Source organism: Procambarus clarkii, chromosome 62 (assembly GCF_040958095.1).
Source record: "Procambarus clarkii isolate CNS0578487 chromosome 62, FALCON_Pclarkii_2.0, whole genome shotgun sequence".
Taxonomy (NCBI): Eukaryota; Metazoa; Arthropoda; class Malacostraca; order Decapoda; family Cambaridae; genus Procambarus; species Procambarus clarkii.
Window position 1 is genome coordinate 24285767 of NC_091211.1, and position 72089 is coordinate 24357855.

At 41.5% G+C, this 72089-nt stretch overlaps 1 protein-coding gene across 1 annotated transcript; it reads right to left on the minus strand.

Moving 5' to 3' along the window:
* Nucleotides 1-6891: 6891 nt before the first annotated feature.
* On the minus strand, nt 6892-44276 carry LOC123766531 (zwei Ig domain protein zig-8). Its single transcript, XM_045755759.2, has 7 exons — nt 43950-44276; nt 20359-20442; nt 17770-17914; nt 17394-17568; nt 13142-13438; nt 9983-10208; nt 6892-8951 (listed from the first exon to the last, which is right to left on the minus strand). Exons 2-7 carry the CDS (start codon nt 20432-20434, stop codon nt 8842-8844), a joined length of 1029 nt encoding a protein of 342 aa, XP_045611715.1. The 5' UTR covers nt 20435-20442; nt 43950-44276; the 3' UTR covers nt 6892-8841.
* Nucleotides 44277-72089: the final 27813 nt, after the last annotated feature.

Consider the following 72089-nt stretch of genomic DNA (forward strand, 5'->3'; position numbering starts at 1 on the left):
GATCTGCCTTTAGACAACCAAATATAAAACAGATTACGTATTACGTTATCTAACAGTATGTATTGTGACTTGCGACCGATATTTTTACAGTGCTTTAATTTAAATTTACGAATATGAAGTAAAAAGGCTGCCTCCCTCGTGGGGTGGGGATGGGGGGGGCCAAGTAAAATGCTTAGCCAATATTTTCGTTTTCCTTTTAATTTACTAAATAAGCTGGCAGGAAATATTAATTATTAATTGGACGAAGAATGGCCCATGAAAGTGAGCTACCTTACAATCACATGTACCCGACAAACCTCTACTCGATACAAACGTAATCCACTCGCGCATAGAGACGCTGCTGATACGACGCTGAATAGTTGAAATGCGCAGAGTCCAACTAGCTCCTTAAATGCTTCTCATGAATGCCGCAAACACAGATGATTCCGGAAAGAAGAACGTAATATTTCTTCTAAAATAGATTGGTGCACTTTCCCATATTAAATTTAAGCCTCTTCTGTATCGTAGAGGAGAAAGAAGGAGTAGTGTACTCCCTCACGTGTGTCGCTGCACTGGCGCCCGTCGTCGTCGTCTGTTCCTTGTAAACATAAGGGGTGTTAATTGGGCAAATGGGTATTTGGTCTAACTAGCCAAGAAGGGACTTATGGTAACAAGCATTGACATTCCTCTTTAACGCGAATGCCGGTAACGTTAGTCCTTCTTGCCAGCACAATATACACACACACATGAAAGTAGAAAAATAAACGAAAAGTATTATTTTCTGTATAACTATTACTCACACGATGAGTTTGGGAGGACATCTTTATCTTTTGATAACATCAGTTTATTAGCATTTATATTTTGTTTCGTCTATTCCTTATGGGTTATAACTCAACAACAATTTACGTCATTAGCAGATTCTCACACTGTTGTCTCGCTTCACAACAATCCTCGAAGATACAATCTTCAGATTGAGTAATTCCTATTTTTTATATATTCTGAACAAACAAAAATCATATCTCTGCCAGCAGGGAGATCAAGTTTGGCACCTCAGAAGAGCTTCATCTTGACTCTGCATTCACAGTCTCCTTCCGATTTAATCAGAACTTGAAACCCCAGTCCTGGATAACTCCACGAAATCTTTCCCAATCGTTCAAGATATCTTAAAAGTGTTTGGTGAAGTTCTTCTCGTTAATTCTCATTTTATGACTACATTGCTCTCGCCTACTATATCTTACCCTTTTTTGGGAGGAAGGGGGGGGGGATTCCTGTGAGCAGACCAGCTAGGAACACTTTAAATGACTCCTTGTTTGATTTTTTTCAGTGAGTTTGATTTTTTCTGATCAAGTTCCCTGCATAGACAATCTGCTCACCCTGTGTGTGTATGTGCAGAGGAAAGGGAAGGAAAATAGAGAGAAAACAGAGAGTGAGAGAAAGAGAGAGAAAGAGGAGGTTAACGTTACCTTTCGTCTGATGCAACTGTTCACATTGCAATAAACAGGTACTTGGGAGTTAAATAGCTAACACTCACACACACAGGTGGGGCAGGCCTGATAGCTGAGTGGACAGCGCTCTGGACAAGTAATCCTTAGGTCCGGGGTTCGATCCCCGGTAATGACAGAAACAAAATGGGCAGAGTTTCGTTCTCCCTGATGCCCCTGTTACCTAGCAGTAAATAGGTACCTGGGAGTTAGATAGCTGTTACGGGCTGCTTTCTGGGTGTATTCACCTAGTTGTTCTTGCGGGGGTTGAGCGCTGCTCTTTCGGCCCGCCTCTCAAATGTCAATCAACTGTAACTAACTACTAATATTTTTTTCTCCCCTACCCCCAGGAAGCAGCTCCGTAACAGCTGTCTAACTCCCAGATACCTATTTACTGCTAGGTAACAGGGGCATCAGGCGTGAAAGAAACTTTGCCAATCTGTCTCTGCCTGGTCCGGGAATCGAACCCGGGCCACAGAATTACTAGTCCTGCGCGCTGTCCGCTCAGCTACCAGACCCCACACACCAGGTGTGTGTGTGTGTGTGTGTGTGTGTGTGTGTGTGTGTGTGTGTGTGTGTGTGTGTGTGTGTGTGTGTGTGTGGAAAAAATTAGTTAGTAACAGTTGATTGATTGACAGTTGAGAGGCGTGCCGAAAGAGCAGAGTTCAACCCCCGCAAGCACAACTAGGTGAATATATACACACAGACGATTTCCGGACGAGCCGAACAAATTGGAGAGTTTATTTCACCTATTGTCTCTGTTGATCAAAAATTATATAGATATCCAGGAATTACAAAGTTGCTACGAGATACATCCTCGGGGTATGCTTGTGTATGAGAGAAAAATATATGTAGTAGATAAATAGATAAAGAAAAATAGGTCGGGAGTCAGGGCATGAGACCACTGGCTGTTAGAAGGGCCGGGTCCAGAAAACAGGAATACATTATGCACGTAATTTGGTGAAGATATCACTGGCATGATGCAAAATATATATGTACTGAAGTCTAATGTACATGTTCTGCTGTTATCATAAGCAATGTGAGGTTCAAAACACTTATTGAATACTATTGTGAGTTACCAGCCATTCGCTAACAAGATTTGTTTAAATTGATAAAGTGTTTGTATGTTTTGGTCGTCAGACAACTGCCAAATTGTGTCCCATGATTTGTTGATTTCAAATGATAATTGTATAGAGATTGCTTCGATACTATTTACTTCACTCAGGGTGTATATTTACTTGATTATTTCACTCCTTGTGAATGATTACTTTCACTCAGTGTCTATAATTTATTAATTACCTCACTTAGAGTGTATTATTCCTTAATTATCTTACTAAATTTGCATGATTGGTTGATTACTTCACTCGGTGCGTATAATTGCTTCATTACTTCCTTCACTGTGGATGACTATTAAAATTTTTCGCTATGTATGACTTAATATATTTCACTCGTACTTATCACATTGATTGTCGCTCCTACAATCAATCACTAACCATTTGTTGTGTTCCATACGTAAGTAACGTGTTACATTTAAATTTTCTTCAGATATATTTTGCATTGGACCTTTTAATATATATAGTTTAATATCCATAGCCGTATGAATTAAGACATGTAGACAATACACTGATCAACAATTATACAATCATCACTTGGTAATTACATCATATAAGTTATTCATCAGTCAGTAAATTCATCTTAAACATCCTAAAATAAACATCTTAAAACAAAAATCTTTGAGGTGAACAATACAAAACAAAACATTGTTACAAATGTTTATTTTAATTCTCTGCATATATATATATGATACACAACTATAACTCCATATTATGTCTGGTGTAACTGTTTACATAACTTTAGAACTCAACAGGGGGAACTACTTAAGTTTTATACATATATGGTATTTTTAGATTCCTTTAGAATACAGATCATATCATAAATTTTAGTGTGAAATTCTTGTTTCTGAATATGTATATATATATATATATATATATATATATATATATATATATATATATATATATATATATATATATATATATATATATATATATATATATAATATTTTTAATGGAAGGCAACGCATGCAGCATTTGAGGTAATGGAGCATACTGCCACATCGTCTCTCTAACACGTCTTCACACTGAGATGTCGTCAGAACGGAATGTCATCACACTTCCACGCAGACGCACTAACACTTCCGTCAAACTAACGTACCTTCACACTAACGAGGCGTCACACTGACACATCGACTCTAACCCGTCGCCACTCACTCTCTCATGCTGATTGTAACACTGTTATATGTCGTCATTCAAGTGCATTATCACACTCTCACGTCGTCACACTAATACATTGTCTCAAAAAATGTATTATTGAAAGCCTGATTCACATAAGACTCACACTGGCAAGATCATGTTAAAAAATAACTTTAGCAAGAACGTCACATCAAGAAAGCTTTCGGCTCCAAACATGCCAATGACAAGTCTGGTTACCTTGAGGTTACCTTGAGGTGCTTCCGGGGCTTAACGTTCCCGCGGCCCGGTCGTCGACCAGGCCACCTGGTTGCCGGACTGATCAACCAGGCTGTTGGACGCGGCTGCTCGCAGCCTGACGTATGAGTCACTGCCTGGTTGATCAGGTATCCTTTGGAGGTGCTTATCCAGTCTGTGTCACATGTACAGCCTGTTCTGTCTCACACTTGTCACATACAGAGGTTGTTCTGTCTCACACTTGTCACATACAGAGGGTGTTCTGTCTCACACTTATCACATACAGAGGGTGTTCTGTCTCACACTTATCACATACAGAGGTTGTTCTGTTTCACACTTGTCACATACAGAGGCTGTTCAGTCTCACACTGTCACATACAGAGGTTCTTCAGTCTCACACTTAACAAGAACAAGGCTGTCACACTATAAGTTTAATACTGTGGCGCGGCTGATCAGAGAAAAAACTTAAAATCGAACAGCAATGTAGTTAACTTCGTCCATGCTTATGCGTTCACGTGCGGTGGTGAACTGCGTGACCCGGCTGAAAAGTCCTCGCACAGAAGTCATGCTTTATCTTCTAGCGTGTCTCCTTTACCATCTAACGAAATTCATCAATACATTTTCATGCACATTCTGTGCATCACTTTGAAATAAATAAATTATCTGTGAATTTTATTCGCCAACCTCATCACCCCTTAGTGACATGATTATTCACTTGCATATTTTGCTTATATAATAAAAAACGTGATACAAATGATATACCCAAATAATATATATATATATATATATATATATATATATATATATATATATATATATAGATATATATAAATATATATATATATATATATATATATATATATATATATATATATATATATATATATATGATACTGGAAAGTAACAAAGTAGGATTCTTTTGATTGCTGCTTGTCGCTAGACATCTTCAATCATATATTAATTGAATTCCGCTCATAAATAAATGAATACATACACACATTATATATGTATAATATATATATATATATATATATATATATATATATATATATATATATATATATATATATATATATATATCGTACCTAGTAGCCAGAACGCACTTCTCGGCCTACTATGCAAGGCCCGATTTGCCTAATAAGCCAAGTTTTCATGAATTAATTGTTTTTCGACTACCTAACCTACCTAACCTAACCTAACCTAACTTTTTCGGCTACCTAACCTAACCTAACCTATAAAGATAGGTTAGGTTAGGTTAGGTAGGGTTGGTTAGGTTCGGTCATATATCTACGTTAATTTTAACTCCAATAAAAAAAAATTAACCTCATACATAATGAAATGGTTAGCTTTATCATTTCATAAGAAAAAAATTAGAGAAAATATATTAATTCAGGAAAACTTGGCTTATTAAGCAAATCGTGCCTTGCATAGTAGGCTGAGAAGTGCGTTCTGGCTACTAGGTACGACATATATATATATATATATATGTCGTACCTAGTAGCCAGAACTCACTTCTCAGCCTACTATTCAAGGCTCGATTTGCCTAATAAGCCAAGTTTTCCTGAATTATTATATTTACTATAATTTTTTTCTTATGAAATGATAAAGCAACCCTTTTCTCTATGTATGAGGTCAATTCGTTTTATTGGAGTTAAAATTAACGTAGATATATGACCGAACCTAACCAACCCTACCTAACCTAACCTATATTTATAGGTAAGGTTAGGTTAGGTAGCCAAAAAAAGCTAGGTTAGGTTAGGTTAGGTAGGTTAGGTAGACAAAAAAACATTAATTCATGAAAACTTGGCTTATTAGGCAAATCGGGCCTTGAATAGTAGGCTGAGAAGTGCGTTCTGGCTATTAGGTACGACATATATATATATATATATATATATATATATATATATATATATATATATATATATATATATATATATATATATATATATATATATATATGCACGAATAATATGTACTCACTTGTTTGTGCCTGCAGTATCGAACTCTAGCTCTTGGATCCCAGACACGTGTGTGGGTTTGTGTGTGTGTGTGTGTGTGTACTCACCTAATTGTGCTTGCGGGGGTTGAGCTATGGCTCTTTGGTCCCGCCTTCAACTGTCAATCAACTGGTGTACAGATTCCTGAGCCTGCTGGGCTCTATCATATCTACATTTGAAACTGTGTATGGAGTCAGCCTCCACCACATCTCTGCTTAATGCATTTCATTTACTAACTTCTCGGACACTGAAAAAGTTCTTTCTAATGTCTCTGTGGCTCATTTGGGTACTCTGTTTCCACCTGTGTCCCCTTGTTCGTGTTCCTCCCGTGCTGAAGAGTTTGTCTTTGTTACCCTGTCAATATCCCTAAGAATTTTGTAGGTGGTTATCATGTCTCCCTTTACTCCTATGTTTTCCAGGGACGTGAGCTTCAGCTCCTTTAGCCTTTCCTAGTAGCTCATACCTCTCAGTTCCGTGTGTGTGTGTGTGTGTGTGTGTGTGTGTGTGTGTGTGTGTGTGTGTGTGGGTGTGTGTGTGTGTGTGTGTGTGTGTATGTGTGTAAGTGTCCGTATGTTTAAATGTGTGTGTTTGATTAGCTATCATTCACAACAAAATTATGAAAACACGTCAGTTGGGAAGGAATTATATACATTTCACGTTACTACTTGATAAATCATCAACTGGTACCAGAGATTCCTCGGTCTCTCATCTCTCAGTATATTTTCTCGCTCATTTGCAAGCCCCATTATTAGATACAATCATAAAGAGGCATGAGACTCGGTCACCGAAGCACTCTTTGATAGAAGAGATAATGAAACTTAACAGTCGGATGCATTCACTCCTGTGAATTGTTTCATGACAGAATTATAGGAGTGAGGTAATAACCGGAATGAATGATCAATCGTCAAATGATTTCGTCCACATCATCTGAAGAGATTTTATTACGCACACGCACACACACACACACACACACACACACACACACACACACACACACACACACACCCACACACACACACACTCAACCACACACACACACACTCAACCACCGCAAATTTGTTACAATCTATGAAAATTTTCCACAAAAATATCAGATCATTTTTCTTCACAACTATACTAGTTTAGAGGGGAAAAGCTTCAAAACACAAATAATACATTTTATATGGGTAAATTGCCTGAGCATTTATGAAAATATATATTTTCAGTTTGGTTAATATATTAATTACATATATAGAAGAGAGTCAAGTCACTCGGGCATGCCTTCTCTATTTCTCTCTCTCTCTTTCAAATAATTGGCACGCGCGTGTCGGTTCCCAATCTTCACTGTAATTGGTACGCGTGTGGATATTCAATCTTCACTGCTATAGGCAAGCGTGTGGATGCCCAATCTTCGCTGTAACTGTACGCAAATGGGTACCCAGTTATCATTGCTATTGTTACGCTTATGGGTGCCCAATCTTTGCTGTTATTATCAAGGGTGTTTGCAAATAGCCGACACTGTGAAGATTAGGTACCTATCCGCATGCGGTAATTTGCATGTGGGATGGTACCTAACCCTTCACTGTTTTGATACGCGTATGAGCCCTAATTTTCACTGCGACTGGCGCATCCAAGGGATTTTTGAGACGTGTGAAGTCCACTGAAACACACTTTCCAGTTAATCACATTAATCCCACTGCTTTCATTGTTTATTTGCGACACATAATTTCTTACAGAATTCGCTGGATCGCTCATCACACATTATTTGATTTATTACACATTGTATATAAACTGCCAGACGGTTCTCTTCGTAATACTGACGATGACACTGTATCCCAAAATGGGTGTTTGGAGAACAATGCCAGAGAGGGAGGTGAAGTGAAGCCTTCTTTCCTTTTCTGGCACCACCTCAAATAAGCCGAGGGCACTCAAACGACTGAAGCTGAATTCTGGATGAAACGTAAAAACAGGAGTTCTCCCTTTTTTTCAGTTTCATAGTCGTTTAATCGCACTAATAAATTGTTACAGAACCACTAGTTTTTGTTCTTAATGACTATTTATTAAAAATAGATTTATATATGTATATCATTGTCATGCCTGTTAATTAACAACATTTCACCACTGAGTTGTCACTACGTCAGGTGAGCAAGTTGGCCCGAACCTCGTGTAACTAGCGCTTGTTATTGTCTTCGGGAAAAGAAAGGTCCTATGTATTGAGGGACACTGACACGCACTCTGGGTACTGTGGGCTTCCACTTGGGTTTTGACACGAACGCATCTTGTCAAACGCCGTTTACGGTCCTGTTATCTTCTTCTAGAACTACAAACGCTCACACGTAGTTCGAGGTCTCACACGTCTGATAGTCAAATGCATCACATGACTGCTAGTCCGAAAGCATCTTCGCAATCCAGTTCCACTTCTCGGGAAAGTGTAATGTTTTTTTTAAGTTTACAAACATTTAGAAAATAGAGAAAATTTGCTTTTATGTATGCAACCACTCGAATTATTTAGAATAAGTAAACTGCCAATTGAAGAGAAAATAAATGAGCGTTTACGTACGTTCTTCAGTTTATCACAGCGCGTAGCTATACTCAGTCACCAAGCTTAGTCAAGAGGCTGAACCGCTGAGCTCTGAGGTACCGCTTAAAGCTTAACGCTTAAAGATTTATCTACACATTATATATAAACAGTACCAAATGCCAACTGATAGCCACAGCTTGGCATGAGGTCACCTATACAAAACTAGTCACTGAAACATTTCAGTTCTTAGGGAAGCTACAATTCACCAATATCCCCGTCCGGCCAGCGATAGTCCCTGCTGCGGCCGGGAAGGAAGAGCTCTGGGAGGACTCTTAGAGAACGGTGAGGCGGATAAGAAAGAAGAAGGGCAACACGAAACCGTGGGTTCTCCCGGGGGTTCATCTGACGGCCACAACGTAGGTGAGGGCTGCTGACCATAGCGCTAACGTTGCCTGGTGGATGCTCACGCTGCTGGAGTCTATTCGCTGCACCGCCGCCGTCTTGTCTCCTGTCCGGGGAGTAAGAAAGTGAAAAACGTTGCGTTAGATTACCGAAGGTAAATCGCTGCAAATATTGAGAGTTAGAAGGACATGTGATACATATAATCTAGAATGGGTAGATATTTTGAAGGGTGCATTGTACCCCGCACTATATGTACAAACTTCTCCCTCTCCTGGTCAGACGCCTGGTCAGAGACCGGAACGTGGGGACCTTGACCCCCGGAATCATCGCAAGGTAACCGCAAAGTAAGGTTCCCAAGCACAAAAATTATGCATTTCCACTGAGAAAATACGTATGCGAGAGAGTTTAAAGTATAAACAACATATGTGATAAGAAGAAACACATGATACAGGAAGCAGAGATAATGTGTGTGAAGAGTATGGAACATGTACGAGGGATGGTGAAATGTTATTAAATGCTGTGAAGAGTCTCAATGTAGAAACATGTCAAGACATGTCTCAAACATGCTGGCATGTTAACTCTCAAACATGTTGAGCATGTTTGAGAGTTAACTGTGTATTAAGCGAATAATTGGATACTGATTTAGGAATACTGTCCACCAGCGATGGATGGTATCCCTCAGCATATTAATTTGCTTCTGTAGCAGAGAAATGAGTTGTGCTGGAGAGGTTTAGAGTAGAGTGATTTAGGGATGGAAATTGATTGGTGTGACGGTAGATCCGGACATGAAGAATAAATAGGAGGAGGGATGGCGAGAGAATGCACGAAAGAGTGCGAGTGTCCACTCAAATGTCCGCTTTAGACGCTGCTCTGGTATAAATATGAATTAGAACTGTTTAAGTGAACAATCTAAAATGCATTTGCGGTGATAAAAGGATACAAAGTATGTAATTAATACTAATATTTTTATGTTAAGACAAAAGCACATAAATCCAATAAGTTATTGGCGGTAATTGGACAAAGTTCACGAGGACAATTTCTAACAGATAAACAGCAGTAAAGAGTGTGGACAATGCTAATTAAAATGAAGATAATTTGGTGATAACGACAGAAAAACCAATCCCCGCCTTCCATTACCTTCCGTGACGAAGACCATGGTGGAGGCTGGTCGCGTGTTGGGGGCGGTGCAGGTGTAGTTACCGGAGTGTTGGTCGCTGGCGGTGTTCACCTCCAGGCGGCTCACGGGCGTCGACCCTCCCTTGCCCCGGAGCTCCATGTTAATGGCCACCTCGGGTCGGTCTCGCACGTAGTTGAGGAGCTGGTCGTTGTGGTACCAGAGCACGTACTGAGGCGGCGTGGGGCTCTGAGGGCGGGCCAGAAAACCTTACTGTTTAACATGCATAATATCTTTTTAATCTAATCAATCAATGAAATCAATCAACGATCTTATTCATAAATGTAAGTACGTTTAGATCTGGGAAAGGTTACAAAAACAAGTATTTGTTTAACTAATGAATAATATAGTCTGCTTACGTTATCAGTCACGTGATAACGTAAGCAGACTCGTTGCCGCCTAAAAAACTCAATATAATACACTTTTTTCATATTAATTATTCTTCATAATACCATCTTCTTTAGATGGAAATGTAATTAAGAGTTCGAGTTTCAGGATTTGCATTATAAGTTGATATCTTCTGATCCTCTGCAGAGTTTGAGAAAAGTAAACAAATGTGGAAATCTTCCAGGAGAAAAATTTTCAGATCCAAGTGAAACTCTTCAAGCGTGACTATCATCACGCAGATGGAGACGGTAAACCAAGATGACGATGCTTAATAAACGGAGGTCCTTCAAGTAGGTCATGACAACAAGCAAGATAGAACCATCAACTAAGTCAAGCCATCAAGCAAGTCAGGTTCTTCAATAAGGTCAAGTCCCTTAAGTGAGGCACGTAATTCAAGCAAGTCAAACCCTTCATGCAAGTCAGGTCCCACAAGCAAGTCATCTGCTTCATGAAAGTCAAGTCCTTCAATTAAGTCAGGTTCTTCAAGCAGGTCTGGAAACACGTGAGACTTATCAAACATGTCAGGATCATAGACAAGAAAAGGTAGATACTAAACAATCTGCAGCTAGCAGGGATCTGCAAGGTCAATAACCTATATCTAGTGAGGTCCTTCAAATCATTTGAGTTCCTCAAGGAAATAAGAATTTTCAAGAGCACATCTTTAAGTAAGTTATAATCTTCAAGTAAGTTGGAATCTTCAAGTGGGAATCTACAAGTAAGTGGTGATCTACAGATAAATGAGGATTTCAGGAGAGTGCACTAAAACATATTAGGGTCTACAGAGAAGTGGGAGTCTTCTAATGGGAGTTTTCAAGAAATCAGAAGTCTTCAAGTAAGTAGGCGTTCTGTAACAAACAGGAGTCCTCAAGCAAGTTGGATTCCTTAAGCAAGAAGGAGTTATCAAGCAAATAGGTGTCCTGAAATACGTAGGTGTCCTCAAGCAAGCAGAGGTCAAGCATGTAGCAGTTATCAAGCAACTAAGAGTTCCCAATCAAGTGGAAGTACTCAAGCAAGAATGAATTCTCCAGCAGGAGGAACCTCTCAAACAATTTTCAATCATTAACCGAATGGAAGTCATCAACCAAGCGAGATTCATCAAGTAAACAGAAGCCATCAAGTAAATAGTATTCTAAAACAGAAGATGTCGTCAACCAAGGTTGACGACATCCTTAAAGAAGTTACGAACCCCAGGCAAGTGATAATCAACAGACATGTGAAAATTCTCAAAGCAATTGAATATTCCGTTCAAAATTATATATACACGATTACTGCTGACTTGTCAGGAGCAATTGTCAAAACAATCATTTATCGTCTGATATTTGAAACCCGATCCCCCCATGCTAGCTCCATTCTCACCGTGAGATGCAGACGACATATTGCTGGAGAAAATAGGGATGGAGAGGCAATTAAAAATTCCATTTGCAATTTCGAGTGAAACAAAAACGTCCTTTGCATCGTCAGAGTCAATTTCAGGCGCTGATTGCGTTCAATATCAGCAAATTTGTGGCGCCGCCATCTTGAAACATGGGAGATTGCTAGTTTGCTGCTCGGGAACATTATCAGCGCACACAATCTGCTGGGGTTTGCGCTACGCCGGTTTTCCGTTCTAGGGAGAGGAATGCATTTCAGAAAACATTACTGAATACACTATGCCCTTGTAAAGTAAAGAATAAGAGATTTGGGACGGATCGATGCACCGCGGGTCCTGCTGTATGCTAATTATATATTTAATATTTAGAAATAAAATGTAAAAAAGAAAATAATAATAATATTACCATCAATAATAACAACATTAAATATGGTCAAAATCGTTTAAACAGTAATTACTAGAATTGAAAACTAACTAATTTTTACATATTTTCTCAAAGCTGCAGGTTGGCCAGCCGCGGTTGGCGAGGGTGCATTGGCAAGTTCAACTGTCAATATGTCACTCAATATTGACACATCCGCTGAAATGCTGATGAAAGATTGACAGGTGACTGGGTACTGTCTCTCTGGTCTCTATGTCTTGCTGAAATGCACTCTCGAACTGGCACTTTTGCTAGACCCTTGGGATACCAGGGAAAGTGAACTCCTTTCCTAGTAAAACCACGTGAAAAACTGGAGAGAGGTGTTGGTTTTGGTAACTTAACTAAGCCAAAGGGAAGGCAAGAGGTAACTGACTTTTTTCCCAGTCTTGCCCATAGGAAATGTGGGGTAATTGACTGAAATCCCTTGCTAAGCTTTAAAGAAGACAAGAGGGAGGGGAAATCTAGATATCGACTCTAGATTTTGCTCCCTAACTCATCCCGAAATAAATCTGAAGGTCATCAATTGACCAATGTTAACCAGGGATGAGGATGACTTAACTCTTAGCTAGATCCTAGGAAGGTCCGGGGTTAAAATATTTCCAAGTTACACCCGAAGTAAGGCATAAGTATTCGCTAGGGATCCTAGAGTTAGAGCCACGAGAAGCTCGCTATTATACATATAATTAAAACAGCGAGGAAGCCTAGCGGTCGTCTCTTCTCTATAGCTAGTCCCTCTAGAAGTGAAAAAAACAGACTTTTATATATTCTCTAATTAGTTCCACCGTGAAAAATTCTAGTCAGATCTGATTCATATGCCAAGATCTCCCAGGAAGGCAGTAGTCGATCCCTTCGAAGGCAGTGTAGTACGATCCCGGGAAACGCAGTGATAGTGAATTGTAACCTTCCAGACAGGACCTTGGTAAAGGGGCTGGCGAGGACACTGACCTTGTCGATGATGCAGGTGAGAGTGATGGGGGAGCCACGGTTGACGTGGTACTGCCCGTGTCCTGGGATGTGGGCCTCAGGCGTCACCACCTCCAGGTTGACGAAGAGCGAAATAATGCCCGTGCCAGTCGACACCTGACACTCGTACGTGCCGTTGTCCTTCACTTCCACGTATTTAATGTGCAGTGTCCAGTCCTGGGTGCCGGCCACGTGCAGCACGGAAAACCGACGGTCGTTCGTATAGAGTACGTCCGCCGAGGTCAGGACGTGCCAGTCCCTCCGTCTAATCCATGAGATCTGTAACAAGAAACTAAATAATATATCGACTCTGTTATCCAAATTCATTACGAGTTATTATTAAAAACATATGTAATATAAATCATAAAATCACCAGCGAAACACACACACACACACACACACACACACACACACACACACACACACACACACACGAGGCCCCTAGAGGGGCCTCGTAGCCTGGTGGATAGCGCGCAGGACTCGTAATTCTGTGGCGCGGGTTCGATTCCCGCACGAGGCAGAAACAAATGGGCAAAGTTTCTTTCACCCTAAGTGCCCCTGTTACCTAGCAGTAAATAGGTACCTGGGAGTTAGTCAGCTGTCACGGGCTGCTTCCTGGGGTGTGTGTGTGTGGTGTGGAGAAAAAAAAAATAGTAAACAGTTGATTGACAGTTGAGAGGCGGGCCGAAAGAGCAAAGCTCAACCCCCGCAAAAACACAACTAGTACACAACTAGTAAACACACACACACACACACACAAACACACACACACACACACACACACACACACACACACAAAGGACAAGAGGATAAAGGTCCGGAAAGGACAAGAGGTCCGGGAAAGGAGACTTGATTACAGAAAAGGGGACTACAGAAGGATAAGGGACTACCTGGGAGAAGTGCAGTGGGAGGAAGAACTTAGAGGAAAAACAGTGCAAGGTATGATGAACCAAGTCATATTGAAATGCAAGGAGGCTGAAGAGAGATTTATTCCAACAATAAAGGAAAAAAGCAGGAGGGAATATAATAACCCATGGTTTAATAGACAGTGTCAGGAAGCAAAGGTGAGAAGCAGGAGGGAGTGGAGGAGGTACAGAAGACAAAGGACAGAGGACAACAGGATTAGATGTAACAGAGCTAGGAATGATTACATTAACATAAGACGAGTGTCGGAAAGAAATTATGAGAATGATATTGCAGTCAAAGCGAAAAAGCAACCAAAATTACTACATAGCCATATAAGAAGGAAGATGTCGGTAAATGACCAAGTGACAAGACTGAGGAAAACAGAAGGGGCATATACAGAAAGCGATAAGGAAATCTGCGAGGTACTGAATGCAAAATTCCATGGAGTGTTCACAACCGAGCCTGAGCAGCTCCCATTGTTAGAAGAGATTACCCAAGATGAAAGACTATCAGATATAGAGGTGACAGCAGAGGATGTAATGAAACAGTTGACAACACTGGATGCAAATAAAGCTGTTGGACCAGACAAAGTATCACCGTGGATACTTAAAGAGGCAGCGCAGGCTCTCAGCGTGCCTCTGGCAATGATCTTTAATGAGTCACTTATGTCGGGAGAATTGCCCAGTTGCTGGAAGGAGGCAAATGTCGTACCGATTTTCAAAAAAGGTAGGGAGGAGGCACTTAACTACAGACCCGTATCACTGACAAGCATCCCCTGCAAAATACTTGAAAGAATAATTAGGCTAAGACTTGTTGAGCACCTGGAGAGCATTGGGTTTGTAAAGAAGCACCTACATGGGTTCTGGACAGGGAAATCATGCCTAACAAACCTTTTAGAATTCTATGATAAAGTAACAAGGATAAGGCAGGACAGAGAAGGCTGGGCAGACTGCATATTTCTTGACTGCCAAAAGGCCTTTGATACGGTACCGCACATGAGACTGCTATACAAACTTGAGAGGCAGGCAGGAGTAAGCGGAAAGGCCCTAGTATGGGTGAAGAACTACCTAACAGGAAGGAGCCAGAGGGTAATGGTAAGGGGCGAAAAGTCGGACTGGCGAACAGTAACAAGTGGAGTACCTCAAGGATCGGTGCTGGGACCAATCCTCTTTCTAATTTACGTAAATGATATGTTTACAGGAGTGGAATCATACATGTCAATGTTTGCGGATGACGCAAAATTAATGAGAAGAGTTGTGACAGACGAGGATTGTAGGATCCTCCAAGAGGACTTAAACAGGCTGCAGAGATGGTCAGGGAAATGGCTACTGGGGTTTAACACCAGTAAATGTAAAGTTATGGAAATGGGATCAGGTGACAGGAGACCAACGGGACAGTACACAATGAAGGGGAACAGCCTACCTGTAACGATTCGAGAAAGAGACCTGGGAGTGGATGTGACACCTAATCTAACCCCTGAGGCACATATAAATAGGATAACGACAGCAGCGTACTCTACACTGGCGAAAATTAGAACTTCATTCAGAAACCTAAATGAGGAGGCTTTTAGGGCGCTTTACACTGCCTACGTGAGACCCGTCTTAGAGTATGCCGCGCCATCATGGAGCCCCCACCTGAAGAAACACATAAAGAAACTGGAGAAGGTTCAGAGGTTTGCGACGAGGCTTGTCCCAGAGTTACGAGGGATGGGATATGAAGAGCGGCTGAAGGAACTGAACCTTACGACACTAGAGAAAAGAAGGGAGAGAGGAGATATGATAGGGACATATAAAATACTCAGGGGGATTGACAAAGTGGAAATAGATGAAATGTTCACACGTAATAATAACAGAACGAGGGGACATGGGTGGAAACTGGAAACTCAGATGAGTCACAGAGATGTTAGGAAGTTTTCTTTTAGCGTGAGAGTAGTAGAAAAATGGGATGCACTTGGGGAACAGGTTGTGGAAGCAAATACTATTCATACTTTTAAAACTAGGTATGATAGGGAAATGGGACAGGAGTCATTGCTGTAAAGAATCGATAGCTAGAAAGGCGGGATCCAAGAGTCAATGCTCGATCCTGCAAGCACAAATAGGTGAGTACACACACACACACACACACACACACACACACACACACACACACACACACACACACACACACACACACACACACACACACACACACACATATATACACACTCCAGATCAATGGCAGTGGCCATGGAAGTTCTTTTATTCAAAACTGCAATTTAAACTTGGAGAAATTCTTTCAAGTTATGGGATATGCGAAACTACAATGACAACTCTTCCATTGAAATTCATTTTTCCTGTTGTAATTTTATCGCCTCATATATCCAACTCACAGAAAACGAAGCATGTAGAAATAGTTTGCAATATTTTTATTAAGAGTACAAAAAGAATAGTAACTAAGATATCTATATGTAAGATACATACAAATTCGCCCAACATGGTAAGTTCACAGAGAGAGAGAGAGAGAGAGAGAGAGAGAGAGAGAGAGAGAGAGAGAGAGAGAGAGAGAGAGAGAGAGAGAGAGAGAGAGAGAGAGAGAGAGAGAGAGGGAGAGAGAGAGAGAGAGAGAGAGAGGGAGAGAGGGAGAGAAGGGGAGGGGGAGAGTAGCATTGATTAATATATAGTTATTTAAATTTAATTGAAAAAAGTCATGTAAGAATGTGCTTTATTTCATAAAACGATTTTAATTGATCTAGTTTAAAAATTTGTATATATATATATATATATATATATATATATATATATATATATATATATATATATATATATATATATATATATATATAGTGCGCGAGAGCGGAAGACTTGGTGCAAATCTTTAAACAAATTCACAAATAAATGTGCTTTTTTAAGGAGAAAATCCACTAGGACTCCAAGCCGCATCCTCTACCACCAGAACACAGGTCTAGTGGAAGAGGTTTTTATCATATAACATGGAAATATAGGAATTTACACAACTTCTACATTTTAAATCAATAGATGCAAGGGCTGGCTAGCCCCTGGATCAAAATCACTTTGAACACCCGGTTCATGTAAAATAACTCTGATGTCAACAGAATTTAAAATATTCCTCAAAAAACTTTCTGTTTGTGAGAATAATCCAGCTGGGTGCATTCCTACATTGTTGACCAGTTTTATTAAACATAATGGTGACCTGCTTCACCATTATACACATCACTCATTCTTAAGTTGTGTCTGCATAGTGTGTTCTGTCCACACAGGGCGACACCTGCTGTCTACAAGTTCCCTTACCTGTCAACAACTTCATTTACCTCTCTACTAGTTCCCCTTACCTGTCTGTCTCCCAGATGTCCCACTCTGCAGGGCAGGAAAGCTGCGCCGCCCAACTGCGCAGTCACATTCGATACGGTATTGTTGATGGCCGAAGGCTCGTGCGCTGCTCCTTGGTAGGTCAGGGCCCACCGTGACCCGTGACCCGTCTTCTGTGGCTCTTCCGTCACCCGGTTTCTGTGTGGGGGTGACCAACACGGCGTTCAAGGGGACCTTAAAGCGCTAGGTTAGGGTGACGAGGGCTTTATAGCTCAGTTATGAATGCACGCTATACATCACTTTCTTACCAATTAATGACCTCCTTTCCGGCTAAATCGAGCAAGTCAATCAAGAATATTAAAATACATTGACAATACCACAGTTCAGAGGCTGACTGACCCGTTCAGGGAGTTTTCGAGAATGTGGCTCTGGGCGACCAGGTTGTGGGCGTGGTGGGCGCCTCGGTGGGCGTGGCTGCGACCCAGGTGGGCATCAAAGAACCGTCGCTCATGGTGTCGATGTCGCCTGTGACGTCCGTGGTAAGCTGGCAGGGAGAGACATAAAATGTTAGCACATAAACAGACATTATGTGGGTAAGGATGTTGGAGGGGAGTGTGAGGGTGGTCGTGCCAGGCCTAGCGTTCAGAGAGAGTGTGAGGAGAGAGGAGAAGAGCGTGTGAAGGGTATGAGGAGAGAGCAAGAGATTAAAGAGGAGACAGGGAGAGAGGAAGGAGAAGAGACTTCATTTTTTCTTCATCTTCCCTAAACTCTTGCGTCACCCGCTCTATACCTAGCTGGGGGTATTGACTGATCAATACTAGCTCACACCTCTCACTCTACATCCACACCACTCCCTCCTTCACCCACTTTGCTCCCTCTTCACCCACACCGCTTCCACAATACCCACACTGCTCCCTCTCTCTCCAAACACCACCTACAATCATACCGCTCCCTCTACACCGACACCATTCCCTCTACACTTATCCCCCTCCCTCTACACTCACACAGTTTCTTCCACAAGCGCACAGCCCACTTTACTCCTACACCGCTCCCTCTACAACCATACTGTTCTCTCTACACCCCCACTGACCTCTTTACATTTACACCGCTTCCACTACACCTACACTGTTCCCTCTACACTATCACTCTTTCCTCTACACCCACACCGCTCCCTCTACACCTACACTGTTCCCTCTACACTATCACTCTTTCCTCTACACCCACACCGCTCCCTCTGAACCATTAACACTCCCTCTACACTCACATCGCTTCCTCTAAACTATTAGAGGAAGTTACTCTAAACTTCCTTTAAAGAGCCTACCTCAAGTAGTGATCTCATGCGTGTGAATACTTCCAGATGACGCAGAGCTGATGAGGAATGTAAAAATAAAGAAGAACCGTAGAAAGTTACAAGAGGAACTGGTAAAACTTCAGGAATGGACAAATAAGTGGTTGCTTGAATTCTATCATAACAATTGTAAGGTAATGAAGATGGAAAAAGACGAAAGGAGTAAAGGAAGCTTCAACTCCATAAGCTAAAGACAACTACAGGAATGGGAAACACAGAATGATTTGATGAACGTTGGTGGTAAACGTTGGTGGTAAACGTTGGTGGTGAACGTTGGTGGTAAACGTTGGTGGTAAACGTTGGTGGTGAACGTTGGTGGTAAACGTTGGTGGTGGTGGTTGTGGTGACTGCTATAGTAACACTAGTCATGAGGGGGGGGGGGGGGGACAGCCACTCGATAGTGCTGCCACCTGGTGTGTGCTCTTTTAATCTATTTTGTTTACATGCTAGCAACCAGGAGGCCTGGTCGACGACCGGGCCGCTGGGACGCTAAGCCCCGGAAGCACCTCTAGGTAGGTACTGTGTGTAAGTGGATTGTTTTGTTGTTTCCTTGCGCTATTTATTTATTTGTTTATTTATTTGTTTAGTGTTATTTATCTGAGCACTAGTATCTTTGACCCGTTTCATTCACTTGTAACACAAGTGTGGAGTGGGTGGGTAGGCCTTGACTAGAGACCTCTCAATATCTCTTCTTCCTCACTCTCTCTTCTCCCTCAATATCTTTTCTCCCTCACTATGAACACGACGAAGAAATATTCTTGTTTCCTTAATATTTAACAAAATTATACCATATTTAACTATGTCCTATTTATATTTACCTATTTTTCATTGAATTTATATTACAATTATGTTCATTGCTCGACGAACACTTGGGATCTGATGATGTTTCAACAGTGAATGGAATTAACTGGTAATTCTACCTGTTGATGTTTTTTTTCTGTTGCATTTCAGACCCAAGTGACAACCACTATGATTAATTTTAATGTGTGTTGCTATGCGATCACGAACTGTGTTTAGCTTTGATATTACTCTGGTGTCCCCGAGGTATTTACTGTTCAACACGGAGCACGAGGGGACACGTGAGTCACCATACCACAATCATTGAAATCACCGTCGCTGTGGAAAACTTACGGTGAGTATGGGAAACTCATTGTAAGTACAGGACAGTCACTATGAGCGTGGGGGAAAGTCAATGTGAGCGTGGCAAACTCATGGCATATATGTGGGGGAATTTCTTATAAGCATGGGAAACTCACAGTGAGGTAGGTATGGAAATCTCACTGTAAGCGTGAGAAACTCACCATGAGTCCAGTCTCGCACCGCGAGTATAGTAAACTCATCGACGTCGTAAGAAACTCATAAGGAGTACACTAAACTCATCACGAACATAATAAACGTATCGTGACCGTAGGAAACTCACAAAAAGTATAGTAAACTCACCACGAATTTAGTAAACTCACCATAAGTACAGTAAACTTACCACGAGTTAAGCAAACTCACTGTGACCGCGGGAAACTTACCACGAGCATAGGAAGCTTACCACAAACATAGCAAACTCACCATGGGCGTGGGATACTTACCGTTGGCGCTGCAAACTCACCACGAGCGTGGAAAAACTCGCCGTTAGCGTGTGCACTCACCATGGGCGCGAGGCACGAGAGAGGGCAGCAGACACAGCAACAACAGCAGCAGTAACGTTGTCGAGGAGCACATCATCCTGCTAACTGTTGAAGAGAAAGTGTATATCCAGACTACAGCAACAGAAATGAACAACCTTCCAGACGAGCACTCTCGCGCCTCGTCGGGAAGTAAATACATAAACGTAAACACTGGTATTGGGTACAATGTTATGGACCACTTGTAATTATGTCAAATGCATTCTGTGGATTGTGACACATGTTTGTATATTTCTGATATGGAGAGAGAGAGAGAGAGAGAGAGAGAGAGAGAGAGAGAGAGAGAGAGAGAGAGAGAGAGAGAGAGAGAGAGAGAGAGAGAGAGAGAGAGAGAGACAGATAGCCTTTATATATATAAATGAAGTGAATACTAAGCTGCTCGTATTACCTTACCTCTCACACCCATTAATTGATTAAGATCTGTTTTACAAACATTAAACTATTACCCACTATAAATTCCATTCGTTAAATAATAATTTCATAAAAAATATATTTAGTTGCTTTTTCATTTCGTTATTTTTTCTTTACTGTCCAATCGGGTCCTCTTAGTCCTTCTTGCCTCAATTATAGAGCTGTCCTTATCAAAATCTTTCAATTTATTCAAAATATTTCAACTGTCATCCAGGAAATAGCTGTCCCTATCTATTTCCATAAACTGATAATGTATCATATAACTGGCATAAAACTAATATATATATCTGATAAGATGTTATAGCTGATAATATATCAGGTAGATAACTGCTAATTATTACTTAAATGTTGTTTACATAGCTGTTACGTATTGACTAACTTATAGCTTTTGGGGTAAGTTAGAGCTACTTTCTGAATTACAATATTTAGTTGAAAAATGTTACTTCTGATGACAAGTAGTTACTGCTTTTGTAAGAGGAAAGTTTCTGCTTTTTTTGTAACAGCCCCAGTTTGAGGCTAACTATATTCCTTCAGGTAATTTGGGTTTGATGACTAACCACACATCAGAAAATTGAAAAATAGCGACGTTGCGGTCCGTCTGTTCCTTGTTTGATGTGTGGTTTGGTCATTATATCTTCAACCACGTTATTGTGACACATCACTTACCCAATGAGTGCTCTACAAGATAGGTAACTACCTTTCAAGGTGGGTAACTATCTAAATGATTTTGACAGCATGTTCAATCCTTAATCAATTTCTTATATTTTACACTTTCCAGAATATCATGCACCACACCGGCAATCTTAGTAACATAAATACTACATCCAGTGTATTCTGAATTAGATTTACCAGCTCCATCTTGTAATCTAATTCTTCTATAAACTGCTAACATAGGATGCATTTCCACTGACGCAGTCTTAATTCTCTTATTATTTTTGCTTGCGTGGCTCTTGGATAACACCAGCTTCACTCATCCTGTCAAGGGGCTACAGCGTCTTAATCCCTTTACCGTTTCATTATATTTACTATCCATAATTCCCTCTGTTAACCTTCAATTGGTTGGAAATATTACGGTAGTTTTAGTCACTTTTTTTTTAATCATTAGTAGTTAAAATTCAATTGTTCTATTGCCTCTATCTTGATCCTAACTTGCCAAAAATCTTTTTAGCAAACATTCACTTAATTATTTTTATACAAATTTATCCACTTTTGTCCAGAACAGCGACGTCCACGCTTCATATATGGGTACCAACAGTTGCACCAGAGGTGGTACCCCTATATATATATATATATATATATATATATATATATATATATATATATATATATATATATATATATATATATATATATATCGACGCGTGCAGTTGTAAGGAACGTCATCTCATCCCTATAAGACCATGTTCTCGTTTCAGCAAATACCAACACATTTTACTTATGTCATCCCGGTCAATAACTAGGATCTAATGCTTTCAATCTTAGACCATCCATGTTACTATTGTGATCAATTCCTTTAAACTTACAGTTTAAACTATTTATCATGCTATATAAACTTGAAAATTTACTTTTTACTATTCGTATGAAATTTCTAGACACTTTTCATACTTCCAGTATTATAGTTTCTATCACCGCTATATACGGCATGTTATATTCTCTATCAATGATATACCACATGTTATATTCTCTATCAATGATATACCACATGTTATATTCTCTATTATCGCTATGTACTTCAATGTTATAGCCTCTATTATCGCTATGTACTTCAATGTTATAGCCTCTATCATTGCTATACACACCCATATTATAGTACCTATTCACCAATATCATTGTTATACACCCGATATTATAGTACCTATACACCCAATATTATAGTACCTATACACATAATATTATAGACGCTCTCAGAAAATACCTACCGAGCATTTTATATGTAGCATTTTGAACAGAGGAAGTGAAAGAAGTTTTCATTATTTTACAGAATGCTCCAAACGAAGAGCTTATAATGAAACAATGAAAACCTTCGCTGAAGACATGGTACATGAGCTGGAGCCCTGGTTGACCTATGACCTACCTTTGGTCAAAAGGTTAAGCCACATGAAGCTTGGGTTAAATTCTGATTAAACGGAGTTCCAGCGCCAAGCGGACAGCGGGCATTGATATAGGCAAAGGTTACAGACTTCTATTGGTATTTCATGGTCAATACTCTCAATGACAGAGCTGTTTCGTGTGTGTGTGTGTGCGTGTGAACTGGGGGAGTGTAGGGAAGGGAGGGAATTATCAGGGGAGAAGTGTAGAGGAGGAAGTGCCAATCTAACTGGATATTGTAATCCGTGGGTCTAGAACTACAGCTATCGTACCTGGCGAATCTGTACCTTCCGGCATTCCAGTGCTAGATCGTACCTAAAATTATGGATCAAGGTGGCTTCAACAACCTCGGCAGGCATTTAATTATTTACTAGAAGCACCGAGTGTATGTGTGTGTGTGTGTGTGTGTGTGTGTGTGTGTGTGTGTGTGTGTGTGTGTGTGTGTGTGTGTGTGTGTGTGTGTGTGTGTGTGTGTGTGTGGTGGGCGTGTGTGTTGATGGGTGTGTGTGTATTATTTTGAGATCTTGAGGTTATCTTGAGATGATTTCGGGGCTTAGCGTCCCCGCGGCCCGGTCCTTGACTAGGCCTCCTTTTTGTAACACACCCCCAAGAATCAGCCCGTAGCAGCCGTCTAACTCCCAGATACCTATTTACTGCTAGGTGAACAGGAGGCATCAGGGTGAAAGAAACTCTGTCCATTTGTTTCCGCCTCCACGGGGGATCGAATCCGGAACCTTAGGACTACGAACCCCGAGCGCTGTCCACTCAGCTGTCAGGGCCCCCTGTGTGTGTGAGTGCGTTTAGGTCAGGGGCGAGGCCAGGTCAACAACGCTCCGTTGCTGTAATCAACATCAACACCGTCGTTTATCACACTTGCCGAGAGGCTTGGCGTTCAGGATCATTCATCACCGTAGGCAATATTGGCCCTCATCTCGCATGCCATGCGCAGTCACCTCACCAGCCTCCTCACTCACCTCTGCCTCACCTGCTTCCTCACTCACCTCTGCCTCACATGCCTCCTCACTCACCTCTGAATCGCCTCGACTTTACCTGTCCAGTCACCTGTCACCTCCTCATTTACATGTCTACTCACTCGTCACTACCTCACCTGCCTGTTCATCACCACTTCACTCACCTCTTCCTCTCCTTTCCCTCCACTACACCGCTACTTTACCCCCGCTGTACCCCACTATGTCGCCTGCAACCTCACTCATTACAGCCTCACCTGCACCCCTCACAATTACCTAACCTGCCCCCCCCCCCTTCCTTCACTCCTAATCACCACACACTCATAACTCACGTTCTCCCGTACCATCAGTCTTCTCTCTCGCTCTTCCCCTTAACCTCTCCTGCCCCTCGCCAGGTATTGATTGATGAGTCCTTCATGCACAGTTCACCTGCAGACGCCTACCATATAATTAAAAAAATTACAGCCAAAATACATCATTACATTTTTAATAAGTGACGAATTGACACTTTCACGATTAAAATTGTAAATTATTTGTATGATTATATTATCATTGTAAGTTCAGACCAGAGGATGCAGGGGTTCGAAGCGACATCGTTCAGCAATGTTCCGGAGGAATATGGAACATAAGTATCAATATCTGATCCTCACAAGAATTAAGGGATTTTCGCTGTTCTGACTGAAGTGGCTATTCTTTGTTCTGGCCAAAGGTACTCTCCTTTGCCCTGACGAAAAGCGCTGTTCTTTAACCTTCCCACATGTGCTCTTCTTTGTTCTGGCCAAATGTGCTTTTCTCTGTCCTGACCAAATGCATTCCTGACCAGACCACACACTAGAATGTGAAGGGACGACGACGTTTCAGTCCGTCCTGGACCATTCTCGACTTGAGAACGGTCCAGGACGGACCGAAACGTCGTCGTCCCTTCACGTTCTAGTGTGTGGTCTGGTCATCATACTTTAGCCACGTTATTGTGACTCATCGCCTGCAAATGCATTCCTATTTGCTCTCATCGAAGGCTCTTTTCTTCGTCCTGATGAAAACTGCTTACCCTACTCCTATCTCGCTGGCTCACCTCAGTATTGACTGAATTAGTGAATCGCGGGTCATATTCTGACGCCAGGACTGAGCGAACTCGTTAATTTTGCAGTCTGACGCAACAATAGTGCTGCGAGGCTGGCTGACATTTTGAGAAAGGGTGCGGTTCTTATCAGTTTATTAAAGATGGAGTCTCATACACACAAGCCCAACTAAATAAAAGAAGCCTTCGAAGAGCAGAGTGATTTCAGGGCTTAGTGGTGACTGCCACCCACCCACCTGTGACCCAAGAATAACTGCGGTTAGAAACTTGAAAGCGATCGGATTGCTTTCTTTATTGACGTGTGCGTGTGCGTGTGTGTGTGTGTGTGTGTGTGTGTGTGTGTGTGTGTGTGTGTGTGTGTGTGTGTGTGTGTGTGCATACATGATAGGGGGTGGGGACGTAAACATAGACCCCCTTCAAGGGATCCTAAGGATTTAAAACTCCAGAAACTTATTATTATTATTATTATTATTATTATAATTATTATTATTACTGAGAAAATCAATTAAAGCAATGAGGTGGATCGGGATCGTACCAGCGACCAGGATACTGCCAGCCGCGCACCTTACCCTTGAACCACAACTTGGTCTAAGTTATACAAAATACAATTCCACCGAATCCACAGGAAGAGCGCATGGGGGTTACATGTAAAACTTGGCTTGACTTCAGTAGAAACATTTCGAGATAAGAGAACAGCAGGGGGCAACAGAAGGGTCAACGCTCGCCGCACCATCTGGTCAACCATCTCGCTTTCACACCCAGTGTTGTTCCGGCGTGCCTTGAGTCTCTGGGACGTGACACATTAACAGATGCATAAAACCCCGCCCCAGGTGCTAAACACTCCACTAAATCGCGCTTACTACTGGACCCAGGGACGTGCTCAGGTGAAGAGGACAGTGATCCCTGACACAACATCCCTTCCGTAGGTTTTGCTCGTTCATGCTGTGGCCAGCCCACAGCACGTATTCTCAAAGCCCATTTTAAAGAATTCTACCAATCAGAAACGCCTATTTTCATTATTATTAACGCAGATATATTATTTTGTGTTTAGGCGTAGAATTGGGGAGGCAGGCTGCTCCTTTAGCAATTATTGTTATGTATGTTGGTAACAAAATTTGTGATGTTAGATTCGAACACATGAAGTGAGTGAAGCACTATTTTAGAAAAATTCGATACATATCAGCTAGGAGTCATTTGTAAACTAATCTTAATTCATAAGCGCTGATGAATGCACACTGTTTGTGTGAAGCATTTAAAGAGAGTTGTGATTTGAATTCAATAAAGTTGTTAACCAGACCACACACTAGAAGGTGAAGGAACGATGACGTTTCGGTCCGTCCTGGACCATTCTCAAGTCGATTGTGAGAATCGACTTGAGAATCGACCATTCTCACAATCGATTTGAGAATGGTCCAGGACGGACCGAAACGTCGTCGCCCCTTCACATTCTAGTGTGTGTGTGGTCTGGTCAACATTCTTCAGCCATGTTATTGTGACTCATCGCCTTCAATAAAGTTTTTGTTATGCAAAAGGCGCCAATAGCTAAGAATATATTTCTATTTCTATTTTAATGTAAATAATTCAGTTCACTTATTAATAATATGCGTCTTTTCTACGTTCAGGATCTTGCATAACTCCCATCAACAAAACCATTGTTAAATTTGTTCAAACAAAAGTTTTTTCTAATACAATAACCAAAAAATACAGAGTTAGACTGAGCAGCTTGACTATTTAGAGGCCTAGGTTATCAAGGGTGCTTGACAGGTGGCTAGTCTTGACGGGCGGCTGAGCTGGAATGGTGGCAGGGCTTGACGGTTGGCCGGGCAAGACAGGCGGTTGAGCTTGACGAGTGGCCGAGCTGGCCGGGTGGGCCAGGGATGACGGGGTAGGCGGGCTTGACGGGTGGCCCTGCTTGACGTGTGGCCCTGCTTATCGGGTGGCCCTGCTTGACGTGTGGCCCTGCTTGACAGGCGGCCCTGCTTGACGGGTGGCCCGGCTTGCCGGGTAGGCGGGCGTAACAGGCGGCCAGGCATGCATAATATCCACGTGAAAAGAATAATGGTCAAAAAAGCAATTTATATCAATAACACAAAAAATGCGTCTGCATATGTCAGTGTCAGAAGTTATATTACTCACAGTCATAACATCTCTTTGTAGAGGAAAATATTTCTTCACGGGAGAGGTAAAGGCGGAGAGCGAGCAGAAGAATGTGGGGAGAATGAGGAGTGCGAGGAAGAGGGAATAAGCATGAGGGAAAAGGAGGGATTGAGGAAGAGGAAGGAAGAAGAGCATGAAGAACACAAGGGGGAAGAGTGTGAGGAAGTAACGAAGAGGAGGGGTGAAGAGTGTGAGAGAGGAAGGAAAAGGACTGTGAGGATGAGGAGGGAGGGAGGGAGGGAAGAAGTGCACTAGGAAGAGGAGGGGAGGGAAGAAGGTGAGAAAGACGAGGGAAGAAGAGCATGAGGAAGAGAAGTGGGAAGAGTGTGAGGAAGAAGAGGTCTGCTTCTGGAATTATTATGATATGATTCAATCACCCAAAAGAGGTATCATTTCGTTTATCGCTAAATCGGCATCTAGACTTTTCAATATCTCTCCTAGCAGAAGCCCTTGAAGCTGTAGTCTATCGCGCTTCGATACCGTCTCTTCAATTAATCCCTGGATTACAATTGTTATCTTCCTCTGTGATGCCTTGTCTTCTCGGATCATAATATTTTGAGTCGTTGTTACATTACTCATTTTATCAGCTTCTCTCTTCCCTGAGTCTTTACTAGTCATGATGTGATCTATGTTCACACATATAGATTAATGTTTTGTATTGCCTCTTACAGTTCTCTTAATCAAATCTCCTCATCTCACCCCAACATCTTGCTCGCTTTCTTCCCTTGCTGTACCTGCCTCTCTCGGTCTCTTACTGACAATGTCTGCTCCAATTATATTTATTCTTCAATCCAGCCTTTTTAGAGCCTCTGTCCATTATTGTTAATTTCTCTTTATCAGTAAACCTTAGTCCACTGCCTGTTTCACCATCTCGCCCTTCAATGTTTTTACCAATGTCTTTTTCTCTTCCAGAAACCTCTCCTCCATACAATCTCTCTTTCTCTTTTCCCATTCCATCACACACCTCTGTGCAATCCTATTCCTTTCCTCAATTGTTTCTACGTAATTGCCTGATCTTTTTTTTATCTGTGTGTGTGTGTGTGTGTGTGTGTGTGTGTGTGTGTGTGTGTGTGTGTGTGTGTGTGTGTGTGTGTGTGTGTGTGTATGTGTGTATGTGTTTGTGTTGCATATGTGTGGTCATATATGCGTGATTGTAAGCAGGTGAGAATATTAAAAGAAATCTCACATGCCAGAGAAAATAAAGTATTCCATGGAACACGGGTCTCCTAGAGCGAGAGATCGTGCTGGCTTACAAGAAGACCTCAGGAGCCCAGACAGCGATCACAGCCAAAGGGGTGCTTGACCTTCAATAAACTATGCAGCATGATCACAAAATCCTTAGGGGGAATAACCATTATATATACTATTTATTTCTCGTCAAGAAACAGCTATAGCCTTCATAGGCGACGTTTCTTTTCCCAACCTTGTTTTCATAGCAGTGCTATTTTGAAACTGCTGACTACAGCGTTAGGAATCAAGTGCTACAGTGAAACGAAAAGCCATATGCGTTCTCGCTTCAATCGATTAGGCTGCGTGCCTCAATTCGCACCAGGTCAGGCAGGACCACTTAAAATTTGACGCTTGGCAAATCACGACAACGTGATTTCGTGAATAATATACATTTTATACATCTTGTATTCCGCAACTTGGGATGTGAAGTAAATTCTTAACTTTTGCGTGATGTAGATTGTCACAGAATACAGAGTAGGGAGAATTTTCACGGGAGAAAGGCATAGAAGAAGGGAGTAATGACGCTGGAACAGAGAACATAATAATAGAGAGGAGAAGAGAGTGATGATAAGGGGAAGAACTCTCAGGGGGAATAAATATAAAAAAGAAGATAGGTCAAATATTAATGTGGTATAAAGCAGGGGATCAAGAGGTCAGTCACCTGAGTTCACTGTTGCCTGAGGTAATTGACACAAGAGGTTACTGTCATATGAGAGTACTGTCAACTGAAGTTACTGTCAACTGACACCGCTGTCACTTGAGCCTTCGCGCTCGTGTGGAAAGCATCCGCGATTAAAAATCCATGAACCCCGAGGTTGATTCCCAGTTGAGACGGAAACAAGTGGGCATTATTTTTTTTATCTGCTGGTTCTGTCCAGCTAGCAAGTAAATATGTACCTTGAAGTTAGACAGCTGTTGTGGAGGCTGCATCCTGAGGTATGTGTGTGTGTGGAAGGGAAAGGAAGGGTCTAAGGGTGCTCCTTTCCCTTTTCCTATTCCCTTGTTTCCACCCTCTTCCCATCCTCCCCCTCCCTCCTCTTCTCCACCTATTTTGCCCCCCTCTTCTCTTCCCTTTCCACTTTCCCCCATTTCATTTTATTTTCCCCCCTCTCCTCTCTCAATCCTCCTGTCCACCCCCTCTCCCCTCATCTTACATCTTCACTAGATACTATCTTCACTGTGTATGCTATCTTTATCACCATAACCATCTTCACAACTCACTATCTTCATCATTATAACAAGCTTCACAACTCACTATCTTCATCACTGTGACCATCTTCCCTGATGTATCTTCATAACACCAAAACGAATGAACTGAGTAACTTCAGCACTCCACGGAAAACACATCAACTATTTTATTTCATACCTCATGAAAATCATTTAGGAGCCTGAATAAAGTCATTTAAATCCCTATACATTACCTACATGAGACCACTTTTACAGCATGCAGTCTCGTAATGATGCCCCAATCTCAAAAAAGCACATAAGGAAACTTGAAAAGGTAAAGAGGTTCGACCAGAATTATGAGGAAAGAGGTCTACAGAAAGACCGAATGAACTTGAAGAAACGTCGCTAGAAACAAGAAAGGAGAGAGAGAGAGAGAGAGAGAGAGAGAGAGAGAGAGAGAGAGAGAGAGAGAGAGAGAGAGAGAGAGAGAGAGAGAGAGAGAGAGAGAGAGAGAGAGAGGAGACATGACAGCTACATATAAAATATTCAGTTCGATTTGCATATAAGAAAACGAGTAAATGTTCACAAAGAATACAATAGAACACGAGGGTTTTGATTGAAGCTTGAGAAATAGTGCAGATAAAAAGATGGTGTATTTCTCAGTATAAGAATAGCAGGAATGCTAAAAATAAATTAAACCGTGAGAATTTCAGAAAAAACACATCGGTTGAGAAATAAATCAGAAGTTAATGCATTAGAGAACCAGCAGCTGCAATGACGAGGATCAAGAGCTAAAGCTCCATCCTGCTGCCAAAAATGATTGAGTAGAAACTATTGAGCACACACACTCAGCAATACTAAATGCACTGACAAACACATTACAGAAGAAGGAGAGCCTAATGAACCATTAAACAAGAACTAGCTATACCTATAAGTTAAACAATCCTTGTAAATATTTATTGTATGTATGTACCTTACCTAAATAAAATTGTATTGTATTGTATTGTATTGTTAACCCATACCAATGAGAATATTGGAAACATCAAACAAAGCTATGCGTTCATAATAAATAATAACAAAAAATAAAAAGAACACAAATTATGAAACAAGAGATTAAGTAGAGAAAGAAGAGTCCTGAGGGTCTGCGCTGCCAGACGCACCACCAACTGAGCCGTATTGAGAGCTGACGTCAGCAGATAAGGACGCCTGCCAGGGGTCCTCGATAATTTAACGCTATGAGGCAATGCAATGGGAGAACACACAAAAATTGCTCAAATATAGGGAGTGGACAAAGAAAGGGGGAAGGGAAAAGCATGTGGTAAAGTAGAGGAAAGAAAGGAGAGAGGAGGAAGTGGTTGAGAAAAAATACTACAAAAGAGAAGATGAAAAAATGTGATGAAATTTGATGAAATTAGTCCTAATGAAATTAGCAAAAAGGATTATAGGCTTCAAAGAACATTCCACCAATTGAGAGAAATAGTTCATTCTAATGAGAAATGGGCTGGTGAGGGGAGAATTGTGAGGAGGAGATAGAGACGAGGTAAACGGGAAGGCAAGATAAGGGAAGGAGCAAATAATGAAAATATTATTGAAGATAATTACAAATAAAAGAGAGGGTATTCAAGAGGCATTAGAACAGCAGCATCAGGAACTGGAACTAATGTGAGTGCTAAAGTTTGAGCGATTTGTAGGAAGTTGGGAAAAAAAGTGAGAGGTCAGGGATGAGGGGAAAAGTGAGGGTCATTTATGAGAGGAAAGGTTAGAGTCAGAAATGAGGGGAAGAGTGAGGTTCAAGGATGAAGGAAAAAGTGAGGGACAGGGATGATGGGATTAAGAGAAGGCGAAGAAAGAGTTAGGAAGAGGAAATCAGGGAGATGAGATATGAAAGTCAGGGATGAGAGGAGTAGGGAGGCTCAGGGATATGGAAAGAAGTGAGGGGTCAGATATGATGGAAGTCGTGAGGATCAGGGATGCCTATACCCTCTCTACTGTAACTCCTCGTCAAACATTTTCATTTGTTCAAATAGGCAATCTACCTTACCTTCCTATTTCACCTCTTGTCAGGTACTCCTCGACCATTGCTTCTATCACGGTTTCTTCGACAGACCCCCCACTTCGACAACCCCCTCTCCACTTCGACAACCCCCTCTCCACTTCGACAACCCCCTCTCCACTTCGACAACCCCATCTCCACTTCGACAACCCCCTCTCCACTTCGACAACCCCCTCTCCACTTCGGCAAACCCCCCCACTTCGACAAACCCCCCACTTCGACAACCCCCTCTCCACTTCGACAAACCGGACCTCCCTCCCCTCCAGCTGTCCCATTTTCCCTCAACCCCTCCCAATACCTCCTCCTTGTATACGCAGAGCCTCATCTTACATACACTCATTTCCTCATTCTGATTATGCCATATCGGTTATCGCAGACGTGAATATGCCCATTGTATGTATGCCTGGTTTGAATATCAAAAGCGGTCCAATCACCTTCTGTGGTTGAATGCTCCATAACACCCAGCACAATATGAGAGGAAAGAGATCTCTAACCCAGTTTATGTAAGTCAGACGGTAATATATGAATGCTGGTTAACATTGTTAGACTCACTGTAAATCACCTGATGTGGCTGAGTGTTCAGTAACTCACTACTATATATAATTAACAGATCTCTATTGCAGTCCACGAAGGACAGGAGAAATTGTATATATATATATGTTGTTTATTTGTATAAATATATTTATGTTTATTTATTTTGTATGAATGAATCGCCACTTCTGTCGTAGAAAATAAACAAAAAATACTATTTTTGTTTCCCCATCTCTGTGGTGAGAGACATCCTTAACCTCTCTCAACAACACTTTCTCCATTGTTGACCACTCGAGTCACAGCAGGCTGACTACTCGAGTCACAGCAGGCTGACTACTCGAGTCACAGCAGGCTGACTACTCGAGTCACAGCAGGCTGGCCACTCGAGTCACAGCAGGCTGACTACTCGAGTCACAGCAGGCTGACTATTCGAGTCACAGCAGGCTGACTACTCGAGTCACAGCAGGCTGACTATTCGAGTCACAGCAGGCTGACTACATGAGTCTCCACTCAAACGCTTCATCTACCATGATTGTAGTACTGAGAACGCCCAATGATGGCGCCACTCGCTGGGTCGCTCCCACAACACTACACCTCAGCCGTTCCTCCTCATAAACAATAACTAAACGCTCGTTAAATTCACGACCAAAGATAACATTCACTCCAAAAAGTCTACCACTTATGAGCTAATAATGCCCGTGCCACCTTTAGATGGCCTAATCTTCATCAATCAATCAATCAGCTCGTTAATCCAGCTTCCAAACCGACTGTTTATAACCGAAAAACAATTTACACACGACTCACAACTGACCATATTCGAACTTTTCTCCTACGGAATATGATTTCTTCCTATGAACAGATCTCACCTCTAAATACTTCACCTATATACTGTAAATACAAATAATTGCCAACAGAACCAAAGTAGTTATTTATCCTTTCTAGATCTTGCACTATATACTATTGTAGTAAACGTTATTGTTTATTTATAATCAACTTATAGAATACACCGTTTTTGGTTTCACAGAATAATTAAATTGACAAATGGCTCTCATGAGTTGGACCCTGCTTGAACTAGCATAGCCAGAGGATATCTTGCCCTCAGGTGTGTGTGTGTGGGGGGGGGGGTTGCATATGTGTGTGGGTGGCTGCGTGCGTGTATTCGAGAGTCAGACAACCCCAATACATCATTCGTCAGACAATACATCAACATAAATGTACTATTGGTAACGTTTTCATATTTTCATCTGAATAGTATGTTGCGCAGGTGGATACAGCAGACTGTTCATGACCAGTTCTTGCATGTCATTTGCTAATTCTGCCATCCATTGATAATAATACCTACGGCAACTGTCAATAGTAATACAAAACATTGACTTGTTGCATTCTTAAAATGTTACTTTCTAGCCTGAAGGCAAGAACAAACCTATTATTTTAGGCCTTGTATGATACATAAGAACTACAGTAGTCATACGATTGAATATGTCAGGCCTTGATTTGCAAATTTAGGTCTAGGAATGATTTGGTAGTAATTATGGTTACTCTCTTTCTCTTTTTGATGTGCTCTTTAAAAATCCAAAAGAACAAATATATTTTTTGTGTGGTACAACAGTCCAAGGGTTGGATTATTAGGAAAAAGTATAATTTAAAATATATTTAGGATACGTTAGTTATAATAATAGTTTAAAACCAGTCTTCTGCTTATGACAGGTTTGCTCTTAACACAATTTTATGCATTATTTAACAAAATTATTTATATACTGTCGTGGCATCAGCTTCCCTCTTCATCTCGACGTGAAATGTTAAGTTTTCCAGGACACAAATGCTATTTGCACTATAAGATAGATCTCCAAATTCGACTAATTTTCCAGAGTTATTAGTGTTCTCTCAGCGAGGCACAGACGGTACATAGCCTACAAATTTGACAAAGTGGAAATAGGTGGGAATGTAGTGTTCAGCTCGTTTCACAAAAGCGTCGAACGCAATTTCGTCACACTACATAACTCTATAATTCCATCGAGGAGCATAACTGCCCGAGAATAATGAGATGATTACCATATTTACCGTGGGCCGCAACAATTTCCTACCAGCTTCTAATTTGGCTATACTGTGAAGCCTGGATGGCCTGCTCCACCCCCCCCCCCTCAGCCGGAACCCCAGTAATTTTTACAACCTTCCCCCCCCCATATAGTTTTTCATTTCCCACCCCTGCCCCTCACATATCGTTACAAATATATTATTTTAACCAGAAGAGCCCCCTACACACCCCCCTCCTTCCCCCCCTATCTGACCAAGGCTCAGGCTCTTTTGTTGTTGTTATAGATTCAGCTACTCGGAACAAGTTCCAAGTAGCACGGGCTATGGTGAGCCCGTAACTTACCTGGCACAGGAGCGGGGCAAGTAGCACGGGCTATGGTGAGCCCGTAACTTACCTGGCACAGGAGCGGGGCAAGTAGCATGGGCTATGGTGAGCCCGTAGTGGAGTTACCTGGCACAGGAGCGGTGCTCCGCTCAGGCTCTGTCAGACTTCATCTTTAATACTGCAGTATATCCCCCAACACCTCGCTAACCACAATCCCTATGAGCCCTAATTCACCACTTAACTCAGCCCCACCAACCACCATTCCTAAAATGTGACCCACAACCCCACCTCCTCCCTTCCCAACACTCCAACACCATCCTGTTTTAACAAATTATAATGTTTTTGCTAAAGGCCGTGGTGCTCACATTATAATTGAAGTCTTACAAGACACTTTAAGTGTCACAAGATACGTCAAGTGTCACTAGACACCCCAAGTGTCACAAGACACCCCAAGGGCTTGATGTCACATCAACATGATGAAAATCTGCGAAAAAATGTTTTTAACTTTCGCTTAGCTTAATTATCCGTAACGGAAACAGTTATACAGAGAACAACTGCTAGAGAACACCTGGCAGAGAACACTTGGTATGAACTTCTGGCAGAGAACACTTACCAGAGAGTGTTCATAAGCACTTCCCTTAAAATATACTCCCACGCAAATGGAGCTATTTTTAAATATCAAATACATTGCTCCATTTGTAAAAAAAAAAAAAAAAAAAAAAAAAACTCGAAATACGAACAATTATATAACTTGTTTGCCATCATTGTGCTAACCAAAATCTTCAGACACTTAAACTATTCAAACGTCTTGCAAAGGAATTTCTAATGCAACAAAATTGCAATCAATAGAAATTAAGTACAGCTGCACTGCTTCACATGATCCAACAGAAGACGTGTTATTGCTTAGAACACTGACAGAATTCTAACAAAATAATAATAATAATAATAATAATAATAATAATAATAATAATAATAATGACTAGAAATTAGGTAACACAACAATTATTTACAAAAGAAACACGACCGAAGGCTCACATTTCATTACTTACATCTCCCTTAAAGCTTAAAAGCCCGTTAAGCTCTATTCTTCCTTGAAACAGACTCAACTAATCAGACACTAAATCTTTTTGATAACATAGCCCAAGTATCTAGTCAACTGGTGTGAATTGCTCATTTAGCAATAAGCCCTGGCTAAATCTAGGCTAATGCCCCTATGTTAGAACGCCCCACTGCTACATAGAGGTCTATATCTTAAAGCCCGGGCACTGCTACATAGAAGCACTGGGGCACTGCTACATAGAGGCACTGGGACACTGCTACATAGAGGCCTACATCTTAAGTGTACACTTAAACCCGCCGCATGTGTGCTGCCAGCCGTGTTTTGTATCTTTCAAATTGGTACCATAGTTGCCCTGCCTGCCAGACGCACTCCCATTCTTCCAGTCTTCCGTTGCTATCCCCGTGCTGCCAGATAGAGTACTGATCTTTCAGTCTGGAAATTAAATTTCTGCCCTGTCGGACGTACTCTCGATCTTCCAGTCTTCCGTCGCAGCCTCCTTCCTGCTGGATACGTTCTTGATCTTCCAGTCTGTCGCTGCAGTCTCAGTGTAGCCATACTCACTCTTGATCTTCCGATCATCCAGCGCAGCATTCGTGATGCCGGATACAATCTTGCCCTTCAGTCTGCTGTCCCAGCATTAGTGCTGCCGGATGCCATCTTAATCTTCCAAATTGCAGTCGAATTTTCCAGCGTCTGGACATATTCCCAAGTCCTCCACAGGGTACTTCTGCCCACTGAGCTGCTCGTCTAATGCCGCAGTAACGCCATTAACACGCGAATATTTCGTAATTTTACTCATAAAACTAAATGCATTTTAAAAAGGCGAGGTGATTATCAAGGGAAAGTGCAGTCAGTCCTAATATATACTACTTGGAAAGAATATGAGGCTAAGAAGCTGGGATGAACGGAGAGAAGGAATGGTACCCCAACCATTTGGACCATTGGGTATCGAACACCACCCTGTAAGAAGTAAGGACGTTCCTGTACCGACCAGCCCAAGTGTCTGTGATGCATATATGGTGTGGACTGGGGCAGCAAGGCGGAGGGCCACAGCAATTCCAAGGGCGTGTGGTGTGAGACTAGTGCCAGTGGCCGAAATTGGGGTTGCTAACAGGAAGTCCCCTGCATGTGGGGTTGCTACTGCAGTGAGGCGAGCAATGTCATGTTGTGTTGTTGCAGCACCCAGGCACTTTGCAGCAACTTGGTCTACAATGGGATCATCCCAGCTGGATTGCTTATATATATATATATATATATATATATATATATATATATATATATATATATATATATATATATATATATATATATATATATATATATATATATATATATATATATATATATATATATATATAAAGACAAAGGCAAAACAAACATTCCAGTTAAAATATCTACAAGAATAGAAGTCTGTTCTCATAGATGATGTTTAGGACCTTCTTACAACCAAGCTCTTGATAAAAGCCTTAGCTCAGTATATCAAATTCTGATTCTAAGATAAATAGGTGTTCAACCTGGAGGAGAGTCTCTCAGTAAAGCTTCATTGAAGTGAATGACTTTCCTTACACAGTTACGTATCGGAGGATATTCTCACCATTTTTTCCTTTTCGTTCTCTCTCTCTCTCTCTCCCTCCCTCTCTCCCTCTCTCTCTCTCTCTCTCTCTCTCTCTCTCTCTCTCCCTCCCTCCCTCCCTCCCTCTCTCCCTCTCTCTCTCTCAAGGAGATAATATTCAGTGGTGTTTACAGTCCCTCCGTGTTGTACCTCCCTGCTGGACGCACGGGTTAGGCTCACAATCTGGGAGGAATTTCGAAACCACTAAATTCATTTCCAAATCAATTTCCTGCAATCTCGTCAGGGTTGAACGAAAGTTTTGGTTGATTGGATTGCTTAGAGTTCTGCGTTGCACGAAGCAGCACTCTGTAGGATTTCAGATATACTTCGGAAATAAAAGATATAGGAACACGGAGTAATAAAATCGAGAGAGGCAGAAAGAAAGAAATACAGGCAAATAATAACGGGCAGAGATATGTATCTTTAGAGTTATCCACAGAGACCGAATACATGCATTAGTATATATTATGTGATACAATAATAAGTCAGCTAGGAAACATTTAGGCTTATCTTTTCCAACATTGTTTTTCCTTATAGCCGGCTACTCTAACATCACCTAGGCACAGAATCTTACATATATGAGCATTAAGCTGGAGCTAGCAAACACTCATCCACTTAAAAGGCCTAACCACATCGCCAATTAGAGAATGCAAGAATGATTCTCAATTTATTTACTGTCCTTTATTTTGAGATCTGAAAATTTGTTAATATCACTGTTTAATCCTGTGTCTTTATCAATGATGTATAAGGGAAAGAGCAGAGGTCCCCGGACCGTGCCCTGGAGTACTTTACTTGCACCTGTTACCACTTAGCTCTAACTTTATGGAGGTTTTGCTAGCTCTATGCTTCCCTTGGACTAACAGAACCTATCCAACACTGGAAAGCTTCGTGGTATCATGATTCCGTACTTTAGTCATTCGTGAGGTAAACTATTAAATGATTTGCTAATGTGAAGGTTCCCAATGACACAATCCTTGCTGTTATAAAATGCTTGAAATATGCTAGGGAAAGAACCGGATTGAATTCGTTAAGGACGAGAGGCCCTTTTTAAGTTATGTTTTGAAACCTTTGTTTAGCAATGATTCTCAAAATGCATATGTTTTATATTGGTTCTATAAATATTCACACAACAGACATTGAACTACTTGGCCGACAGTTCGAGGCAAACGATGTGTCTAAGTTTTATAAAGAATCGTCTCTACTTTCGCTTCAACTTTGCTCACTTGTAAGGATTTATTAAATATGCAAGGCAAGGCATCATAACGTTCTCTGTTCTCTATGCGTGTCAACAAACAACTTTGCTTACGAAGGCCACAACTCTCCCTCACAACACATCTTATGTACTACAGCCCACAACCCTGCCAAGGCACTGAAGATCACAACATTCATAAATCTGCCTGTGTCTGTCTACTGACAGCACAACTTCGCTTTTGGCATTAAATCTAAGACCTAAAAGTCATCCTGAGCAAAATCATCTTGAAATCATTGCATCTCAAGATCATAACTGCTCATCTCTGTTCTCGGTGCCCAGACGCGCGTTAAGCAGGCATTATAGGGAGGAGGATAAGAGAATGAAGACCCCGTGTAACTGTAACCATGGAGACAAAATTTCACACCTGAGAGTTTGGGACGCTGCTTGTTGATAAAACACTTAATGGCGGCAGTAGTCCGGCCTGTCAGGACACCTGATGCTGTCATAACTTGGGCGATTTCGACAACATCGTCAAAATTCCAGTGCTTTAGTGACATTTAGAGCCACGGAATACTGACGCTTCATCGGACTAATGAGCAATCTGGATAGTCTAGGCTAAACCACTTTAAGTTATGAGAACGAGCTGAATGTTCAAGGCATTAATAAGCTCGTTTCGAGTGGTACCAGAGTAACGAGGTGAGAGGCCAAGGGACCAGTACCTCTCGTGCTTCGTCACGCTCGGTCCAAACTGTGTTATATTCAACAAATTTGTGAATAGTCACTACGACTGTGTCGCTTCTCACATGTCGGCGTTCGATCTGCGGTGAATCAAGTTGTTAGACACCATTAATTGCCTCGGCTCTTTCTCTCCTCGTCCTCATAGCCCTTCCTAATGCTATATACAGACGTACTGTTTTAGCGCTTTCTTCTGAAAATTATCTTATCTTACGAATTTGTTGTCAATTTGAAAATGCGTTCAGTACAGCATGAGGTTATTCCAGGCAGTTGAGCATTTTACAGGAAAAGAAAAACTTTGTGAGTGTCGGTAGCTGAATTCCATATACATTACGGGTTGTTCCTCCTTAATGCTTATAAGAAGATTCGTTTAGGGTAATATTCAAGATCTGGCTAACACCACGACCTCTGCAACTCAACACCAGCTCTCTCTCTCTCTCTCTCTCTCTCTCTCTCTCTCTCTCTCTCTCTCTCTCTCTCTCTCTCTCTCTCTCTCTCTCTCTCTCGCTCTCGCTCTCTCTTTCTCTCTCTTTCTCTCTCTCCCTCCAGTATTAATAAGCTATTTTGAAACTTCAAGATAGTTTCTTCCGAGCGTTATATAGCACCATTTAGGCTCGGGCCATAACTTGTATAAGCCATTCTATCTAGACGACCCTTTTGGGGGTCCATAAGACATTGTTTAGGCTCCACACTCTGGCCTCTCACTGGCAACCCATATCGTCAAGCTCCTCCACTTTATACTTCTGAGGTGTTTATATGCTATTTCGCTCTCTCGTGTAGTGTCTTCAAGCATATATTTTGTGGTTTTTCTGTACCTTTTTATATATATATAAAAAGGGGGGCCCCCGGCGTTGCTCGGATGCCGGATGCCAAATCTTCACTATCTTCATCACTGTTGCCCTTTTAAGTGTTCACTATTTTGCTAACTGTAACCATCTGATGGTTATCTACCTATGTATGTATGTATGTATGTATGTATGTATGTATGTATGTATGTATGTATGTATGTATCTATCTATCTATCTATCTACCTATCTATCTATCTATCTATCTATTTATCTATCTATCTATCTATCTAAACTGCACACCTTTACACCTTCCCTTTCCTTCACCATCATCCTTATTGCTCACCAGCCTCCCTGCCCAGTATCATGTTCTTTATACTTCACAATCTTCAACATCCTTCACCACATTCCCTGCCCTTCACCAACTTCCATATCCTTCACTACTCTCTCCTTCACCCTATTCCCTACCATTCACATTCTTCCCTACCCTCCAAACACTGTCCCAACCCTCGACCATACTTCCGACCTTTCACCACCTTAGCATTTACCTAGATTGGAAATTAGAATGATTTGCCATTTCATGCAAGAGGGGGCACCGGGGGGGGCAAGGGGGAGGTACGAAGGGGGGGGGGGGCAAGGGGGGGGGCAAGGGGGGGGGCAAGGGGGGGGGCAAGGGGGGGGGCAAGGGGGAGGTACGAAGGGGGGGGCCGTAGGGGGGGGGTCGACATCGACCCCCCTCTATGATCATCTCCGGACAAAGACTGTAACAGTTTTGCTGCAAAGTTTGGTGAGGCTAGCCCAAGCTTTTGGCCTCAACCTCGAACAGAGAGAGAGAGAGAGAGAGACAGGCAGGCATTATCTTCATTATAATCTATCTATCTATCTATCTTCATATTTATATATAAACAAAAGCTGGTTCGTTACAAAAACGAAAACAAAAATGTGTTCCCCCTGAAAGCTCAGTCACTGATAATTCTCCGAAATACTTTACACTTCCTTGTCACTAATTTACACTAACGTGAATTGAGGAAAGAAATTAGGGAAGTAATTGTCAGGAGAGAGCGCCAGCCCGGAAGACTGTACACCACCGTCTGTTTCATTGAATGTTCAAAAGTTCCAAGTTACATACTTGAGAAGATAAGAACAATAATTATGTTCGTAGAAATACCTTCGTTTGGTTAGGGGTTTAAAACAATGGACGAATAACTGCAGAGGAGAGGATGTGTGTAGCCTGTGTGTGTACTCACTTATTTGTGCTTGCAGGGGTTGAGCTTTGGCTCTTTGGTCCCTCTTCTCAACTGTCAATAAACTGGTGTACAGATTCCTGAGCCTACTGGGCTCTATCATATCTACATTTGAAACTGTGTATGGAGTCAGCCTTCACAACATCTCTGCTTAATGCATTCCATTTTCTAACTACTCTGACACTGAAAAAGTTCTTTCTAATGTCTCTGTGGCTCATCTGGGTACTCAGTGTGTGTGTGTATTCACCTAGTTGTATTCACCTAGTTGTTTTTGCGTGTGTTGAGCTTTGCTCTTTCGGCCCGCCTCTCAACTGTCAATCAACTGTTTACTAACTACTTTTTTTTGCACACCACACACTTACACACCCAGGAAGCAGCCCGTGACAGCTGACTAAATCCCAGGTACCTATTTACTGCTAGGTAACAGGGGCATTCAGGGTGAAAGCAACTGCCCATTTGTTTCTGCCTGGTGCGGGAATCGAACCCGCGCCAGAGAATTACGAGTCCTGCGCGCGATCCACCAGGCTACCAGGCCCTCAGGGTGTGTGTGTGTGTGTGTGTATGTGTGTGTGTGTGTGTGTGTGTGTGTGTGTGTGGTGGGAGGGAGGAGGTGTGCGTGTGTGCGTGTTCTCGTGCCTGTAGGTTGAGTGGTAGCTCCTGACCCCTGCTTCACCCTATTGGTTGTTTAATGGTGTACCAAGGCTTTCATGTTTTGAGTTAACAATTCTCTATCGTGGTAGTCTATCCTGTATCTCCCTCTTGACTTTGTACAGTTTCCTCACAATCAATAGGCAGGAGACTATGATAAAAGGTGTTACAACATATTTGTGGCTCATTTATGCCTTCAAGTTAAAATACATGTCCCTTTTGTCTTCCATGCCTTACACCGAACTTGTACTCCTCATTCATTTAATATCCCAAAAGAATCTTACACATCGTTGTCATGTCTCCTTCACAGACGAACGTCTTTCTTCATATTTATCAAGTAAAGCTTCGATAAGTTAGCCTCTCATAGTTTTATCCCAACAGTTTTGGCACAAACCTGGATAATGAAAGAAACTGCCCATTTGCCGATGTCGGGAATCGAACCCGGGCAACAGGATTACGAGTCCTGCGTGCCGTCCACTCATCTACCAGACCCCTTACCTATACCCCTAGACCCACACCCTAGAAAGACCTGCTCTTTCGGCCCGCATCTCAACTGTCAATCAATCAACTGTTACTAATTACTAACTAATTTTTTTTCGGCACACACAAACACACACACACGAGGAAGCCCGTAACAGCTGTCTAACTCCCAGATACCTATTTACTGCTAGATAACAGGAACATCAAGGTGAAGGAAACTCTGCCCATTTGTTTTTCCGCCGGCTGTCGGGCTCGAATCCTGGAACTTAGGTTTGTGTTTGAGTGTGCGCGTGTACGCGTGCAACATTGAGTGCATGCTGATGTTTACACACTTCAACACACTGACTTGGCCATACCAAATAACTCACCATAGAGGAGAAACAACTACAATGCAAATAATTGGCACACTGGAGGCCAGCTCTGTGTCAGATCCCTCCTCGTCACTAAAGGTCGACCCTGTGTCACATTCATCCTCGTCAATGGAAGCCAATCGTCTGCCACATCCCTCCTTAATATTCAAAGCCAATATTCTTTCTCAATACTGGAAGCCAGCCTTGTGTCACATCCCTGCTCGTCACTGAAGGCTAGCCATTTGCCACATCCCTACTCTTCACCACCACATCATCTTCTCTTCATCTTTGAACCACATCCTCCTTCTTCACCGGATGTCATCCATTTACCACATTCCTTCTCGTTATTTGGAGGTCAACCCAGAGCCACATCAATTTCTTCACTAGAGGGCAGCACTGTGCAATATCTCTCCTCCTCAATGATGGCCAATCCTGTGTCTCATCCGTTCCCTTCACTGCTAACCAACCCTGGTCCCCCGCATCTTTAAGGTGGTCATTACACTTATTCTAGTTCGAAAGGGGTTTTAGGTATCATTTTTCACCCCAAATAGAGAAGATTTATTATTTGGGGGGTTTTCAACCACTCTTCACTCAACAATAATTTCCACCGAAATTCGGACACCTTTTCTCATCCGATTCTCCCATGTTCGGACACTTCTTGTCATTTACACCTTCCCAGTTTGAAAACCTCTTTCCTTAAACTGTAATTCGAACACCACTTGTCATCCCCATTATCCCTAGTTCGAACACCCCTCCCCCTCTTAACTTCCACCACATTTAGAACAAACACCTAATTTTGCTTAGCGTGACTAAATTCTAAAACATACATATTATATATATATATATATATATATATATATATATATATATATATATATATATATATATATATATATATATATATATATATATATATATATATATAATAATAAAAAACAATATAAATTAATGAAATACCTGTCAATACTAAACAATTTAACATTTTATAAAATTGAAACAATTTTATGTGTCCTTAGTTTCCTAAACTGATTTCATTGCTTTTTAATGTTGAATATCAGTGTAGTGTTAATTAATTAACAGATTCGATATCCTTTCCAGATTATAGTAGGCCTATAATTATTATCCACCTAATATCTATATGTCAAATAATCAAAATGTTAATTAGCCTAATTTACTCTTAAGGATTTGCTCCACAGGCGAGTGAGCTTAGTATGAAAATTGGTAATAATTATGTTTTGTTTAGGCTGAATAGGCATATGAGAACTAGTAAGCCTATGAGGTGCTAGAAGGCTCAAAATAGGTTTCATAAAGGACACACACATGCACCTGCCACCAGCCACAGGTCAGCAGGAAGGAACGTTTAACACTCAATGTTACACAAATATAGAATTAGTCAAGTCGGTTTACCTGTTGTAGCCAAATAATTTTGTCTTCAAGATGCAGTGACGAGGCCCAATCCCCGCTCACTATACTCCACTACACATTTTGCTCGGGTTTACTTAGTACACCGCAGTTTGAATTCAAAGTTTTCATAAATTCCTCTTAAGGAATGTTTTTACTTAAAGAAATGTGTAACTAGCGGATTAAGAAACAAACTGGATGTGTAATATTTTTTTGTTTTCAGGGAATTTTTATTACAGGCTTTGCACCTGTGCCACCTGCACAGAGGCCAAGAGTTGAATATCACCAGCACGTGAGTGTACAACCAACCCCTCAATGCTTCAACGCAATACTGCTGGGTCGCTCCTCCAGACCTGGAGAGGTAACCGTGCTGCCGGCTCGGCTCACGCAGTTGTCATACATCCATGATACTGTGCCTGCCAGACGCGATACACGTCAATCAAATCAACAAAATTACATCCGGTAATGATTAACCATCACCTCACGAAATGAAATTGTGCTTAGCTTCCAAGATATATTGCTAAACAACTATATATCCTGATGCATTATATAGCGACAAGAAGAATAGTGATTCATTTCATCCTTGCTGCAAAAATATTTATTTAAAGAAATAAAATTTCACACATGTTTTGCCATTTTCAATTAATTTATTTAACGGGAATGTAGAGCGGCGCCCTATTGACCCGTGGGAGGTGATGCAGGCCGAGCAGCGATAAGTTACAGGTCTCAGTACTCCTGATTGAGTTCCGCCAGCATCTTACTACGGGAGATTACCAGACGCTCGAATCAATTGTTTATCACGTCCTGTCACTGAGACAGTCGTGTTGATGGTCCTAGACGGTCAGGGTCCAGTCGTGTTGATGGTCCTAGACGGTCAGGGTCCAGTCGTGTTGACGGTCCTAGACGGTCAGGGTCCTGTCGTGTTGACAGCCCTAGACGGTCAGCGTCCAGTCGTGTTGACAGCCCTAGACGGTCAGCGTCCAGTCGTGTTGACGGCCCTAGACGGTCAGCGTCCAGTCGTGTTGACGGTCCTAGACGGTCAGTATCCAGTCACTGACACCGTCAGTGTGCTCCCTGACTGTCTTACTAATCTGTCTAAGTGCATTAATTATTAATATATTTTTATCACTGCGCTTCCTGCTGGCGGTTCTGTCGCTCGTGATTATGTGAGTAAATCTTTCTCTCTAATGGACGGTAGAGCGACGGTCTTGCTTCATGCAGGTCAGCGTTCAATTCCCGACCGTCCAAGTGGTTGGACAACATTCATTCCCCCCCGAAATGAATCCTTATCCTGATCCCTTCCTAATGGTATATAGTCGCAATGGCTTGGCGCTTTCTCATGGTAATTCCCTCCCGTTCCTTTCCCTTCCCTTCTCTCTCTCTCTCTCTCTCTCTCTCTCTCTCTCTCTCTCTCTCTCTCTCTCTCTCTCTCTCTCTCTCTCTCTCTCTCTCTCTCTCTCTCTCTCTCTCTCTCTGTGGTGTGTCTTTTGCGACTCTCGTGGGCTCTCAGTCACTGATAATGTTCGTTTTTGTCTCCCAAACTGCCAGGTAACCCAGACACACAGCCAATCACGGTTGTTGTTGATGTTCCTTCTCCTCTTTTAACTCAGGCCTGACTCCCAAGAATGTTCCGGATGTTGCCAAAGCCTCACTTGAGATCATGTACACACACACACACACACATACACACACACACACACACACACATACACACACACACACACACACACACACACACACACACACACACACACACACACACACACACACACAGTGTGTGAACTTTTTCAGTGTCAGAGTAGTTAACGGATGGAATGCATTAGACAGTTATGTGGTGGAGGCTGACTCCATTCACAGTTTCAAATGTAGATATGATAGAACCCAATAGGCTCAGGAATCTGTACACCAGTTGATTGACAGTTGAGAGGCGGGACCAAAGAGCCAAAGCTCAACCCCCGCAAGCACAAATAGGTGAGTACACACACACACACACACACACACACACACACACACACACACACACACACACACACACACACACACACACACACACACACACACACACACACACATCAGTAATAGCAACTCTGGCAATACTGCAAGTGCGTGTGAGTGTACTCACCCAACTCGGTGAGTACACAGTCACACACACCTATGCAGTATTCCTCGAGCTGCTAGCCGGCAATTCCCCCAGTTATTCCAATAACACCTTCACTCCTTGGGGCGGTGGATGATTGAACATACGTGCAGCATGATGGCTATGTTTATAAACCCGTCCTCTTCAGCCCCCACAACGGACAAAATAAGGGCTACTAAAACAGGTGCGAAGCAACGCGTAGAAGACGCGATTGTTTATGTGCCACTACTTTACATAGTACCCCTTATTTTGTTCCCTTGGGAATTAAAGCGTCAAAGTACGTCGTATTATTTGAGGTGACAGATTGCATGCATGAGTCCCTTAAGACAGCACCTAGCGATTGATTGATGGAGATTTAAGCACCCAAGAGGTGGCACGGGCATGAATAGCCCGTAATGAAACACCTCGCGAGCGGCTATTGATATATTGCATGCACATGTGTCAATATCGGACACACAAACCTGAAGTTCATGAGGCTTAGGCAGGGTGCATGGACGCTACCAGTAATACATCTCATCATGCCTAAATTATAGTGTTAATTTTCCATTCACTTGGGTTCTAGGAGACTCGAACAGTGGTTCCCCCGTGTGTGATGCCGAAGCTCTATTGACTGAACTCTACTCAATAGCTTGGTCGATGGAGCTTCGGTCTCACACACATGGGGGTCCACGGTCCCAGTCTCCTAAAGCGCAGGAAAATGGAATGTTTATTTCCACGAAAGTGTGGATGATAATTTATATTGTTAATAATTGATTCTTCAACACCTAACTTTTAACACTATTTGTCACGCTAGAAACACCTAACTTTGCGACAGACGATATAATTGTTATGCAATAAATACAATATTATTCAACACAAAAGCAAAATAATAAATCAAATCAAATCGCAAAACATTCAGTGAAAAGCTCTTGATTTTCACAGGCTGAACAGCCTTCGAATTTCAGAGAAAGTCACATGCCTTTTAGACATATCCTGTATCTGCAGGCTTCAGTAATATTCTTTCACTGTGCTTCAGACTTCAGTAATATTCTTTCATTGTGCTACAGACTTCAGTAATATTCTTTCATTGTGCTTCAGACTTCAGTAATATTCTTTCATTGTGCTACAGACTTCAGTAATATTCTTTCACTGTGCTACAGACTTCAGTAATATTCTTTCACTGTGCTTCAGACTTCAGTAATAAGATACTTCCCTTCGCCAGTCTGAGCAAGACTTCAGTGATAAGATACTCCCCTCTGCCAGTCTGAGCAAGACTTCCTCCACTCACTCAGTATTCCTGCTCTTCAATGACTAGCTTCAGTAATACCTGGAGTCGTTCTCTTAAGAGGAGAGCCAATTGTTCGTATCTGGTAATGAGTGCTATTTTCCCGTTCGACTCTCCCTCCTCGGCCAAACCATTTCTAATGAATGCAAAGCTGTCGAGTTAACGATCTTGTACATGTAATGAGCAGTTCAGTATGACAAAAGAAAAACAATGTTCGACCTAATGAAAGCAATTACAGCGTGCAAAATGGCTATTCATACCTTTCAGGTATAACGAGATGGCCCGAGAGATTGTTATTGAGTTCTACAGATATCATTTTCTTCAGTTATCGTGTTGTAGAGTTATGGTATTCTGTTCTCACTGTGTTCAGTAGACACCGACTATAACCTCGTCCGGGCCGACGTGGGTGGGTGAGAAGACCCAGCTGGGAACAGGCAGTGTTCAATGTTCGTTCATTCTTGCATAACCGATATTGAACTCTTGCAATGTGGCCTAACGAGTCAATGTCAGAGGGTTGTAGGGGGTTAATGATGCCAGTCAGGAAGGGTATGGGTTTTATTAATTTGTCATAGGTGCTGTTATTGTTATGGGATAGGGGCATGAGGTTGTGTTAATGGTATGGGGAGGAGCATGAGGTTGTGTTAATGGTATGGGGGAAGAGCATGAGGTTGTGTTAATGGTATGGGGAGGAGCATGAGGATGTGTTAATGGTATGGGGAGGAGCATGAGGTTGTGTTAATGGTATGGGGAGGAGCATGAGGTTGTGTTAATGGTATGGGGAGGAGCATGAGGTTGTGTTAATGGTATGGGGAGGAGCATGAGGTTGTGTTAATGGTATGGGGAGGAGCATGAGGTTGTGTTAATGGTATGGGGAGGAGCATGAGGTTGTGTTAATGGTATAGGGGAGGAGCATGAGGTTGTGTTAATGGTATGGGGAGGAGCATGAGGTTTTGTTATTGGTATGAAACAGGGCACGAGGTTGTGTTATTGTTACGGGAAGGGACATGAAGTGGAAGAAATTGGTTGAACGAAACAGGGAGATAAGGTGTGTATACAGGGGTGTGAATATGTGGGTGTATTCACTCAAAAGTATTCAACTATGTTAGCAGGAAATAATAGTTACCAGCTCTTGAGCACCGCCTTGCCAGCTATCCGATTTTCTAATATACAAGGACTTTTAACTCTTTCGTTTCCTGACATATCTCTTTTGAAAACCATTTAATGCATTAGCCTCTGCCATCTCTCCTGTTCCTCTCCAATTGTTCACTTCCCATAAGCTAAAAAAATGTTCTCTCTAACAGTATCATAACTCATTTGTGCCTGACATTTCCATTTATGTCCCCCTTGTTTTCATTTTCTTAAACATATGTCCACCTTTCAAATATTATGTTACTCTGATAATCTTATTTAGTGTTATTCTGTCTTCTGGATTCCTGTCTCTGTCTCCAAATGTGGTGAGGTTGAGCTCCCTTAACCTTTTCTCATATTTTATTCTCACATTTCTCTTAAGAGCTTCGTTGCATAATCGGAATGTTCTCATAAATGTTGTGGACAATGCCCTGAAAGTCTCCTTTCCTAAGATCTTAAATAAAACTCTCATGTTTTCCAGCTTCGCCATGCTAATGATGATGTTATGCTGTTTATGAGAGCATCTCGTGTCGAGCAAATGGGCTAAATTAACTCCCAGGTCCTTCAGTTTTGTCGTTACAGAGAATCGCTCCCCTAGAAGGAAACGTGGCTAGATGGCCTATGTCCTGACGCGGGAATCGAACCCGAGACCTTACGGTTGTGAACAGCCTGTGCTTATCACCACTACTTCTCTACAGGACTCTTATTACGAAAAGAAGCATGAACGTGGATAGTAAAAGAGACGTAGAAATAGACAAATCTGAAAATATTTGTATTGTTGAGTAGATATAATAATTAATTATTATTATTCATGAATAATAATCTTGGCAGTCTTAAGTGTGTAAAAGTCAGTAATTCGCAAGATAAATGAAGGTGAATTTTGACAGTGGACGGTAGAGCGACGGTCTCGTTTCTTGCAGGTCTGTATTCAATCCTCAACCTTCCAAGGGGTTTGGGCAATATTTCTTTCATCCGATTTATCCCAAATCCCAAATCCTTATCCTCATCCCTTCCTGGTGATGGACAGTCTTATATGCTCTTTCCCGATAGATGCCCAACCACTTGGTCAGGACTGTAGAGTGACGGTATGAGGTATCGGGGAGTGAGAGCGTAGGGAAGCTAGGAGTAAATATGTGAGAAGAGGAGGAGTGAAGAATCACAGAAAGGAAGGGAACTATCAGGATAAATTGTCAAGCTTTTCTATATAGCACGACTATATAGAAGGATTTGGGATAGGACGGGGGAAAGGAATGGTGCCTAACCTCTGTCGGGGGACTGAACCTGCATGAAGCAAGACCTATGCAGTACCGCCCAGCCCAAGAATCACGGAATGAGTGTGAACGAAGCAGGGACGCAACAATTTGGTAACAATGCGTCACCAATATGGCAACTAATATCATACCACTATCATTCCGCTCAGTTAGCGCCAATAAATAGTAGGTCAAAAATCTTCTCAAATATTTAAAATGAAACAATATATTTTCTAATGCCGAGGTCTGGTTTTATATGGGTCCCCCAGGGCATATATGCACACTATATTTGACCAAATCTTGACCTTATGTTATGACAGGCAAATGAAAATTCTGTCGATCACTGGTTTCTATCATTTTTACTCTATGGATCATTTTTACGCTTTTCTTCGCTAATCTTTTCAAAGTCAGGAATGATGATGAGTAATATGGGTTCCAATATTTATTTCTAATAGATGATACGAACCCCCCAGTGATCTAGTATTGTTGTATTGAGCAATATATTATTAGCTATGTATGCTCGAAGGTGCATAGTTACGATAGGGACTGCCATCAACTAACTGCTTTGCAATGAAGTCACGACAATCATCGAGTACCCCTGTACACGATTCCCTTCTCCCATTAATGTTAAGACTTTTAAGATTCCTACACGCATGTGAGAATACAAGGAGCCACTGACAATGTCATGGCTAACATAAGCCCACAAGATATCTTTTATCGAGTTTGTGTTCCCAGTAACCGCGGCAGACACACAGTGTAGTATAGCCGGAGCTACGCCCACTCCCGCTCTGCTGCATGTAGCACTCAACAAATTTGAGGAAAAGATCATATTCAGTTGGTTATTGCAGTGTCACAAGCTGTGTTTTTAAAGTGAGTTTTCCCTAACCAAAAGTGCGCGCCCTTTGGCTGTCCACATATATCCTTTTGATGCTCATTTTTCTACTGTTACGTCAATATTAAGGTGCTCTTAATTTCATTAGTGAGCATAAAGCTAAAATCTGTGGTCAATAACGCGAAAATGACTATGCAATATGTGAGTCTTTAATAAAAGACGACCTGACACAGTGAAATACAAATGAATACAAATATTATGTCAAAATATGGGTTAAAATATACGTTCATTATGTGCGTGTTAAAATATTCTTTCAATATATGTGTACAAAAACACCTTCAATGTAAATGTGTTGAAATATACCTTAAGAATTAATGTGAATATATTAAACATATATACCTTCAGTATCTATGTCTATAAATATACCTTTAATATACACGTGACTCTGTATGAGGTCCCAGAACAGAAAAATATTTTCCATTACAAAAGCTTTCTATACAATACATTTTGTGTTATATTGTGTATGTTATTTAATATGCATAATTAAACACAATGTTTTGTTAGTATACAAACAATTCAAGAGGAATATTATACATCAAGTCTAGTGAAGCGGTGTTGTGTTCTGTGGTGGTGGTGGTGATGGTGCTGGTGTTCTGTGGTGCTGGCGTCTGGTGGTGCTGGTGTTCTGTGATGGTGGCGTCTGGTGGTGATGCTGGTGTTCTGTGGTGCTGACGTCTGGTGGTGATGCTGGTGTTCTGTGGTGCTGACGTCTGGTGGTGATGCTGGTGTTCTGTGGTGCTGACGTCTGGTGGTGATGCTGGTGTTCTGTGGTGCTGACGTCTGGTGGTGATGCTGGTGTTCTGTGGTGCTGACGTCTGGTGGTGATGCTGGTGTTCTGTGGTGCTGACGTCTGGTGGTGATGCTGGTGTTCTGAGTACTATAAAACAAGGAGCGTCTAGCTATTGTTTCTAGCGATCAAAAATGCTATATTTCTTAAGACATTCACCTATCATATATCACTGGCCACGGCGTGCAAGGCTACACGAAAATCTCTCTACGCTTCGCAATAAATATTTGAGGCGCAGATTTAGAGGCAATTTTCCGAGGAAGGCTTGCGAACAGGTCGTAATTTTTGCGAAAATGAATTTGAATCTAAATAACAGAAACGAGAAAAGGGTGTGTGACGCTGAGGATGTCACAGAGATCCAACTTGGTGAAGAGGTGTGTTGGGAGGTAGTGGAGATGGGTGAACAGGAGTGGACTGTTAGGGGGGATTGGTGCCAACTCAATCCTCCCGGGTTTAGTTATTGTTCGTTCGTGTGTGTGTGTGTGTGTGTGTGTGTGTGTGTGTGTGTGTGTGTGTGTGTGTGTGTGTGTGTGTGTGTGTGTGTGTGTGTGTGTGGGGCTGCACATTGTATTATGCGCTGTATGCTTTCAAACGTGTCAAAAACAAACTTTCAACTCATAAAACAGGTCAAGTGTTTAATTAATTTAACGAAAGAGTGCTATTCTGGCCATATACTTATATTTAAAAATACATAATTAGAAATTCAACACTTTTTAGTACGAAAGAAATTCGTTTCAATCGATTTGCAAATAGTCAGGAGAAAAAAATAGTTATTCCATTTTAAAGTCTGACTATTAAAGCAATGAAAGTTTTCAATTGAGTTTGTTATAATCACATTGTTTATTACACAAGGTTTTACTAGTATTCACATGAATGTTGTGCTGCTTTCGAAGGCCGCAGTGAGTGCTGTCAAAGGCCGCATGCGGCCACGGGTTACCCAGTCCTGGTCTGGGTCTTGTATAGATTTAAGCCAAGTAGTCGCTTTTCCCTTTGGCTGTTGTGAGATTTGGATCACCTGAGAAAGTTGACTTGCTCAGGTGATTTGGATCACCTGAGAAAGATCACCAAATCCCAGGTAAGCCTTTGGAGGAGACAGGTAATTGGTGGCAAGGTATAGGGCAGCATGATTATCAATAACGTCATTCCTATCATCCATACCAGTCTTGTAGACTGGACCAGTGAGTTATACGTCGCATTTTGATGTCAAAATTCCCCATTGGACAAAATGAAATATACATCACAGCGGCCCACACACATTCAAGTTTTCATTGCTTGGGTTGGGGTAAGGTTAGGTTCGGGAGTTTTAGAACACCATATACAGTCCGTTGTGGCCTCTCGAGAAGACTTTATTATTATTATTATTAAAATTATTATTATTATTACTATTATTATAATTATTTTTTACCACAGACGTGGCCATACATTTACAATGCTAACCATCATATATACATTTTCTTCTGTCCTCCATGGGCAGGGTACAAGGTCTGTTAAACATATAGTTCAGTGATTTACTGGCTGGTTATCGAAAATCTTGATTACCGTGATCTTACCAAATACCTCGACACTGAGATATTACTCAAGAGGAGATCAGTCAAAACGTCTTTTACATGAGCTATGAGGAGAATTGAAGGAAACAATTTCGCATATTGATGCGTTTAGGGTGAGCTAATAGTTGAATCTTCCCTTATGAATATTACAGGAAGAATACAACACAATGATAGTGGACGTTTCTTATATCAATAAAATAAATATATTCACGTATACAAATTGGAATATATCTGAGGCTTTGATGAAAAGAGAGAGAAAAAATAAGTTCACAGGTGCAGCTGGTCCTGTTGAAAGGTGTGCTGCCATCCACTTTAATGAACGAGAGAGAGAGAGTAAGAGACAGAGAGAGAGAGAGAGAGAGAGAGAGAGAGAGAGAGAGAGAGAGAGAGAGAGAGAGAGAGAGAGAGAGAGAGAGAGAGAGAGAGAGAGAGTAAGAGACAGAGAGAGAGAGAGAGAGAGAGAGAGAGAGAGAGAGAGAGAGAGAGAGAGAGAGAGAGAGAGAGAGAGAGAGAGAGAGAGAGAGAGAGTCCAATGGAGTAAATTACAACAGTGTGGAAATGCAGTAGAACAGGAAATGCAATAGGTAAGAACGAGCAAATGCGAAGGAAATATAGAGCAAATTATAACCTAGAAGAGAAGGAAGAGATCACAGACTCAAGAACCATTAAGAGAAGAAACAAGAGTGTTAGTTGAACATAAGAAGGAGAAAGGAAAGTGGAATTACGAGAAAACTAGAAACAGCAGATAAGGAGAAATACAAGAAATAAGAGAAGCAGATAAGGATGATGATGGCAAAAATGGGTAAAGAGAAACATAGTTATTTTGCATGAGATTATGCACAGATAATTTAGAATATATTCTTTATTTTTGTCTTATTCGCCTCCTCTCTCTCTCTCTCTCTCTCTCTCTCTCTCTCTCCCTCTCTCTCTCTCTCTCTCCCTCCATCTCTTTCCCTTCCCCTTCTTTCCCTTCTTTTCAACTCTACCTCTTTCTTTCTTCCAAGTTTTCAAATACAATATGACAGGGACTCAAAGTGCACCCATGCGCGTCAGAACCTACCCCATCCCTAGTACATCGACAACACCCCATTTTGACATATTACTCGCAATTTACCTTCGTCAAATTCCATTCATCCTCGGTCAATATTCAATTCCCAGAGTTGTCAGCTCTGAGGAGAAATTTCGTATCAAGCCATTGGAGGAATATTTTTGCCGCAGCCATGAATATTGGGGCGAGAGGGAAGTAACCTTCTTTTGGAGATGGATGACACAAAGTCGCATTTGGAGGGGGAACGTGTGTTGGTTCCGGTTCTGTGCTACTTACCTATCAGTACTTTCCTGCCAGTAACCACGGGGGAAGTTAGGTTTAGCTCTTTATGCCCCGATTACTAACGTTCTTGTACCCGTTGCGTTGTGAGCTAAGTCTTGTAACGTTCAATTCTTTTTCGTCGAACCTGTACATAATGTTGTGGATTTAGTTGGCTTCCACAGCTTCTCCTCTCAGTGCATTCCACTTGTTGACCATGCGTGCACGCTACGAGTATTTCCTTACCTTTCATCGGCTCATTTATTTGTATTTCAAGTTTCCTCTTGAGTCCTCTTTCCCTACTTTCACTCGACTTAAATAATCTTTCATTGTGTATCTGTTCTATTCCTCTCAGTATCTTGTACGATGTTATTATATCTCTTCTACCTCTTCATTTCTCCAAGGTTGTGATGTCCAGTTCCTTTCAGTTTATCCTCATGACTTAACCCTTTGAACTCTAGCACTAATCTAATTGCAAACCTTTGCTCTTTATTCAATTTTAGTTTCACGTTTGACGTGGTATGGATTCCATGCGGGTGACCAGGTGCATCAAGTGAAAGCAACTCTGGAAATGGCAGTTGCAGGGCACTGCTTGTTTAGGACATTTTTTGGCACCTGGTTTGGGGCAAGATCACCTGAAGCCAGAGGCAAAGGGTGAGAAAAGGGAAGATTGGTGTCATATCTGTTCACGTGCCTCTCCTGTTATTATTGGATGTGAACCCACTCCCAAATCTTTCTCGTTCTTCCCGACCTCTATAGAGGGCCTTCACTTCCTTCATTATCATTACTTTAAACTTGTTCGGACTGAATTCGAGGAACCATTTGTTTGATCTCTCCTGGAGATTGACAAGGTGATGATGGTAGTCATAGTGGTGATGGTTGTTGTGGTGGTGGTGGTGGTGGTGATGATGATGGTGTTGGAGGTGGTGGTGATGGTGGTGATAGTTATGATTGTGGTTGATGTGGTCGTGGCGGCAGTAGAAATAAATTCTAGTAGGTTAGAGAAGGACTGAGTGAGGCGACAATTGGAGGTGGATTGATAGAGAGAGAGAGAGAGAGAGAGAGAGAGAGAGAGAGAGAGAGAGAGAGAGAGAGAGAGAGAGAGAGAGAGAGAGAGAGAGAGAGAGAGAGAGAGAGAGAGAGAGAGAGAGAGAGAGAGAGAGAGAGAGAGAGAGAGAGAGAGAGAGAGAGAGAGAGAGAGAGAGAGAGAGAGAGAGAGAGAGAGAGAGGAGAAAGAGGGTGAAGGAGAGAAAGAGAGTAGAGAAGAGAGAAAGTGATCGTAACGAAATGGATAAAAGAAAACAAGAAGAGGGAAAGGAAAATGGATGAGAGAGGGGAAGATGGGAGGAGGAAATAGAATAAGGGGAAAGGAGTGAAGAGAAGGGTTGGCTTTGTTTACAATGCTCATTATACTGACGCAAACTGCCTCCTAGTGTGAGAGAAAACAGATAAAGGGAGAGAGAGAGAGAGAGAGAGAGAGAGAGAGAGAGAGAGAGAGAGAGAGAGAGAGAGAGAGAGAGAGAGAGAGAGAGAGAGAGAGAGAGAGAGAGAGAGAGAGAGAGAGAGACAGACAGACAGACAGACAGACAGACAGACAGACAGACAGACAGACAGACAGATAGACAGACAGAATCTTTAATTTATCTTGAAAAGTAGACATGTGTTTAGTAGACAGTGTACATTAACTTAAGCTGAACTCGACTGCTGAATTCCTTTTAAAATATAACGTTTTTGTCATGAAAACCAATTTACTCAGCATTATATTAATTTTCAGTTTACATATTGTTTTATTTAATTTTTTTAGGTACTTCTAAGTCTACAATCAATATTTTGTAAATCAATTTTATCATAACAATGAGAGTGTAAATAAGACTGCAAATTGCTGATTTCGTAACTCTGTCGACACAACCTTCCAAATGTGAGAAATTGATTACTAGCATCCTCCAACCCAAAGCTCTGAGAAAACATTTCCTTCTTCTTATCATTTGAGAAGGACATGGAACGTAATTTTAATTCATAATGTAATAAATATCTGAAGCGAGCACCCGTTAGTGAGTTTGTTGTAACTTTAGCAAATCATCTAAAAATTCTTCAGAGAGAACATATTTTTGTAATTTGCAATTACCTTAAATGCAATGAAATCCTTAGTGATCGCATTTCACGTATAAACAGTATTTTTCTCGATATGTAGTTTCCGAGTAACGCACCAAGGTCGACAAAGTATATTTTCGATTTATTCAAGATTAAAATTATCAAATAATCATAAAAGTTAACTGCAATCGACGATGTTCATACGAACATATTTTTTATTAATACTATCAGGGATGCAGATGAAAAGTCACAATAACGTGGCTGAAAAATATTGATCAAACACACACTAGAAATTGAAGAGACGGCGACGTTTCGGTCCGTCCTGGACCATTCTCAAGTCGATACAATCGACTTGATAATGGTCCAGGACGAACCGAAACGTCGTCGTCTCTTCAAATTCTTGTGTATGGTTTGGTCAACTATCAGGTATTAAATGAATGTACTGCTTAGTTTGTCAATGAGTTGGAGGCAAGACGATTATTTTTTTTAAATTTTACCCCGAGGGGCGAGTTTATTGGGCAGCGCCACTCATTCTGGTAGTGGACATACCGCCATAACAGCATGTACAACACTCCCCAAAACGAAGAAAACCTGCTGGGTTGTTCATCCTGTCCTCTGTACCCAGGTACAGCTGCGACTTGCTTAACTATCTCAAGTGAACAGCTTATCAAACAATAGATTAACATTCGTCAACCCTTAAAATCTTACGTTATCTTGCAGATGGAAAATCGGAGATTCTTTTAAGAACAGTATCAATATTTGACAAATAGTGTTTTCCTAACTCAAACAATGTGGGGTTTATTATTCTACACATATAGCAAGAGGATTGGAGCTCTCTCAAATTCTCAGGGGAATGATCTGGTGTACGTGAAGGACATATAGGATATTCGGGGTAGCCCTAAGTTAAATACTTTAAGAAATATTAGCCTGAAACTCCTACCCCACGCGTCCAATTATCATGCTTTATCTTGTGTTATACACACATTCAGCCATCAAATTACATAGAGGAGAAAAGATATCGAATACAGTATACGAATATATCACATGCATAATAGAATACGATTCGCATATATTATTATAAGCGACATAAATCATGTTTTAAACCACAGTGAATATTGAACACAAGTACTTACATATATAATGAACGCAGTACAAACTCACGTCAATAGTTGACAGGAAAGGAATGCGCATGTTCGTTTATTCGTGGAGCCGGAATAGCTGGGCTCAGTGGGCTCAGTGGGCTCAGACTATCAGGGCCTGAGTAGTGGGCTTCACTTCATCCTTGTAGGCTATGATGTCAAGCTTCTTTACGGTCAATTGGTCAAAAATAGTTTGGTGACAATTTATCATTATTATTTTCTTAATCTTGCATTTTATATTATTATTGTCACTTTTTACACAAAAGTAGTTTACTATGAAGTTTCCAGGTTAGGACGACACTTTTATCTACATTTATTTTTATTAAGGTTGGGATTCAATTATTTTATTACATAATTTTTTTTAAATCCTTAGATATTTATTTACAAGAATTTGTCATTATTGAAATGTCTGTTGTGTTTTGGTTGCCAGCCGGCTGACAGTATGCGGTATATATTTTTGCGCAGTTTTCGTGGTAAAAGCATCAAAAGTGGTATGTTCGTGTATTGGGAACATATATCCGGTCGTCACGTATAACACTTCTTGTTTGGCATTTTGTTCTTGAAGTAGAGACATGTGGCGAAGCTAATTGGGAAGGGCCAGGGGGTTGAAGTATGTATTTTGTAGAATACATAAAGTCTAACTACTTCACTACAGTGCAGAAGAGTGTAGATGCATATGACTGGGTCAAGTACACTAACATTCATTTTCACTAGATGAGCAACTCGGCTCTAATTATGTCTAAGAACTTTATAAAAGGCTGTGGATGTGACTTCCAAATTGGTGGCTAGTATATTTTATCATACAGTAGATATAATTTACAAACTGTGGTTTTATACATTCTTTAGCATCTATTTATGTGATGAGTTATCGTCAGAACATTATTTTAGTTCAATAGTACTTCTGAATGCAACATTTTTTACGAATTTCGAAGAAAAAAAATTCATCAATTTTCACACCTTGAATGCTAACTGATGGGTTGAAAAATCAGCGTTCTCTTGTCTACAGGTCAGAATATTCATGCGTGGCGTCGAACCAACACCATTTAGGAATATTCTTCCTACTAGGTACTTGCATAGGTACTTCACATCCATGTATGGAGTATCCACCAGGTACTCCACACACATGGATGAGTAATAGTACTACAGTGTCCCCGAAAAAAACATTGCCGTCGAATGCATCAATGTCTACGGGTGCTATAATGGCAGAGGGCCTCTGAGTCTCACAACCCTTCCGAAATCTTGGAGTTATCTCGTCCATTCCTGAACCTCGTTCAGCTACCTCTCCTGGAAGCGGTCAGGGTAATGCTCTACCAGCTCTCCTGGAAGCGGTCAGGGTAATGCTCTACCAGCTCTCCTGGAAGCGGTCAGGGTAATGCTCTACCAGCTCTCCTGGAAGCGGTCAGGGTAATGCTCTACCAGCTCTCCTGGAAGCGGTCAGGGTAATGCTCTACCAGCTCTCCTGGAAGCGGTCAGGGTAATGCTCTACCAGCTCTCCTGGAAGCGGTCAGGGTAATGCTCTACCAGCTCTCCTGGAAGCGGTCAGGGTAATGCTCTACCAGCTCTCCTGGAAGCGGTCAGGGTAATGCTCTACTAGCTCTCCTGGAAGCGGTCAGGGTAATGCTCTACCAGTTCTCCTGGAAGCGGCCAGGATAATACTCTACCAGCTCTCCTGGAAGCGGCCAGGGTAATACTTAGGCAGCTAGTCTAATGAAATTCTCCTAACCATTAAACACTCAAGATTCAGCCCAAGACGTTCAAACGATCCATGGTTTCCAATTAACTTCACCTCGCCCTTCTCCATACCTCCTTCCACCTCCTCGCCTTGTCTCCCTTCCCTTCTTCTCTTAATCCTCTCCTCTGCACCTCCTTTTCCATTACCCACCTCCTCCCTCCCCATCCTCTTCCTTCTTGTCTGTCCTTTACACCCACCTCAAATTACCCTTTCTTCTGACGCCTCTTCTCCTTTGACACACCTTTCTCCTCTGTTTTCTCCTCTTCCTCACTTCCTATTCCTGTTCCTCCTCCTCCTCCTCTTCCTCTTCCTCCTCTACCCCTCGGCCCGTTTCCATGTAACAACTGAAACGCTCGCCTTAAATAACTAAGCTCCGCTGTACGATGGCCAACGAGGGGACAGTGAGGGCCCCAAGTTAGACTTGGAAATATGTTCTCGGTGAGAATGACTGTGAATGACCCCAGTTGGGGGGCACTCCAAGGGATGCTGGGACATGGGGAAGGGGTTGTAGATGGACGATGAAGAGGATGGAGAATGGGAAGGTGATAAAGATAAGATATAAAAGTAAAAATAGACAAAACCGATTTTATATTCTTGTTCAAGAAGATTTGGGTTGGGTGATTAAATTGAATGATCTTGTTTAATTCGGTTACTTTTGGTAGAAATGGTTTGTGATAATGTAATTTGGGTTTTCGGCTTTTAGACTTGCGGTTTAAGTAGTTACTATTGGTTGGCTCTGATGGCCCAGCTGAGTCAAATAAAGTGTACTGATGCGTTGGCGTCAAAATTCTTACTAATTCTTAGTATTTATTAAGGTTTAAAGTGGCTGGTTTTCATAAATGATTATTCAATAATATTTATTTCAAAAACTGATTTACAATCCACAATTTTGCATGAATTAGCCCACTTAATTGAATGGTTACAATCCCTTGAGTGAACAAATAATGCATTGTCCAATGCATTATTTTGTCCAATGTCTTAAAAATTAATATTTTGGTATAGCAGCTACACCATTCTCTGTCTCCCAAGTCTAGCAGATAGATTTACTCTGCATAAACCTTGTCAGCCCCATAACTTTCTTCCCCCTCCTCCCCTTTACCTTAAACATATGCATCCTCACGTACCTAGCTTAATAATTACTTACCCACCACCTTACCTGAATTTGAACACTAAAAAAACTACTGCATTCTCGTAAAAATTAAAACAAAAAAACACGGCGCATTTCCATTCCTACTTTCGCCTTCGTCTCCTCACATCCTCGTTCCAAACCATTCTCTTCTCACCACACTGGTCTGCTGAAGCGCCGAAACTTTTACATCTGGGCTAATTTCGCCAAAAAAGTTTCTCGGCATAAACAGATTACCAGAGAAAAGGTGCACTGAGGCTTCGTCTGGGAAGCTCACTTTTCATGGAACTTGACCTGGTTAGTGGAGAAGCGGATGTGATGTTGGGGCTACTGAACCGCATGTCACTCTCAAGGGTTATTGGCGTGTGTGTGTGTGTGTGTGTGTGTGTGTGTGTGTGTGTGTGTGTGTGTGTGTGTGTGTGTGTGTGTGTGTGTGGAGGGAGCTCACCTAGTTGCATTCAGTTGAAATTGCAGGGGTCGATCTTCTCTAAGGCCTCACCTTTCAACCATCATTAGCTAAATGCAATGATTCTTTTCACTCGTCTTTTACAATATTTCGAATTAAATTTGAGCATCGAATTGGTTTCGACAACTTCCTCACTTCATCTGTTTCACGTATTTACGACTTATAGATTTAAAAGTTCTTTCTAACACCCTTGTGACTCATCTGTGTTTCCAAATTCCAGTTATATTTTCTCGTTTTACTATTTCTTAAATTGAAAATTAGTTTCGTAACTACTTTGTCAATCTATCATAGTATATTCCATGTCGCAATCAAGTCTGCACTATTCCTCCAGCGTTTTGAAGTCTAGTTCCCTCAGTCTTTCTCTATAGCTCAGTCTATTTAGCTCATGAACGAACCTTGTTTCATATTTTTGGTGTGAGAGTTTGTGTATCGTCATTGCACAATTACACTCTCACGCAGCCAGTCTTCATATTTTTCTTGGGGTGGACGGTAGAGCGACGGTCTCGCTTCATGCAGGTCGGCGTTAAATTTTAGACCGTCCAAGTAGTTGGGCACCATTCCTCTCTCCCGTCCCATCCCAAATCCTTATCCTGACCCCTTCCAAGTGCTGTATAGTCGTAATGGCTTGGCGCTTTCCCATGAATATTCCCTTCCCCCTCCCTCCCTCCACTTATTTTTCTCTCTCTCTCTCTTTCTCTCTCTCTCTATCTCTCTGTATTACTTACAAATGAATAAAAAAATATAAATTATTAATGAAGGCTAAAACATTTTCAGCAAAACTACTACAGAGATACTGGTTTCAGTACATGAAGAACTTAACGTACAATAGTAGTAACTTAAAACTTCTATACACACAAATATCACTGATGAATACAAGAATGAAAGAAAACATGGTCATATCCATACATTTCCGCCTCAGCCTGAGGGAATTCATGATACGGTCTTCTTTCAAGGCATTTGATAGAAAATAGCATTTCCTCTTTCTCCGAGTTAAATAATGGGACTAACTGCGTCGTTTAGGTCTCCTTCCAGCATACAAAGCGAGTGACACTATAACGTAACAGCCCATTGTTCCCTGGTTAACTTACTCTGGCTTTTGGGAGAAGCCAACTAGACCACTTTCTCCTTGCCATATGTCACATGTATTCTAGTACATGTCTCTTCTTTTCTTATTGAACGATATATACATATATTTGTGTGTATATATATATATATATATATATATATATATATATATATATATATATATATATATATATATATATATATATATATATATATAATTACAAGAACCTCCAATTAGTTAATAAGAACAGGAAAACTTTATTATATTTGTTTTATGACGTACTTTCAAAATATTCATGCCATGTAGATCATATTGAATATATTGCTCCAAGTCTAAGCACTTCTGTATTCAGTATGCAACTCATTAACTCATCAGTAACATACGAGCTTATAAGATTTACGAGCCAACGCGAGTACCAGCAATACTTTCAAAGTTCCACGTATGCAAATTCTCTGAAAGTCTGGGAACTGTTTGCTGATTCGCATTAATAGTTTTTTTTTAAAGTTTGCATATTTCTATCTTCACTGGATGTGCAACGGTCCAAAGCAAACACAGAATTTGAGTATAAGGGAAATATATGAGTCCTCTCTCTCATGAGTATGGGATATGATGATTTAAATAAGGATTTATAATGTATACTTTTGCTTCAGCGTGTTTGTTTGCCATAAGTTTGAAGAGGTACCTTCAAAATTTGTAAGAGGTACCTCAAACGCAGCGATAAATTTGAGGCGGTACCTTGCGTCCTCATACTTGGCATCAGTCGCACTGATAAATTTAAAGCGGTACCCTGTGTCTGCATGTTTATCATCAGTTGCAGTGATCAATTTGAAGCGGTACGTTGCGTCCGCATGCTTGCCATCCATACCTCAGGTTCACTTTCCCAAAACAAAAAAGCGAAGACTTTTCTGAGTTAACAAAAAATGTTCCAGTTACCACAATTTAAAACCAGAAAAGATAAAATAATATTATTATAAATATTTTACTTCAAATATTAGTTTCTTAATTATTTGTGGTGCAAAAAATTTCATTGTCGTAAACAGGACCATTGGCAACCTATCGGTAACCCGACAATTCATGCTGTTCCTGAATTTCTGCAACAATGCCTAGGTCCTTTGTCGCGGTCAAGTCAAAGCCGAATGACCCTGAGTTTATTTCCTGCTGCTGGACGTTTGGGCAACAATCCATTTTACCTGACACCTCCTCTATCTCTAGCATCCAAGTAGGTACCAGGGTGTTAATCAACTGTTGTAGGTTGCCTCCTGGGCAAAGTGCCCAACCACTTGGGGAGGACGGTAGAGTGACGTACCTTCTCACTTCCTGCTGGTCGGCGTTCAATCCCCGACCGTCCATGTGGTTGGGTACCAGTCCTTCCCCCTGTCCCATTCCAAATCCTTATCCTGACCCTTTCCATGTGCAATATTGTCGTATTGGCTTGGTGCTTTCCCTGAAAATTCCCTTCCCTTTCTGGGCAAAGTCAGTAGTGGGCCTTATGGACATCATCGATAATCCTAATTTGCTGAATATTTCAAACGATGGTAAGTCATACATATATTTGAGATATATACAAGAGTTGTTACATTCTTGTACAGCCACTAGTACGCGTAGCGTTTCGGGCAAGTCCTTAATCCTATGGTCCCTGGAATACGATTCCCTGCCGCGAAGAATCGTTTTTTCATCCAAGTACACATTTTACTGTTGCATTAAACAGAGGCTACAGTTAAGGAATTGCGCCCAGTAAATCCTCCCCGGCCAGGATACGAACCCATGACATAGCGCTCGCGGAACACCAGGCGAGTGTCTTACCACTACACCACGGAGACTGTTTAATGTACAATGAAATGACAATAAAAGATAAAGACAGCTTATTTAACACATGTGGTACTCGCACAAGGGGACACAGGAGGGGACACAGGTGGAAACTATGTATCCACATTTGCCACAGAAACGTTAAAGTAAACATATAGTGAAAGTGAGAAAAACTTTGGAGCAGGGCGGTGTGGGGTTTGGGGTGATCATGGGATCGATCCTACTCTCCTGCTTCAAGGGTTTTTTCATATATGTTACATTTTCATAATGCAATGTAAAGTTTTTTATCAATTTTGCAATAACTTTTTGGCATTTTCCTTTGGCCAATGCAAATCTCAGGCGTAACAGAGACCAAAATTATTTTAAGGCTCGTGAGAAAAATTCCATAAAGCATTTATTTTGTATCAATATTACAAAAAAAGGCATGTGATATGTAAATCGTCTTAACAATAACTTGATGTGTTATTTAAAAGCTGAGAGAGAGAGAGAGTAGCTGTGCGTCGCTTCGCTGCTCGCGTAATATTCCTTACAAATATTTTGTCGTCAAATAATTATCCACTCAACGTCGATGAACTTCATAAATAATATTATAGATTTTTTCTTGTCGGCTCCACAACACTCTCTATAGGACGTCCGAGAAATTAGCTTCAGGGGGAAAAAAAGTTGAAGTGAATTATGTCGAAAACAGAACATAAACAGGAAGAAGTGAAGGAGTTGCGAGGAGCCAGGAGGACCCGTTTGACCCAGGAGGGAGGGAGGGAGGGAGGGAATTATCGGGAGAAAGTGTCAAGCCATTACGACTTTATATCACTTGGAAGGGGTCAGGATAAGGGTATGAGATGGGACGGTGGGAAGGAATGGTGCCCAACCACTTGAACGGTTAAGGATTGAATGCCTTAAACTGTCGATTGGACAGTAGAGCGATTGAACGTCGCTCTACTGTCCAGCCCAAGTGGTTGGGTTTGGCCCAGGAGTGGAAGCGTCCTCTCTCTCTCTCTTTCTCTCTCTCTCTCTTTATTGTCTTTAATGAGGGTGTATACGCTTTCAATGTATTGTCTTACAATGTATTTTCATTGAAGTTTTCCAAGAGTACTGTGACTCTCCCTGTACTCCAATATATGATAAAGGTGATACAGATGGTCTTCAATATGCTGCTTCACGGTACAGTGTCTCTCGCTGTACTTTATATATCATTGTAGTGTACTGTATCTGCTTGTACTGTCTGTTCTTGTCAGTAATTCTAGCCTCACTCACAATGGCAATCACTTAATTTAAGGTACAAATTCTTTTCCTCTATATTTCGTGTGGAAGCAATTTGCTTTTCAGCCAGAGTTGTATTACTAGAACCTGATGCATGATGTAATGGTGGAACATCATATACATCATATACAGAACACTTATACATAGCCACAAATATATCTGCATTTATTTGTAGGATTAAATAGATTTACAACAGTATAGTCCACCATAAATTTTACATTTGTCATTAAAATATCAATGTGAGTAATTTTAAACTTTAAATTTTAATTCTCTATTTTGTATTGAATTATTAATTCATTGCACATGTGGTTGAAACGAAACTATAGTTATGATACAATATTTATTAGGTTTACTTTTTTGTACAGGCTAAAACACTTGATATGAAAGCACACAATATTACAATATCACTCTCCCATAAACCAGTTCCCTTATTCGACAGAGAACGCCACCCTCTCTACCATAATATTACCATGGGTTCTCGAGTACCATGGTAATATTACTACCATGCCTCAACAATCATACGAACACATACTGATTACTACAACACATATTAACACACATTCCATTACCACACCTGCAGCACGAAAGGCTTTACCCTACCAATACATACTCTACTGAACAGAGAAAAAGATCTAGGAGTTGATAGCACACCGAACCTGTCTCCTGAAGCCCACATCAAGATGATATCATCAGCAGCATATGAGAGGTTGGCGAACATAATAACTTTCTTTTAAAACTTGTTGTAAGGTATCATTAAAATCCTTGCATAACATATATGTCAGATTCCTGGAACTCCAGCTTCAGCGTGGAGTTCGTATCTAGTAGAGCACACGACTACGTTGAAGAAGGTACAAAGGTATGCCACCAAACAAGTATCCGAGCTGTGGGGTATGAGCTACGAGGAAAGACTGTGGGAACAAAACTGCACGTTGCTGACAGACATAAATGTTAGGGAAGAAATAATCCTACATATTAAATTCTCAGGAGAATTGATAGGGTAGATAAAGACAGCCTAAATTAACACTGCTGGTACTCGAACAAGGAGACTCAGGTGGAAACTATTTATCCAAATTAGTCACAGAGACGTTGAAATGAACATCTTCAGTGTTAGTGTTGTTAATAAATGGAATGCATAAGGCAGTGATGTGGTGCAGGCAGCCTTCATATTCAGCTTCAAATAGATATAATAGAACCCAATACATCAGCTCAAGAACCTGTAGACCAGTTAATTGACGATTGAAAAATAATAATATATTATGAAATGTTGGGCTAGTGTGTTACAATTTATTCGTAGATTTTACTAATATTTTTTTTTAATTATGCCTTGATTACCAGTTTGAGAAATTGCTTATCCAAAGCCGTCTAGAAATGCCAGCTTACTCAAGGTGTGAAAATTAAGAAGACCCAACATTTAAAGAATGTTTGTAAGTCTCTTCTCTCGTCAAGTTATTTGCCAAGACGTTGCATTTTGCAAGCAAAACGTTGTTTAAACTCTTCCTTTACTTTGGCCAATTGCTGTCACGAAAGCTTATTATTTTAACTTTTTTATTTTATTTTTCTCCTCCACTTCTCACACGCTTCATTAAGAGACAGACAAAGCAATATTTTTCCAGTGTTGGGTGCCTGTTGACCTGCCCCGGCAGCACACCATCATTGCCCGGACCAGCCGCTCTAAATTTTCCAGCGTACAAATATTAGCAGGGAAAACATTGCCTGCGCGGTTATTCAGGTACAACGTCAGTGAGTCTTCCACCCTTCCAGCCTCGCTCCCTCTTGCAGCTGTTGTAACAGCACCGGCTACCCCACCCACTGGCAACTTTCACCAGTGGTAGCTCACACCCCCTGGCTACCTCCACCAATGGCTACTGCCACCAGTGGCTGATTCCCCAACTCCCCAACTCATTCTCCTAAATGAATTGTCATCACCACTATCGAACACCATTGCTGGTTTTCTCCATAACTGGCTGCTTCCACCACTAGTTACCTCCACTCCTAGATCATCTATCACTGGCAGGCCCTACCACCGGTAACCCAGAGTGTTGGGAAGAGCCAGTCTCGTTCACAGACATGCTTCAATGCTTGGAAATCTGCATCACCCGTGGATGCCTTATTACGCATAGGTCGTCTACTATAATATTCATTAATATGGGTTTCCTCCAGTTTCAACGTTTAATGCTCCACTCTGCGGCCTGAATCCAGGATAATACCGCCTTCCATCGCATCTTCCAGCCCAGAGCGAGGTTCCAGACTAAACTCTCTTCGAAGGTTGACCACTGCTCGGGGTAAACAAACCCTCGACACGCGTGTTTGATCTCAAAATATAAATAAATGAATGATTTTTATCTCAAAAGCTCACAGGTACATCTTTCCAGCTTATGGGATACTAATATCAATTCCGCAAGGCATTGCTCACCAGAATCCTTGGACGCTATTAACGAAAACTAACCCAGTTAGAGCGATCAAAGAGACTGTTATCTTCGTGTGGGGAGTCAAATATTTCCTGCTGAACCTAACCAAACTTAAACGCCAATAATAGCCTTGTTTCAGGACGTTAGCTCTCCTACCCTCGCCAGAACTCCTCGTATCGTCCATACACACACACACATATTATATATATATATATATTTTTTGCCGGCGTTGTTTTCATAACAGTTCTCCCTGGAGACACGGTAAACTAGGAGTCCTGAAGGTGACTGATCCCTGGGGATTGCAGTGTTGGGGAAGCTGGCCGGTGACGGCGATGCAAAAAAAGTCATAGAGTTTGGGGGAAAATGGTTGAATTTCTCTAGCTTCAATAATTTGTTGTCAAAACCGAATGCTTGCGTGCGCACATATACACATGGAAACATATGGAGGTAAGCAGTCACTCATTCGCACAGTTCACAGTTTGTTGTTCCTATGAACAACTCATATCCACGCAGCACACACACACACACACACACACACACACACACACACACACACACACACACACACACACACACACACACACACACACACACACACACACCTGTGGGTGGGTGGATAGCTAAGTGAACAACGCTCTAGACTCGTGGACCTAGGGACCGAGGTTCGATCCCCGGTACCACCGGAAAAAAATGGGCAGAGTTTCCTTCACCCTGATGGCCCTATTACCTAGCAGTAAATAGGTACCTGAGAGTTAGACAGCGGCTACGGGCTACTTCCTGTGTGTGTGTGTGTGTGTGTGTGTGTGTGTGTGTGTGTGTGTGTGTGTGTGTGTGTGTGAGTGATAAAAAAATTAGTAGTTAGTAACAGTTGATTGACAGTTGAGAGGCGGACCAAAAGAGCAGAGCTCAACCCCCGCAAGCACAACTAGGTGAATACACACACAAACACATAGGAATATGAATACGATAGCAAAGGCTTGAATAGATGAACTGCAGGGAGCACCAACAACAGGACACAAAATGACTAATCTCCTATTCATGGAGAACCTAAATAACGGAAAGATTGAAGGACTCGTGGAATCCCCATAGCGGTAAAGAAACGTGGGAGCACAATTTTGGGTCGTTACGGAAAGTAACTTCTTAACACAATATATAAGAAATGATGCATGAAAATGAGTCGAGATTCACCCAGCCCATTGGACGTCATCTTCACTCAGAACGAGGAAGAAATCAAGAACATTTGTAGTGAATGCAATAACCTATAGTTCAATAGACAGTGTCCAGAATAAAAAAAAATGAATAGCAGGAAGGAGTGGAGGAAAACAGAGGAAAACAGGAAAGATGAAACAGAGCCAGAAACGAATGCAATAAAAAAAAGAGTCTGAGATAAATTATCAGAATGATAATGCTTTTTAAATCAAAGAAACAACGAAAACTATTGTTTGTCCATTTAAGAAGGAAAATGATTGTTAGCGACTAGAGGATAACGCTACGAAAACTTGGAGGGAAATATATGGAAAGTGGTAAGGAAATTTGCGTGGTATTAAACGCAAGTTTCCATGGAGTGTTTACAACCGAGCCCTAGCAACTCTCAGTGTTAGAAGAGGAGATAACCCTAGATGAGAGATTGTTTAATATTAAGGTGACAACAAAGGAATGAAACAACTAGCATCATTGGATGAAACTAAATCTGTTGGACCCGAATCCTCTCTCCATGGATGTTAAAAGAAGAAACACAGGTCCTCTGCTTACCTCTTGCAATGATCTTTAATGAGTCACTTACAAAGTAAGAATTACCCAGCTGTGGAAGAGCGCAATTGTGGTGTCAATTTTAAAGAAAGGAGACAGAGAAGAGGCCTTTATATATAGACGAGTATCACTGTCATGCATCCCCTGCAAAGTACTGGAAAGAATAATCATAATAAAACTCGTTACTCACCTGAAGAAAATCTGGTGTGTACAAAACAGCATCCTAGCTTTGTTGTGCCTGACGAGTCTACTAGGGTTCTATGATAAAGTAACGAATATAATGCATGACAGACAGAGCTGGGCAGATTGCGTACTTCTGGAATGCCAAAAAGCCTCTGACGCAGTACCTCACAGAAATTATAAACACACCCCGAGAGGGAGTAAAGGAAAAGGCAGAAACAGAGAAGGAATTATCTAACAAACAGAAGTCAAAATGCACCAGGAAAGGGGGAAGAAGTCGTAATGGCTTAGAGTAACAACCGGATTACCGCAAGGATAGGAGCTGGGACCAATACTATATCTCACTTATGTAAATGACCTCTCTACAGGAGTTGAGACTTATATCGATGTTTGGAGACGATGTAAAACTAATGACAAGAGTTGTGACATATGAGAACTGTAAGATTCTCCAAGATGTTTTAAACAAGCTGAAGAGTTAACACGAGAAATGGCTACTGGAATTCAATAGGCGATGAAATGGGAACTGGTGACAGGAGACGAAAGGGATAGTACACATTGATGAGAAAATACCTCCTTCTTGTTCTATAGTCTAGTGTAAAAGGTTGCTCATGCTAATAGTAACTGACTCTCGCTCTGGTTTCGGGGATGACGATAATTTCTAGTAACGGGAACAGCATGAAGCTGTTGAGATGTATATAACGTAAAGCTTTTGTGACGGCAGTAACGAATGCATATTGCGACAGTGACAACGTCAAGCTGTTGTGACAGAGATAGAGATAGCAAGTGACTTATGTGTCGGGGGCAAAAGTGGAGACAATGGGCTGATATCTCTATCAGCCTATCAGCCTAGGATGACGTGTAGCTTGCGCGCAACACTGCTGACCACTGTGACCTCGTCTGTCATTCATCATGAGTTCTTTACTCATCAACCTCGCTCTCTGCGCAGACTCTTCTTCCTCATCTCGCGAATTCAAAGCCTACAGGACATTTTTGTTAATGAGTTTGCATTTATCCCTTCTTTATCAAGCCGTGCGAGGGTGCAACGCCGGGTCGGAACGATACCTGTATCTCACTCTTTATCGTCTAACTATGAAAATTCATGTGCAGTTTCTCCGAAAAGTTTCCGAGAGGAAATCTAAAAAAAAAATGCATAAATTGTCAAGCTCAGTGATTTGCATATTGATAAACTAACCGAGGAGTTCAATAAAGAGCCGGATAATGTATTGAATGCCATTTGCCCGAAATGGAAATTCTAGATATTTGAAATAGCATGGGAGAATGGAGAGCTTGATAGGGTGCACTGCCAGCTGGCGGGTCGTGATCCAACACGTCCTCTCAAATAGTACATCGCATTTTGACGTGTGAATCCCCTGATTTGGATTTGGCTGCTTCCCTGTGGGTGGCAGCGCCACCTGGTTGTGCAACACTGAGGTCAATGTAGGTGTTAGCCAGGGTTGATACGCGCGTGTAGTCCCACACCAACTGCTTGCCGTTCTTCCAGGGGTTCACTGTGATACCATCCGGGCGACCAATAAGAGCATCAGAGTTACGGGGCGTTAGGTAACGGAGAGTTTATATATATATATATACTAGTGACAACACAGAAATCATCGATAGATACAGCGATAGCAGGCGGCTTGACGTTTGCGAGGCACTACACATCAAGAAGTCAACACCAGCAATCAACAGCCAATTAATGCACAACTATATTCTACCCACCTCAAGACTCCGCTCCAATATAGAAGCATCAAGAAATATGGACCAATAGGCTTTCTACAAACACTTCTATTCAATACCCATTGTTTCGTGTTCTGTCTTGTGTTGATGAAATTAATACCATATATATATATATATATATATATATATATATATATATATATATATATATATATATATATATATATATATATATATATATATATAATTTTAAGTTAATTCGTATAAGCATTTTAAGATAGATTTTATGTGCATTTCAAATGAACATTTAAATGCCTTTCTAAAGAATGTAAATAAACATTATAAGGAAAATCATGTAAATATTTTAAGAGGGCATAATTTAAGTTAAACACAGGAAATCTTCGAACCCTTGTCAACAAGCACTCAGAGATGTTGTGTTACTGAATTTTCCAGCCGGTGCAGGTGTGAGGGTTGCCTCCTGACCACCAGCACACGAGTGCTGCAACACTAGCTCAAGTGACGCCCTGGGTAACCACAGTTGTGTGCCGACGTGTGCGTGACGTCCGGACACAACTATCCTTACTACTCTCGCCTCGGCGGGGTATGGTAATGATCGGTACGAGCGCCTCGTCTTCATGGAATCCTCAGCTGCAAGTACCGGTGGTCCTGGCATTAACCGGATCGCCAGCTGCAGGAACGCGGGGCCCCTGGCGCTAACTGCACATTCCTGAGCTTTGCGGTAGTTGCATCTTAGGCGTGTGCGTCGGCCGGACGCCCAGATAGAGTTTCCGCGTAAAGGGGAGGTCCCAGCATCCAGCTGATGTTAATGACTGACAATTTACACCTTCTCACCTGGGCCAGATGGCCGTCGGAACCATTATCAGACACTGCAAGTAGGCTTCCAGCATCCTCCACCTGAGTGTGCGTTTGTGTTTTGTTTGTTGTGTCTGTGCCCAACCACTTGGGCTGGACAGTATAGTGACGGTCTCGCTTCATGCAGATCGGCGTTCAATCCCCGACCGTCCAAGTGGTTAGGCACCTCTCCCTTTCTCCGTTCCATTCCAAATCCTTATCCTGATCCCTTTTAAATGCTATATAGTCATAATGGCTTGGTGCTTTCTCCTGATAGCCCCTT

Bases quoted from the DNA above. Each gene is read 5' to 3' on its own strand.
- LOC123766531 (XM_045755759.2), bottom strand. From the start codon at position 20,434: ATGATGTGCTCCTCGACAACGTTACTGCTGCTGTTGTTGCTGTGTCTG. The intron at 17,915-20,358 runs GTGAGTGCACAC...TCTCCCTGCCAG, and splicing joins TCTCGTGCCTCGCGCCCATG to CTTACCACGGACGTCACAGG. The intron at 10,209-13,141 runs GTCAGTGTCCTC...GCCCGCCCTCAG, and splicing joins TCACCTGCATCATCGACAAG to AGCCCCACGCCGCCTCAGTA.